Genomic DNA, 72089 nt, shown 5'->3' with positions numbered 1-72089 from the left:
ACGAAGGAGAAATCTGTATGGTTTCTTCCTGACTCTATGGTCCAAGCCATTATAGCTACAATTCACAGCCCGGCGCATTTAGGAGAAAAAGCTATGCTAGATAGCATTCAACACATTTGGTTCAATAAACATTTACGAGCAGCAGCTAAACAAAAGGTCCGTACCTGTATGATATGTTGTCAGTTCAACCCGGGAAAAAGTGTTCCCGTAGAACAGGGTGGATTCCAGACTCCTGATCATCCTTTTGAAGTGCTCCAAATGGATTATATCCAGATGGAACGATGTCGAGGATTCAAATATGTTCTTGTAGTTGTCTGCGCTCTCTCCCGATGGACTGAGGCGTACCCAGTATCAGATTACACGGCCCCGACTACTGCCAAACAGTTAGTTCGAGAATTCTTCCCACGGTACGGGCTACCACGTGTTGTATATTCAGATAACGGCCAGCCTTTCTCATCCGAATTAATGAAACATGTCTCACTTTTGTTGGGATATCAGTGGAAATTCCACTGTGTCCGACACCCCGAGGCAGCAGGTCTCGTAGAACGACATAATCAAATTTTGAAAATCAGATTGTCTAAAATATGTAAGGAGAAAGGTGTTGACTGGATAGTAGCCTTACCAGTTGCACTATTTTACATAAGAATGGTAGCACACTCTCGAACAGGGCTATCCCCGTATGAGGTGATCTTCGGAAGGCCACCAAATATGTGGGGGACGCCTGTACCACGTAAAATAACTGATGTTAATTGTAATATGCTGACAGATTACCTGGCTTCCTTGATGTCTGCACTACAATCTTGTCGTTCACAGGTAGCTGCAGCTTTTCCTGACAACACTGAGGTGAAACCCCATGACGTTGCTCCGGGGGATCTGGTGTTTGTGAGGAATTTCGATCGGAAAACCCAATTGGAGCCCAGGTGGAAAACACCGAAGCTAGTCCTGCTGACCACAAGAACAGCCGTGAAAGTGGAGGGCCGCAAAGGATGGATACATTCCAGCCATGTTAAGAAATTTCATGGACTATCCTCGGATATAGACACTGTGCCCTGCACTCCCTCACAGACTGATTCAAAACTTCCCTTTGTTGAAAGGAATGACTCTCAGAACTATAAATTAAAACTTAGGCCCAAACAGTCGAGCAATTTGATTGTTTAAGTCCTCTCCAAGGTGAAGCGGTTGAATTGTCTCTGACATGTATCCCTTGGACCTGAGTAGAGAAAATACCAGAGAAATGTTGAAACGACAGGCGTATTGTAAATCACTGCGTAGCTACTGTGTGAGGACATTATTAATTCTGTTTTTATTGAGTGTTTTAATAATCATTACGAGTGTGATTTTGCACATATATCATCCTATTTCTAGACATATTTATAATATTACTGCTGAACATTCTTTTAGTGACCTACCGCCACATGAATTATCTTATAGACTTGCGCTGCGCAATAACACCTTCATTAGTATGTTACATCATTCCCATCAGACTAGTAATGCCACCAATTGTTGGGTGTGTGGCCGACTCCCTCCCTATCAGAATAACAAAGGAGTTCTGCCTTTCTTTCCACATCCGTTCACACACAATGGCTCCTGTGGAGCATGGTTTAGTTTACTAAATTCCATAGACCCAGACACAGCAGTTTATCAACAACATTGGATATGGGGAAATCTGAATCTAGTTTTATTCAAAGTCTGTCACCCTAATAAGGAGGGTCACCCCAGTAGAACAGGAACTGATTTAGAAAATGAAGTGTATAAATTAGGTAATTTTACGCCTAACCTCATGATTTTGAACGTCAAATCCGAAGTTGAATTAATTCTGCCCACTATGTCAGTATTTCCAGTTAAGGGTGAATTATGTGTGAGAAAAGTTGGTTCCATACACATGGGCCATAGCAAATGCGTTACTACAGTAGAATATAGTGATCAAGGGAAATCTTCATTTAGAGCTTCTCGCCATTCTTACTTTATATGTGGTCAGACGGCATATATGCGTCTGCCTCTAGATTGGGATGGTACCTGTTACATAGCATTCCTTTTGCCACCTGTTTTCCTAGCTCCCCCTGATTATTATCGAAATGTTCATTTAGTACACAAAAGAGAGCGTAGAGATCTCCCAGTTGTCGATTATACTGAGACGGCATGGGACAAGTATGTAGATTTCAATAAAGGTATCTTTCCCTATATAGGTACAATATCAAATAGTAAGCTGATACGCAGACTCACCAAGACTCTTGAAGCTGTAGTAAACGAGACTATAGCCGCCCTAGGCAATCTGACAGAGGAACAATCCGTGATGAGAATTGTTGTTCTCCAGAATCGTCTTGTCCTTGACGTCATCCTGGCCGATAGGGGCGGAGCTTGCAGGGTCATCGGATCCAGCTGCTGCATATTCATACCAGAAAATTCGCCATCTGTATATAAAGCTATAACACGCCTTCATAAGATTGTAAGCCAGATACACGAGAATCCAGGCACTTGGACGTGGTCCGGGTGGTTTTGGAGTGTGATATCAGCCTGGGGATGGAGAGTTCTATCCTTCCTAGGTATTGGCCTTCTTATGCTCTTCAGTTGTTGTTTATGCCTACAATGTGGACCAGCGATTTGTGGTCTGTGTGCCACATCATGCATCCCATATCAAAGTTCTCGTTCAAAATGCCGGAAAAAGAAGGAAGAAGAAATGATGCTCCATGAGCAAATCGATGGAATAATGAAGATTGATATCTCTTGAAGGGCAAGTAGGGGACAAGGAGGGAATGTGGAAATGTGGATTTTCCTGATCAGTTATGTCCCCTATCTTGGACCCCAACGATTCTATGTGCATGTCACAAGTACATGTATGTTCCCTCCAGTTCCAGTTTCCAAGACGCAAACATATGTGTGTCTACCGTCGACATGTTCTCTGTCAGATCCGCCATCAATGGGCTGGATATTCAATTCCTAAGTAAGAAAAGCCACCGACTTTATATGGCTAAGGTACTCCATTTTTACAGTACAGGCAAGTAGGCCCGATTCTTTCCTCAAAGCCTTTCCCTGCTCTCTGTCTCTGACAGTTTCAGCTTGAGCTCGCATCTGTATCCATGAACTTTGTCCTACTCCCTGTGCAGCTAACGGTGCCTGCCTCGGCCAGTTTTCGCCTGCCTGCCAAGAAGCTGTATTTCACCTTCGAATTATCTAGTTTGCTCTTCAGCCGATGCATTCCTGTCTAGTGATTTAGGTAAACATTTCCTTTAGCTCACAAGCAAAGGACTCAGCCTTTCCGTCCTCCTGCAAGTGATTCATAGCCCTGTTGCCATGGAAAGTTTTCTGCCCCTCACTTCTCATATAGACACTTAGACGCTTGTACACGCACATACTGTTAGTATAGAATAGATTCTGTCCGAGAGTCCTTCCTTGTGGATAACATAGTTCTCTAAACATAGGATGTTAGATATGATTTGGGATTAGGTTGACATGACCCCCTAGACTTCTCGTCTCCACATGTAGAGCTAAATGTCAAGTCCCCTTCACCCCCTAGTTGCACGTCAATCACACGTCATGCTGCTGCGCACGCATCCATGTTAAGTATTATCGTATAGATCCACCTATGTAAGATAATGAGAGCCAATCATGTTTCTTTTTGCTCCTTATTACGCCTAGTTTCAATTACGTATCACTATGTTAATTTATCTTATCAATTGTTACGCCTTTCTGCACTTGTTTCATTGTAAATGTATGACCTATAAAAGTTACTTCTTGTCAATAAAGTATTGTACTTCACTTCCTGAACCCTCGTGGTGACGGAACCTGAAGGCCGCGACTCGAGTCGGCCATTTTGGATGGAATAAAGCCCATTTAGAAAACCTCTTATACCACGGATTCTGCCTCTTGTTATTCCGAGCTATTTTACTTTATTTTAAAGATTCCGTATGAAATTCAGTTTCGGTAAAAAGAATATTTACCACAGTTTCATCACTGAAACCTGGTTTCAGGAACATGCCTAACCCGATTTACATGTGGCTCTTTCACCCGAATATAAAACTATTCGAATCGACGGAAAGGAGAAAAGAGTGGGTGGTCTACACATTGTATATAAAGGTGCTTTTACTATCAGTGACTTGGATAATGTATCTTGTAGTAAGATAGAAATCTGTACCTTCAAGATCATTGGTCTTTTAAATGGCTCCTGGAGAGGAGCCCTGGTCTATCGCCCCCCTGGCTCAAAGGGCGACTTTTCCGACCAGTTAGTCAAAATTGTTGCCCCGCATGTTTTAATTTCTGATAATTTCCTGCTTATTGGAGATTTTAACCATCAGGTAGAACTGCTTGCCAATCCAGACACGGACAAACTACTTTCAGATATGAGCACTCTTGGTCTCGGCCAATTGGTGACCGGGTCCACTCACTCTGCCGGCCATACGCTTGATCTCCTTTTTACTAATGCATTGGAAATGACCATTGAAACTCCGGTGCCTCTAATATGGACGGATCATTATCTATTGAAATTTACTATTCCTTCTACACCTAAAAAGAAACCCCACTTGGACACTAAGTTTGTATCACGCAGACCTTGGCGTAAAGTAACTACACCGCTATTTAAAGATAACTTTTGTTTTAACTCCTTAAACTGTGCAACTAGTGTCGATCATGATGTTTTACAATTAAATAATGCTATTTTAACTACACTCGACCTAATTGCCCCGGTACAGAATATCAGGTCCAAGAACAGAACTTCTCCGTGGTTCACTGACAAACTCAAGGTCACTAAATGTCTATGCCGCTCCGCAGAAAAACTGTGGAGAAAAACCAAAAATCACGTAGATCGCAACAACTACAAGAAGCAGCATCACGGTTATATGCTTGAAATTAAATCAGCCAAAAAATTATATCTGGTAAAGAGGATAAATAAGGCAGAGAACTCCTCAAAGGAGCTTTATCATATCCTTAAAGAGTTCACTACCTCTACTAACGAACCTACAGTATCCGTTTCTCAAAAGTGGACCGACTCCCTCTCAGAATTCTTCAAGGAAAAAATCATGAACATCCATCGGACCTTCCCCCCTGTCCTTGCATACACCGACGTGGAAGCACTCTCCTACACCCCACTTAGTTCAGATGAACTTCTACAGAATTTCAAGGAATGTGACCCCAAATCTGCCACCGAGGCCATGATAAAAATCAAATCCGGAACCCCAGATGATCCTTTCCCTTCCAAAATGTTCTCTACTTTGGCCCCTACAGTATTAACTGGACTAGTCAAAGTATTCAATAAATCCTTGGTCGAATCTGGCTTCCCATCATGCTGGAAGAAAGCCAGAATCAGGCCTATTCTAAAAAAAGCTTCGGCGGATCCAGAGATATTTTTGAATTATCGGCCAATCTCTCTGCTACCTTATTTTGGGAAAATACTGGAGTCTCTGGTAAATAAGCAGCTTGTGAGCCACCTTGAGAGCCAGGGACTTTTGGATCCCTCTCAATCCGGTTTCAGAGCCGCGCACAGCACTGAGACTGCTCTGATCGAGGCTACTGACAACATCAGATTAGAATTAGATAAGCATCAGCCATCCTCATTCTGCTCGACTTGTCGGCGGCCTTCGACACCATCTCCCATCATATTCTTGAACGCCGACTTTGGGAGATGGGGGTCAGGGGGCCGGCCCTGAAATGGTTCAGCAGTTATTTGAGGGATCGCAAAACTATTGTCCAGATGGGTAGCATCACCTCCAGTGAACGACCAGTAAAAATGGGTGTTCCCCGGGGCTCTATAATGAGCCCTACCCTTTTTAATCTTTATATGACTCCTTTGGCTGCAGTGATTAGGCAATATGGCTTTGATGTCATATCTTACGCTGATGACACTCAGATTCTAATCACTCTTGGCCCTGATCCCTGTGAAACCAAGCAACGCTTTAAAGACTGCTTGACTCATGTGGATGAATGGATGTCATCTAACCATCTCCAGTTAAATGGGACCAAGTCAGAGATGATGCTGTTTGGTAAAGCAACTGACCATTGGACGCAGGACTGGTGGCCGTCTAGGCTCGTGTCCTCCACACAAGAACGTGGTCCGAAACCTTGGCTTCTACATCGACAACAACTTGTCTATGAAAGGGCATGTAAATCAGGTCATCGGTACATGTTATGGTGTCATGCGGAGCCTTCGTAAAGTTTTTAAGTGGCTTCTCCTCGAGGCTCGCAGACCCCTAATACAAGGTCTAATTGTTAACAGAATGGACTATGGCAACGCGCTCTTGCACGCTAATAATTCTGATCTTTTGACCAAACTTCAAGTTCTCCAGAATACGGCTGCTAGGCTAGTCCTAGACCGGCCGTATAGAACCTCGGCGTCATCTTGCTTAATCACTCTTCATTGGCTCCCTGTGAGAAAACGAACTCTTTTCAAAACTTTATGTCTAACCCACAAGCAAATGTATGGAAACGGCCCAAAATATTGGTTGCCGCAACTCCGATGTACCAACCCTCTAGGGCTCTGCGCTCTAGCGACACTGCCCTGCTCACCCCCCTTAGAATTCACACTGCTATAGACAGGGAGGTCGTGCCTTTTCCTATTTGGCCCCAGTATCTTGGAACAAGATGCCTTACCATCTCCGCAACACGTCAGATCATGGTTGTTTCCGTAAGAAGCTAAAGACCTTGCTCTTTGGTCCGTTTTTCTTTTTCAGAGCCATCTGCAAGCGCCATGAGACTCGTAAGAGTGATATGTGCGCGGTATAAGTATTTCAGACTTGACTTGACTTGAAGGGTAGGCAAATATATGTTTTCTCTCTCTTTTTCTCACTTTTGTTTTAGCCTGTCTAAATTGTCTAGGAAATAGCCATGAGACATTTAATTGGCTATTCAGTAATACTGTTTTATAAATTGTTAGCATTAATAAAATGAATAAATATATATGCTATGTTACTGCCCATCCTGTCTGATGGAATTATGAAAGGATGAGTAGTCTAGATTGCTGTTCCCGTATTTGATCTTTAAGGGGAACTAGATGTGGGTAGTTTTTGTTCTGAAATTCTCAGGTGGTAACACCATTATTGTTTGTGTTATTCTCATGCTACATACAGTTTTGCAAGGGCATTGCTAATCTTTTATTAGCTAGTCTGTGTAAATAAACTGACAGTCCTTAATAGAGCTGATGTTGCATAGTTTGGATTGTGAAAAATAGAATGCAGAGAAGATGCCCATGTGATCCTTAGCAAACATTTTTTAGGAAAATATTGTTTTATAGGAGTTTGTTTGTCACAACATGTTCTGTTGGAGAAATTTATGTACCCATTATGTTGAAGTTTTTAGTTCTTTATGTAATAGGAATCCCTGTTAAATTAGCAGTTTTAGATTTTCCTGTTACTCCTATAACATGAGAGCATGGTCCTAAGCATACAATGTAGGTGCTTTTATTAAGAGAAATCATTTTAGAAGTGTCTGCAGTCCTGTACAAGTAATGCAAAGTCTACGAGTAAAAGTGTAGAACATTTTTTTTTTTCTTGCGGGTCTTCAGATGAATAATATAGGAATACACAGATGTAAGGATTTGGAGTATGTCTGTATTGTTTTTCTCTTTTCCTCAGAATTTAGTAAATGAACACAGACTTTCTTAGCTGCTTCAAATAGAGTAATATGTCCAGGGTTTTTACTCTCACATAGATGAAAGTGGTTCTTGGGTTTCTTGCTAATATATGGGGCGCACCTAGACTAGGAAGTATTCTGAGACTATCCTCTCTGTTGATAGATTATTTCTGTGCCTTGTCTAAAGACCTTTTGTTCTGTCCACCAATAGATATTTGCTGCCTTACAACCATTGCCAGAGGGGCGCGGACATCAGATCCAGCTTGGAGAGTTAGCACCAGTCCAGCATGAAGTCAAGGTGAATGTAACCAGCACAGGCATTGCTGGCAACCAGGACCTCAGTGAAGGTAGAAGGCCGGAAGCACTGGGATGTGAAGGGTGTACCCCTGCCACTGTCTTGGGCGAAAGACGGGGTCACAAATCAGAAAGGAGAAATTGTGGATCAAGTTTTTGATGCCCAGCTGAGAGTCACAGACTGACCAGAATGGCAAGAAAGTTTTTGCTTGAGGTGACCCCCTTTGAAACAAGGGTTGCTTCAGGCACTTCAGTATCACGCCCCTGAATGCTGGCTGTAAAGTCTGCACCTTTGTTTGTTGATTAAGAGGTACCTGGGCACACTGGATACAATCTGTGGCCCCAACTTAAAGAGCAGTGTGCCAGCAGAGCAATACAGGAGTTAGGGAAGGACTTGAGTTCAGGGTACAGGTGCTGTGTCTCTGGTGCCTGTTAGATTAAAGTGAAGAAAACTGGTTCACTGGACAGGATCGCTGAGGGCATTTGCCCCAGAAGGTGATTGCCCTACCCTGAAAGAAGCAACTTTTCCCTTGAAACTGGGCCGTGATTCCTGAGTTGCGAGTTGTGCAGCTCCACCGTAGGAACAACAAGAGCCTGCCTGTGAGGCTCAAACGGACACAGGGAGAAGACTCCCCTCTGGTTGGTTGTACAGCGGCTTCAATTTCCCAAGGACTTCTTCTTTTTTTGTTAAAAATGCACCCCTTTAGTCGTCCCATTTTTTAGGAGAAGCAGCCCTTTGCGGCTCCTCATCCTAATTCTCATGGCCCTGTGTGGTCCTCCTGGTCCCCTGGAGCCAGGATAGTTTTTGTAATAATATGTCTGACTGCTTTAATATTTGCATTAGGAATAATGTTTATTCTGCGAGAGAAAAGTTCATCTGAGCAGTTGACAAATGTTACTTTACCTTTTCCTTGACTATAATGATTGATACTCTAGCCCCCATAAAAAGAACACTGGAAAAGTCTAGTGAAAATGTTTTTTACATAGAATTGGACTAGATGGTTCTAGGATTTGATTTCTGCTGAGGGTTGAAAAATATTGGTAGTTCTGCTTCTGATAATAGTCATTACTCTCTCCTGTATGACCCAATGCTCTGTTCCCTTTGAACTCCTGCTTATACCTTATATATGCCCGCTTAACAATATTTAGAATGAGAAATGCCCACCTAGCAATGGATTAGGATATTGATGAATTTATGAAAATAAATGTGCAAAATATTTTCTAGATCATAGGAATGTCTTTAGCTCATGCTAAAAGGACCCTCTGTTAAAGATTGCAGGAATCTGTTAGCATGAACTGAAAGCCATTTTGTACTTGGCAGCCATTTTAGTTAGCTATGTGCTAGCCATTTGCTTTCTGCCACTTCCAGAGCCTTGCACATGCTCAGAGGGGCCTAGCTAGTAGAATGCACCTGCTCCTAGTATAGAACTGTCAGGCTGTTCTAACTGATGTCAGCAACTCATTACTCCTCCTACTTGTTGACGGTGCATTTTCTGTATGACCATCTATGTGTGTAACTCTCCTCATGTGCACTTGTACCGCCTTCTTTTGAGCCCCTGTGTGGGTATATGTAGGAGAGTAGGATCTGCACTTGTGTTGCCCCCACGTTTTTTCTGATGTATACACTGGTTTCTGGCTATAGTCTGGCTGGGTCCCTGCTAATCAGGGCCCCAGTCCAACTGATCTCTCTAAACAACTTGGAGTGCATATTAGGTGCACTAGTGATTGGATACTGTGGTACCTTATCAGCCCCTAGTATATGGTACCTTAGGTACCTAGGGCATTGGTACTTCACAGGCCCACCAGGGGCTGCAGCATGTATTATGCCACCCCTGGGAAGCACTCACAATCTGACACCACAGGCCTGCTACTGCAGCCTGTGTGAGGTAGTGTTAGCACTCCTCACTGAGGTATAGGTTCCTATATCTCACCATACACACACATATAAACCTATCAGTCACCCCTATGGTAGGCCCTATCAATCCCAAGGGCAGGGTGCTTGGTTTACTATGTGAGGGGGTGCTCCTGCCTGAGCAGGGCCTCTCTGCAGCTGGCAGAGTCTATTCTCTGCTGCTGTTTGTGGATGCGATTAAACCATATACTCTTAAGTGCATTATACCCTCTCGGTAAATGCTAACTTTGGAATGACTGCATCAAAACATGTCGTGTTTGGTGTCAAACAACTTGGAATCCTACACCCACACCAGTAACTGGTGTGGGAGAAGGATCCCACCCTTCTAGAGGGGACGACATGTACCCACTGTACTACACGGTAGAAATCATCTAGAGCCCTGGCATCACAAAATGGATGCCACCAGCACAGACACTGGGCTGCCCTCCTGTTGCTGACCGAAACTCGCAGTGGAGGGAGCTCAACAAATGGATTCCTGTCACAGGGAGGTGTCACCACCTCCCAGACAGGATTTAGTGTATTGGAGCTGGGTGGGTGCACTCTTAGAGTGCTTTGAAGTCCTGCACTGGGGGAGCAGTAGGCTCCTCTGTGCATATGCCAGCTCAAACCGGTTCAGGGGCTACCTACCCCTGCTCTGGCGCGAAACTGGACAAAGGGAAGTGGGTGTAACCACCCACTACCCTGGCCCTCCTAGAGGAGTGGCCATAGAGCTAGTCCCTCCCATCTTATCAGTATAAGATACCACACATTGCCAATGCAATTTAGATTACACCTGGATGACGCTCAACGAAGAAGAAACCAGCCCCCACTGGTGCTCTACCAAAGCAAGTGGCTACAGTAGCCTTTGGGGAGGAGGTAGAAGTCCCAGGTGGGTGGGACCCCGTCCAGCTGACCTTAGTCTCACTAGGAGACAGTGAGATGGTCCCTAACGCTGACTTGCCCTCTAACACTAAGAAATATGGGCAAGTGGTGACCGTCAATGGGAAGAAGGTAGAGGCTCTTCGAGACACAGGCGCCAGTGTGACTGCAGTGCGGCAGCACCTGGTATCTCAAGAGCAGGTTTTACCCCATGCCTATTGTCGGGTTGTCAATGCTGACAACACAGAGAGTCATTGTCCAATGGCTCAAGGTCCCTTTGAGTGGGGGGGGGGTCTCTGGTATTCTGCAAGTCGCTGTGAGAACTGCCATGCCTGTAGACTGACTCCTTGGGAATGATTTGGAGAGCTCCCCTTGGGAAAAGGTGGAGAAGACAGCACACCTGCGGATGGCGGGTTTACCTGATTGGGCGTGCGTGACCACCCGGTCGATGGCAGCCAGTAGGGGTGTTGAAGGGACCCTGGAGCCTGAGGGAGAGGCCCAGGAACCGGCCTTAGGGAGAGGGCGCAGGAGGCGCGGGAAAACGGACCCTAAAGTTCCCACGGCCCAGGGGGAAGCAGACCTTGAGGGGGATGCCCTGGAGCCTACCGGGGAACAGATAGCCGAACTGGGGGACCTGCCTGAGCCGACCCATTGGCAGCAAGAAGGAGGCCCCACCAGGGAGGAATTCTGCAGGGAGCAGAAGGAGTGCCCCTCTCTAGTGGGTTAGCGGCAGCAGGCTGCAGCCCAAGCCAATGGTGATCAGTCCGGTACTCACTTAATCTACTGGGAGAACGACCTCCTGTACTCAGAGCCTAAGGTTGCTGAACCTGGGTCAGCCAGTGCGCTGGTGGTACCCCAGAAGTTCAGAGCCTTCCTACTGGGGCTGGCTCACGATGTGCCATTAGCAGGGCATTTGGGGCAGGACAAGACCTTCGAAAGGCTTGTCACCCACTTTTATTGGCCTCAAATGCGCAGGAGTTCAGACACTCACTGCAGGACATGCCAGACTTGCCAGGCAAGTGGTAAGAGTGGAAGGAAGCTAAAGGCTCCACTCCAACCTTTCCCTGTGGTCAGTACCCCATTCCAGCAAGTGGGGATTGACATTGTGGGGCCACTGGACCAACAGGTTTATCCTGGTCTTGGTGGACCATGCCACCCGGTACCCTGAAGCCATCCCTCTGAGGACAGTGACGGCCCCGTGGTGGGACGGGCACTGATGGGAATTTTCTCACGAGTAGGATTCCCTCTAGAGGTGGTGTCTGACAGGGGGACCAATTTCCTATCGAAATATATGAAATCCCTTTGGCAAGAGTGTGGTGTGACGTACAAGTTCACCACCCCTTACCATCCCCAAGGAAACGGGTTGGTTGAGAGATTCAACCGAACCCTAAAGGGCATGATTATGGGTCTTGAGGAACCCATGAGGTGTAAGTGGGATGTCCTCTTACCATGCCTTCTGTTTGCGTACCGTGAGGTGCCACAGAAGTCTCTGGGGTTCAGTCCCTTTGAGCTTCTGTACGGCCACCCAGTACGAGGACCTCTTAGTCTGGTCAAGGAAGGCTAGGAGCAATCTCCCAGGAAACCTCCCCAGAATGTATATAGTTGGGGCGTGGCTTGGCTGCCGAGCGGAATGGCTGCCTGAAACCGCAGCTCCGCCGATCGAGCACAGAAATCCTTCAATTATTAGCTGAACTGGGGTGCGAGCTCGGTCCTCCCCGCCCGAGACGGTAGTCCTGGGTGTCTGCCCTGTGCTCTGGCTTTTCTGACCCCGTCGGCGGCTTGTGGACGGAGAGCGGCCCGCGGGCGGCACGGAGTCGTGGCGGCCTACACCATTCGCTGGAGCCGGGGGCCTTGCGTGTGGAGTGCCCGAAACCTATCCGAGGGGTGAGGCAGAGGCTGTTCGCTCGCCCAAAGAAAAGCGCACCCCGGCGAAGGTCTCACCCCCTACGGCTGTCGGAGTGAAGCTGAGGAAGCGGCGGCTGGAGTGGAAGACCACCGAGCGTCCGCCCCTGGATTGCACGTCGGCGCACGGCGACGGGCCCGGGCGGCTGATCGCAGTGGCGGCCATTTTGCCTGAAGCAGAAGTCCCATGGTCGAAGGTTCCAGGGAGACGATCGGAGAGACGAGGCCGGCTGCCGTACATGCCCCGACAATACTATGGTGAGGTTGGAGCGTTGACCTGTGATGTGGAAAGTGCACGGCTGTACTAGGGTTGTCCTGCTCCGGCGGCCTGCGCTGTGACTCTCCCCGCCTGCTCTGCCTAGGGTGCGCGCCCCGCTATTGGAGGCCCAGCCATTCAGCCTACCTACTGGGACTAACCGACCTGCTGCCCTCGGAGAGACGCTGAGGGTCGGCGACTGGCGGCGACTGGTTGCGACCGCCAAGGCATACTCGCGGCGCCGGGTGGCGGCTGGTGAGTGGCCATGGGCAAACCGGACACGCGGCAGCCGAAAATCACTTTCGACAAGTCCAAGCAGAAGCCGCCGGACCCGGACCCAGACCTCCGTGAGGCCGAATCTTCTCGAGCGGACCAGAGTGGTGCTCAGGAGGCGGACATTAAGGCCATGTTTCAGGAACTGAAAACAAGCTTACATGGCATCGATGGCAAAATGGATGCGCTGGCTGCCCGCATGGACGGTATCACGTCCCGCATGGATAAACAAGAGGGGAGAGTGGAATCGCTCGAAACACGTGTGGCCGACACGGAGGAAAATCAGACCGGCCTTGCCGGCCAACTTCGGGGCATGGAGAAGATTCTAACACTCATTCAGCAGAAAAATGAGGATTTGGAGGCGCGCTCGCGGCGCAACAACGTCCGCATCACGGGTGTGGCGGAAACGACGGACATAACCAGCATGGAGCTCTTTGTTGAACAAATGTGTAAGGATCTGTTTGGGTCGGGATTGTCTCCGATGTTCCTGGTCGAGAGGGCTCACAGATCACTGGGGCCCAGGCCTAAACCCGGTGCATCGCCCCGGCCTATTATTGCACGAATTTTGAATTATAGGGACCGGGACGTGATCTTACGAATGGCAAGGGACATATCGGACTTGCAATACAGGGGAAACCACATTGCACTATACCCGGACTATACGATGCAGGTGCAGGCCGCTCGAAGGGAATTTTTGCCGGCGAAGAAACTTTTTCAACAGGCGGGCACCAAATACTCCCTCATCTACCCTGCTAAACTCCGGGTCCAAGGTCCCGGTAAGCCATCCTTTTTTGTTGACGCTAAGGCGGCTATGAAATATGCCAAACAACTGTTAAAGGACCAAAAGGCTCAGACACCGGCAGTTGACCCGGACCAGCGGGACAGGCTAAGTGACGTTGAATGACTACTCCTGTTTGCTTCTTGTTAAATCGCTGAGTGTCGCCTGTCTACGCTGTGCTGGGCCATATTGAGAATGTTTAATTCCCTGGAGTTCCAATTTCAGATGTTTTGAGGGAGCTGAGCAGGGCTGCGGGATTGGGGGGGGATGGTCCTTGAGCTGGTACACTAGTCTCGCGCTCGATCGCCCTGTCACAAGTACAGGGCCTGTAGGTGGCCAACCTGCGTACCTCAAGGGATGATTCCCATTCACTGTTCACATTTAGAGACTGTAGTTACAGTTGTTGTAGTTGGGAGGGGGTCCAGGGAGTTCATTGCACAACCTGATTGGGGGGTTGGAGCGGGTGGGTTAGGGGTTTGGCTGGGGCTGGGGGTTTTTGTTGTGTTTTATTTCAGTTTCAGAACCGGGTCGGAGGAGGCGAAAACTGCTATTGAATCGCGCGTTGTGCGCAGCGCGCTGTCATGTCGACAGTCACCTAGCAAGAGGAGTACTGGCATTTACCGGGCAGGCTGCCCAGCTGGCCGGGTGGGATGTGTGTTGTCTGACAGGGACGGGCTGCAGGAATCGATGCAACGAGGAACGGGTCCGTGGCCTGCTCGAGTTCTATTTCCCTGCTTGGTGCCTGGTGGAGGTTCCCTGCCCTGTTGGCGGGCGTGCGGATTGCGGTGGCATTGCCGCCCTCATATATTGGGACCCGCTGGATTGGAAATGCGTGCTTCGAGAGTTGGTGTGTCTTGGCCGGGTGACTGGGGGGTAGGTGTATGCTTGAGGCTTGCCCGAACTCTGTTGACACGTACGGTGCGGTGAATAGCATAAAGTGTATTACCTGGAATGTACGGGGCATGAATGATAGGCGGAAAGTGAGACTGATACAGGCCTTTCTGATTAGGAAGGGTGCGGACATTTGCCTTCTGCAGGAGACGCACCTGACGGACAATGCTGCGCAGCTGCTCAGACACAACCGATGGGGTGAGGTAATTCATGCTCACTACTCTAACTACTCTAGAGGGGTGGCGATACTTATCAGAAAAGGGCTTCACTGGAGGACGCATGAGGAAATCAGGGACGTGTGGGGCAGGTTTGTTCTGTTGGTAGGTTCGCTGTGCGGCGCGAGAGTGATTCTGGTGAATGTTTATGGCCCGAATGACGATAATCCAGATTTCTACGAGGGATTGTGGCATAAGGTGCGGAACTGTGGACCTGCTGCGATACTGTGGGGAGGGGACTATAATGTGGTACTGTCAGATACTGCAGATAGGCAGGGCACCACTCGGGAACATCACCCTAGGGCGTCGGAGGCGCTTGGCCATATTATGCAAGAGGCAGGGCTGGTGGACTCCTGGAGGACACTACACCCTGAGACCCGCGCCGGTACGTGTATCACAGCTCATCGTGCGGCCTGGTCCAGACTGGATTTCTGGCTGCTGTCCAGAGATCTGCACTCATCGGTGTTAGAGGTGACTCACTTGCCGCGGTCACTTTCTGACCATGCCCCGGTTTGCTTAACGATATCCACCCCGCCGCAGTACATTCAGCCGTTTAGTTGGAGATTCCCGTCCCGGGCTCTGCGCGACCAGGTCTTCCAGCACTCTTTGCGGGAAAAACTGGAGGAATACTTCGCACTAAACGAGGGCTCAGTAGATTCACCTGGCGTGCTCTGGGAGGCCTGTAAAGCTGTGACAAGAGGCCACTGCATGGCGCTAAAAACTGGGGTTTTACGCTCCATTAGAGCTACTCTCGGCAGGTTGGAATCTGAACTGGCTCGGCTTGAGGCTGCGATGATGGCATCCCCGTCTGGTGGTGCGAGTGCAGACTTCAGGACGAAACTGACCGAGTATCAAGAGGAGGCTGAGAGGGAGGTCAGGTTCTTGTCCAAAGATTCTCAGGCCAGGCGCTACGGAGAGGGTGATAGAGCTGGCCGAACACTAGCAAATCTGCTGCGCCCGCCACGCGGGTCGGAGCATATTCTTGAGATACAGGAGTCGGGGGGTGCAGTAATTCGAGATCCTCCGGCTATACTGGCGGTGATGACAGACTACTATAAGGACTTGTACACCTCTAAGGTGTCCCCTGACGACACTATTATTAGTGATTACCTGGACACCATAGCTCTTGCGTGGTTCAGTAATAGTGCCCGACAATATATGGACCTCCCCTTCACGCAGGAGGACATTCGAGCGGTTATAGCCGCTATGCCGCTCAGCAAGGCACCAGGCCCAGACGGGCTGACGGCAGCCTTCTACAAGGAATACGCAGACCTACTGGTCCCTCGCTTGCATAATGTTTTTGAGGAAGCGATGGAGGTTGGCATCCTCCCTGCCTCGATGCGAGAGGCCCTCATCATTACGCTGCTTAAACCTGGCAAGAATCCTGTTACCCCGGACTCATATCGCCCACTCTCGCTAATTAATCTTGACGCCAAAATCTACGCGAAACTACTCGCTGACCGCCTGAAACTTATGCTGCCTCAGATAGCGTTGTCCGATCAGTCGGGCTTTGTGATGGGGCGGTCCACTTCCCACAATCTTAGAGTGCTGTTTGGGCTCCTGCATTATTTGGACCCCAAGGTACAAGCCGCGGCCGCATTGCTTGACGCCACTAAGGCGTTCGACTCACTAGAATGGAAATTCTTACGGGCGTTATTCACTCGCATGGGTTTCAGCCCCTCCTTTGCCAGGCGTATTGGAATAATCTATAATCACCCGACGGCTAGGGTACGGGTTAATGGTCAGACGTCTTCCCCGATCCCCATAACAAGAGGCACTCGGCAGGGCTGCCCCTTGTCGCCACTGCTGTTCGCTATTGCGACGGAGCCGCTGGCGGCTCGTTTGCGCCAACACCACACTCATCGCAGTATCGGCTTCACGTCGCGTGGCCTGCTGGTCTCTATGTACGCCGACGACATAACCATATATATGATGAACCCATCGGAAAACTTCGACCCACTGATGCGTGAGGTGACAAGGTACAGCGGCCTCACGGGTATCGCTGTCAACTGGTCAAAGTCGGCGAAGTTCCCGCTGACGGACGGTACGAGTCAATGCCACACAGAATTCCCGATTGACTGGGTCACTGATGAGATTAAATACCTGGGCATACGGTTTAGCCGATCGATACAGGACATATGGCTGGCCAATTTTGGGGTGGCCGTGGAATGGCTGGAGTGCAAAGTGAAGCGCTGGAAAGCGCTGCCACTATCTCTGATGGGCCGCATAGCAATTGCTAAAATGGTGGTAGTTCCTAAGTTTCTTTACTTATTCGTAAACATCCCCGTGCCACTCACTAAGTCGTTCTTTCGCCGGCTCCGCTCCGCCTTGATCGAACTGGTCTGGGCGGGTAAGCAGCCCAGAGTGGCCTGGAACCTCCTCACACTTCCCTTCCGTCAGGGGGGACTCGCGGCCCCGGACATGGAGCTATATGCGTACAGTGCTCAGGCCCAATATCTGCACTACTGGCAGCACCCGATCCCTTACCAGCCGCACGTGGCCATCGAGATGGATGTTGCGGCCCCCTGCCCCCTTCGTGCAGCGGCATACCAGAGATACAGACGCTCCAGGGACGACATTGACACTGTTGAGATGGTGCGCTGGGCCTGGTCAAGCATTGCCAAACGTGCAGGCGTAGATGACTTATATGCGCCGAGTATGCCCCTCGCGGATAATCCACTATTGGGGCCATTGACGGACGCGGCGGTGGCGCGGCGGGCGCAGGCCTGCGGACTGAAGGTGGCGGGAGACTTGTACCCGGACGATACCTTCCTCACAGTGCGGGACATGGCGGCAGCGCCGGAACCGACGGCCTCGGAGCTTCTTCTCTACTATCAACTGCGGTCCGCCTGCAAGGGCAGGTACCCTATGTTTCCAGAGGCTCCGCCGACGATCGCGGCCTTGGAGGACGTACTCTCGAACTCCTCCGCGCGCAAACTGATCACACGGATCTATAGAGCTACTCAAAGCACGGCTCCGGTTGCGCACACTGACTCCAGATCCGCGTGGGAACTTGAAGCGGGCATATCTATTACCGAGAAGCAGTGGGAGTACTGTTGCTCCCAACTTGAAAACCTATCCCCTAACTATAGGCTGAGGTTGGTACACTTCAACTATTTGCACCGGACCTACCGGACGCCCATTCAATTGTGTAGGATGGGTCTGCGGTCTGATGCGTGCTGTTGGAGATGCGGTGCGCAGGATGCCGCGTTCTATCACCTTGTCTGGGTGTGTGGCCCCATACGCGACTTCTGGATTGCAGTCTTCGATGCCGTGGGGCAGATCGTGGGGATGGTACTGGGGCCGGACCCACTTGTGGCCCTATTGGGATTCGTTAGAAATGTGCCCAAGACCTCACGCAGGCTTGTGGCCATTTTATTATTACTTGCTAAGCGTCAGGTAGCGCTACACTGGAAGAAGACAATGCCGCCAAACGTGAAGGCCTGGATAAGATCGGCGGTGTACTGTAGGGAGCAGCTGACCTCATACTGGGACCAGCTGCCGCAGCGCTCGCGGCCTGTAGATATCTGGCAGCCACTGGTAGACTGGTTGGCTAGTACGACAGCGTTGGAAGATGACCAAGCGGGCTGATCGTGGCTTAAATGACGTGGAGAGGTTGGAGTTCGACTGTGGGGTGCTGTAAGTTGTGATCCGCCTGGCATAAGTGATCTGGGATATGGGGTTCGTTCGCTGAGAGAGGTTGTCTGTCGCTTGCACTGTCTGGGCGGGCTGTGGGCGCAGCGTGAAGATGACTATGTCATTTCGATCATTTACTGTTTGCTTTCCTTCGACTCGGGCTCTTTATTAGTTCTGTTTTGTTTGTTCCATTGTAAAATGCTGAATTGCCGTTTGAAAGTACGATCTCAAATGCTTGGGCGGAGTTCCGCCTCGTATACTAGCTGCCTGCCTCCGGGTTGTTGGCTGAATAGCGGTGTACTCTTCGATGGAACAATAAAGGTTTTTGAAAAAAAAAAAAAAACAAAAAAAAAAAAACAGAATGTATATAGTTACATGTTGGCCTTTCGGAACCAGACTAGGCATTTCAGGCAACTTGCTGAGGCAAATCTGGAAGCCAGCCAGGAGGAAATGAAGCGGTGGTACGACCAGAACGCCACTCTGGTTGAGCTTCAACCTCGTCAAAAGGTATGGGTCCTGGCCCCTGTGGAGCCTTGTGCACTCCAGGACAAGTGGACAGGACCCTTTGAGATTGTGGAGCGCAAGAGTTCTGTCACCTACTTGGTGGACTTGCAGTCTCCCAGGAACCCCTTGAGGGTCTTCCATGTCAATCGACTCAAGCCCCACTTGGAGAGGTCCGAAGTGGGCAGGCTCTTGGCCACAGATGATGGAATGGAGGAGGAGTCTGAGCCTCTTCCTGTCCTCCTGGTAGCCTCAGAGCGAGACGGGTCAGTGGATGGAGTTAACCTCTCACCCACCCTGACCCCTGAGCAACAGGATGACTGCCGCCAGCTCCTGGGGCAGTTTCCTGACCTGTTCTCCCTGGTTCCTGGTGTCACAGATTGGTGCGTCCATGATGTGGACACAGGAGACAGCTTGCCTGTGAAGCACAAAGCTTACAGAGTAACTGACAGGGTCAGAGCCTGCATCAAAGAGGAAGTCTCAAAGATGCTTGCTCTAGGGGTGGTTGAGTCCTCCAGCAGTCCTTGGGCCAGCCCAGTGGTCTTGGTCCCAAAGGCTGCAGCGCCGGGTGCCACACCCGAACTCCGGTTCCGTGTGGACTACAGAGGACTCAATTCAGTCACGAAGACTGACGCACACCCCATCCCCAGAGCTGATGAGCTCATCGATCGGTTAGGGGCTGCCAACTACCTCAGCACGTTTGATTTAACGTCTGGGTACTGGCAGATCACCTTAACTGATGGGGCCAAAGAGAGGTCCGCATTCTCCACACCAGATGGGCATTTCCAGTTCCGGGTTATGCCATTTGGGATAAAGAATGACCCTGCCACCTTCCAGAGGTTGGTCAACCAGGTGTTGGCTGGGCTGACCGAGTTCAGCGCCGCCTACCTGGATGACATCGCAGTGTTCAGCGGCACATGGGAAGAACACCTGCAACATCTCTGGGAAGTGTTGATGGCTCTGCACAAGGCAGGCCTCACGATCAAGGCAAGCAAGTGTCAGATCGGGCAGGGTCCGTGGTGTACTTGGGACACCAAGTAGGGAGCGGCCAGGTGGCGCCCAACAACCCAAGAATGAAACCATCCTGGCTTGGGAGCCCCCAAAGACCCAGACGGAGGTGAGGGCCTTCTTAGGACTCACAGGGTACTACAGGAGGTTTGTCAAGGGCTATGGAACGATTGTTGCCCCCTTGACAGAGCTGACTTCCAAGAAGCAGCCCAGGAACGTGATTTGGACTGACACCTGTCAGAAAGCTTTCGACACCCTGAAGACTGCCATGTGCACGGCGCCCGTGCTCTTGGCTCCTGACTTCTCCAAAGAATTCCTAGTGCAGACAGACGCATCAGAGCATGGTGTAGGGGCTGTTCTCTCACAGATGACTAAGGAGGGCTGGGACCAACCTGTAGCCTTCATTAGTAGGATGTTACTTCCACAGGAACAAAGGTGGAGATCAATCGAGCGAGAAGCATTTGCTGTGGTCTGGGCGCTGAAGAAGCTAAGACACTACTTGTTTGGGTCTCACTTCCGGGTTCAGACGGACCACAGGCCCCTCAGATGGTTGATGCAAATGAGGGGTGAGAACCCAAAACTGTTGAGGTGGTCCATCTCCCTACAGGGTATGGACTTTACGGTGGAGCACCGCCCTGGCACAGATCACGCCAATGCTGACGGTCTGTCCAGGTTTTTCCGCCTTAGTGAAGAGGAACTCCCTGGGTTAGGGTAGTTCCTCCCCACATTTCAGCTGGAAGGGACACGTGTTAGACCTGGCACCTTGGCGTGAGTTTCCCTTCCACTTTTTGCTGATGTGCCTCATGTGTTTTGTTGGTGTTAGCTGCTCAGAGCACTGTGCCACTGCCAATCAGTGCCACAGTGCAAGTGCTCCCTTATGAAAAATGTATACATTGATTGGTGTCCATGTTTGGCTTATTTGGTTTACTATCAGCCCCTAGTAAAGTGCACCAGGAGTGCCAGGGCTTGTAAATACAAATGCTGCTGGTGGGCTTGCAACACTGGTTGTGCCACCCACGGAAGCGGCCTAGTAAAATGTGTCTAAGGTCTGCCACTGCAGAACCTGCGTGCAGTCTGGTACTGTCATGCTGACTGCGCAAGTGCCCCCACTTGCCAGTCCCTAAACCTTCCCTTAACTACATATTAGTCACCCCTCTGGTAGGCCCAAGGGCAGGGTGCATTGTAGTTATAAGGTAGGACATACCCTGATGTGTGTGGCATGTCCTAATAGTGAATTACAGCCATTTTCGTTTTTCACTATTGAAGGCTACCTGCTCTCCATAGGCCAGAATGGGCTGCTGGAATTATTACACGCTATAATCCCAGTGGACTCAGAGAGCATGGTAGAAAGTCAAGTTTAGTATGCCTGAACTCAGAATAATAAAATACTTCTTTTAGTAAACTTTATTTTAAAATCCTGTGTTTGTAAATACTACTTTTAGAAAGTTAGTATTTACTGACCTGGCCATTTCAGTCCGCCTCTGCTTTGTGTGTGTGTGCTGCCTAGTTTCAGTGGGGAGCAGGGCTGGGGAATTCCAGGAGACAGGCTGGCTGCCAGGTGGTGGGTAGAGAGATTACACCAGGATGGGAGGGAGGAGTACACCTTGACTCTGAATAGACCTGTGCTCTGCCACCACAATGCCGGCTCCGCCCCCTGTGGAGCGGCTGATGTCTCTGCCCTGTGCACTGAAAGGAAAGAGCAGAGTCACCACAACAAAGTGCTCCAAAACCGGACTGAGCCAGGCACAGGCCCCCTGGCCACAAAGAATAAAAGAAACTGTGTATAAAAGAAGGAGCCCTGCTCCTAAGAAATCAGATCTTGTTTACGCCAAGAAGAACCTCTGTCCGAAGAGAAGGCCCTGGGAAAGCTGCATGGAGGACTACTGTCTCTAAGCCTGAGAGACTGGCCTGTGGTGGGTGCCTTGCTGCAAGAAGGAGAGGAAAAGACTGAGAAAGACTTTATTATCAACTTGTGCTGTGTGAACAATCTCCAAGGGCTTGCTTGTGAACTTGCCCCCTGAACTGCGCCCCAGGAACAGTGGGCGCTACCCCTCCCAAGAGGAAAAGGAAGCTGCTGGTGGTGAATTTCCCTCCTGACTCCAGAGAACCTGGGTGCCCCTTCCTGCCGAGCACCGCGACCCCCCTGCACGACTGTGCTGCTGTGAGCACCGTGACGGCCTGAACAAAGTAAACTGCTGCCCCCTCGAGCTGGAGCTCGCACCGTAAAGGAGGACTGTCTGGCTCTGAGCACCGAGCCTCTGTGGCCCCCGAGCCGTAGAGCCCACCGCAAAGACTGACGCCACCCAGGTTCGCCGATCTGCACGACGAATTCACCCCCGAGCGGCCCTCCTTCCTCCCACCTCGAGGTAGCCGTGAAGTCCCGAGGCGCCCACCAAGCACCGTTGTCCTCTGCCAAGCGGGACTGCAACGCGCCGTGGGACGCTCCTCCTGTGACTGCCGAGGCCGCCCCGAACTCCCCACCAAGATCTGAGGTACTGAGCGCCCCGAATAAGGTTTTTTGTTTTTGTTTTTTTTTATTAAAGAAAGGGGGGTGCAGTATGTGGGTATATATGTGTTCAGTAGCACTGTACTTTGTTAGGTGTATTTAATAAAGTTGAGCTCCTTTTAGAATGTATGAGGTCACTGTTTGTGGAAGTTCTAGAGTGTTAAGAGGTCTGACTCATTGACTGCCCTGCTGCCAAGGCGAGCTGTCGTGGGTCTGCTGTATTGGAATAAACATATATTCTGAATTACTCCTTCGTCTGGATTATTTCCTGTACCTTCCTTACTTCAGTACCATTACAGGGTCATTGTAGAGCGAGGCGACTTTGTGTAGCTCTCTTTAGGCCAACAGTTTATTGTCTCAATGTTATTTACATTCAACTGTTGTGCCAAGCTCGGGCAGTGAAGCAGCATCTGCAGGGTTCTCGGCAACATGAGTCGGTTGTGAGAGAGACTTGTGGACATCGGACGGTCCCGGTCGTGGGTGCAATATAATGTCAATACATCTACTTCAAAACCATTCCTCGGCCTGCGACTCTACTTACCACATATTGGCGACGATTTGAGCATCATCACACCCACTGACTCACGTTGAATTTATATATATATAGTATTGTAATTGTATTGTTATTGCATTTGTATAGCGCTTACTACCACTGACGAGTCATCGAAGTGTTTTTTTCGGCAAGTAGCACACTACTCCGTGACCCATAGAGCATTAGTGTTGAATTAGTATAGTGAAACATGCAAGTACATTTTAAATGGTGGATAGGTTAGTCAGTTATTTGGATTCAGGAGAATAGCAGAAGGATAGAAGAGGAAAAAAGGTTTGTATTTATATAGCGCTTGTTACCCCTGATGGGGTGTTGAAGCACGCTACTCCGGAAACCCATAAAGGATTAGTGGTGAATTAGTATAGTGGAATTTGGAATTTGAGAAGTGAACATGTTAGTCTGTTATTTAGATTGGGAAGGATAGTGAAGGGATAGAAGAGGGAAGGATTTTTATTTTTAGGTCATAGCAGTAGGAGGAGGCTTTTGGGTGAGTGAAAAGGGTTTTTGGAGGGGAAGAGTCAGAGGGAAGAGTTTATAAAGGTTTGTTTTGGGGGATCGGTATAGTAAAAAGAGGTGTCAGATGATGCAAGATGGGGTAAAGTAGGAGTGAGTCTAGAAAGGGTTATTTTGGGGATCATAGTGGTGGTATGGGGTTTGGGATAAATGAGAGAGTGGATGTAGAGGATATATTGATAGATGTATAGGGTGAGAGATAGGGTAGTGCATTGGAAAGAGCAGTAGAAACAGGTTTGAGATGAGTCCGAAAGTTGAGCTAGAAGATATATTGACAGAAGTATGGGCTGAGAAATAGGGTAGCGCATTGGAAATGCTAAATTAGAAGAAAGTGATAAATATATAGATCCATAAGTACATTGAAAGTATATAGATACATAAAGGAGGTGATTATATGTAGATTAAAGATATTGATAGAGGTACAGGGTGAGAAATAGGGTAGTGCATAGGATATGCTTTTTCAGGAGAAAGGTAACAGACACACAGATCCAAGTACATGGAGGTGCATAGATGCACAAGGGAAGCAAGTACATGTAGATCAAAGATGATATTTTTTAGATCTTTTTTTAACAGCATAATTATTCTACATGTTTATACATAGCAATATGTCAATATCAATGGGGATTGGATCACTTGTAACTGCAACCAGGGTTTGCGAGTTCCGTCATCACTTAAAAACCCTCATTCACGTAGACAGGTCGTTAGGCGGTATATCTTGATTCTCTGCCGTAATCAGATAAGTGACAGCATCATCATTGGGTTTCTTTTAATGCTTCCTCCACCTGGAGGAAACCACTGGTTATTTCAGTAGTGCTCAGTAATAGGGAGAAAAGTGCGGGTGCTCAAGTGAAGTGAATTTTTAAAAGGGTAACATGCGGCCTAAAAATCAACTTTATCCAGTTTGGAGCATGGGTAGAGTGAAAACAGTGTTGTGCGTAGTTGGACATTTTATGAGTCCACTGCACTTACTAGTCCAGATAGGTGGTCGAAATGTTTCAGCCCCTTTGGGCACCCAGAAGGGTCGGGGCACTTTCTTCAGGACCTAGAACTGGTGGTGGAAATGGATACTTACCAATTCCAGTGTTGAGAGTCAGAATTTGTATATATGAGTAAAGGTCAGAAGTACCTAGAATGTGAAGTAAAATAAACAAATACTGACACAAAGGTAATTTTAAATAGAAAAGGCTAAGACAGTCACGTGATGATGTTTGCCAATTGTTCAACTTGAACATGTCATTTAGATATGCATATAAGAAAATGGCAATTCTTTCAGAACCCAGAGCAGGGTCGAGGGATCCTGCACAGCTAACGGATGTGTGAACCTCAAGCACAAGGTGCACTGGCTGCACGTCTCTTTGCATGGTTCTGGCTGTACGTATCTTTGCATGATTAGTCGAGGTCTTGTGAATGCCCGCGTGAGGTAGCTTAGGGGCGTGGCATGTGTTGGCTCGAAGGTTAAATGTCTAGGTTTGGCTAATTACAACATAGAGTGTCTGCTTTGTTAAGATGTGTGCTTTGCCAGAATGATGGGGGAAAGGCAAGTCTTAGAGTGCTTCGAATATTATTTTAATTTTAATGTCGTATTAGGGTTCGCCTTCATGATAATTAGATGAATGCAAGTGGCCCGCTTATTGGGCAAACAAAAGGTGCGGTGCGTCTTGAGTGTAATGTAACGCATTCAACGTTAGCCTTCACGATTGCACAAACCCCGCGTATCCGGCAAGTACAAGCTCCGTTATTCATGGATGATATCTAGCGCAGCAGGTGTCGCATTCAATAGTGTGTTAATAGCTGTGGAATGACTAAAGTTGAGATTACATTGTGGCATTAATTCTTGCACAGAAGGAAAGGAAAAATGTTGAACACCAAAGGCGGTTGGCTTAAAAGATTTGTATGTCACGCTCGGTAATAACTTGTAAATGAGAGGAATAAAGTGAAGCGCATACTTTTAAAGTCCTAACTAGGGCTTCTTCGGGATTATGGTGGCGCAGGGCACTGCTGAAAAATGGTAAGGAATGCTATGATTACTTACCGGTAATCCCCATTACTCTTAGTCCTACTCGTCCTCGACCCAGTCATCACTAATGAGGTATTCCACTTGACAGGAAACAAAACAGGAAACGCTTTTAGGCTCCACCCACCCTCCTGTCAGGGGCTATAAGTACATAGCCAACAGAAAGCACATCCTGACACTCCAAGCAGCAAAGGCCTGAACATGGAGGGCGGGTGGGAAGTTTGACTGGGTCGAGGACGGGTGGGACTAAGAGTAATGGGGATTACCGGTAAGTAATCAAAGCATTACCTCTACATCCCTCGTCCTCGACCCAGTCATCACTAATGACGCATACCAAAGCAACCACACAGGAAGGCCTTTGACACACCACACATAGAACACAGACCGAACACAAAAGTGGGATGCAGCAAGTGAAAAAACTTTATTAAACCAACAGAATCGGGGGGGGGAACAACCCCCACAGCACGCAACACACCACAACCAAAATTGGTTTGGTCAGACAGAGCACAATTCAGACAACAGTGCCGTACAAAAGTAGAATCAGATGCCCAAGACCCAGCCCGACAGATCTCATCAAGGGTAACCCCATGAAAAGCAGCCCAGGAAGCAAAAACACCCCTAGTGGAACGGGCCTGAACCCCAGAAGGGCAAGACAAACCAGAGCCCTGATAAGCCAGAGAAATGACAGCCTTGATCCAGCGACCCAGCGTAAGACGAGAGGCAGCCTCACCCCGACCAGCCAGACCAAAGATCACAAAGAGGGAGTCTGAAGAGCGAAACCCCGCAGAGCGGGCAACATAAACGGACAAAGCATGTGTCACATCCAGGGAGTGAAGCAACAACTCAGCAGGCGAGGAAGGAGAAGGACAGAAAGAAGGAAGAATCAACTCCTGAGAGGAATGAAAACGAGACCGAATCTTCGGAATAAACCCAGGATCCAAAGAAAGGACCACCGCGTCATCCAAGAAACGCAAAAAGGGAAGAGAACAACGCAAGGCAGTGAACTCACCCAACCGCCGAGCAGAAGTAACAGCAACCAAAAAGCCACCTTAAAAGAGAGGAATTTAAGGTCCACAGTCTCCAAGGGCTCAAAAGGAGAGGACTGCAGAGCACCCAGGACCAAAGACAGATCCCAAGGAGGAACCGGAGAACGAGTGGAAGGAGAGAACAGAGAGAAACCCTGGAACAACCGGGAAACCAACAAACCATCCGAAGACGGGAGCGAAGACGGATCCCGGAAAGCCCGAACAGCAGCCCACTGCCCCTTCAGAGTAGACAAGGCATACTTCTTCTGAAACCCATCCAAGAAAAACTGAAGGCTAGAAGCGATATGACAAGAGACAGGAGAGAGACCAAGCCCCGAACACCACGAGGAGAAAGAAGCCCAATGCTTAGAGTAGGAGGAGAAAGTGGAACTCCTACGGGAGCCTTGCATCACAGTGATGAGGTGATCAGGTAAACCCCGGACTCCAAGAGACAACTGTTCAACCTCCAGACTGCCAGGGTTAGAGGGACCAGGAGGGAGGGAGAGGGAGACCTCAGGGAAGACGGGTAGCGGGGAAGAATCCAAGGTGGGCCCACCGCCAGGCTCAACAACAATGGGAACCAGGACATCCGTGCCCAGTGAGGCAAGACAGCCACCACCCGGGCACCCACCCACTGGACCTTCAGCAAGAAGGCAGGAATCAGGGAGAAAGGCGGGAAGGTGTACAGCAGCCAAGGGGGCCACTGAAGAGACAACGCCTGCACCCCCTAAGCACCCAACTCCGGAGTCCAAGAACAAAAGAGGGGGAGTTGGGCATCGGCCAGGGAGGCAAACAAATCCAGCTGGGGAGTCCCAAACCTCCGACAGATCTACCGGAAAATCCTGGGGGAGAGACACAGGGTCAGAGAAGATGGAAACCTGTGACTCAAGGCGTCTGCCACCACACTGTCCATACTCCGGATATGCTGAGCAGAGATGACACTCCGCCCAACCCGCAATCGCACAGGCAACCAAATTCAACGAAGGAATGCGAGTACTGCCCTGGTGGTTGATGTAAGCCACAGTCACGGAGTTGTCGGACCTCACCAGGACATTGCACCCCAGCAGACGAGCCTGGAAGAAATGAAGAGCACGGTCCACTGCAGACAACTCCCTTCAATTGGACGACCGGCGGGACTCCATCCGGAGCCAACGAGCCTGAACAGACCACTGACCCAGAGTAGCCCCCCAACCGGACGTACTGGCATCCGTCGTCAACACCAATGGAGGCGGCAGGCGAATCCACATCCCCATGGAGAGATTGGAGGAATCCAGCCACCACTGGAGAGCGGACACCGCTTCCAGAGACACCGGCACAGAGAGAGCATAGTCCTGAACCGGAAACGACACCCAACGCTGAAGATGCCACAGCAGAGGCTGATGATGAACCCTGGCCCAGGGCACCATGAATACAGTAGCAGCCATATGACCCTGAACCTCGAGCCACTGAAAGAGGGGAGCCGCAGCCTGGGACAACAACCTCCGCAACAGGCACTGAAGACTCTGAATCCGAGAATCTGGCAGGAACACCTTGCCCAGGACTGAATCGAAGACGGCCCCTATGAAAGTCCGCCGAGTTGCAGGAAGGAGCTGGCATTTTGGAAAGTTCACAAGAAACCCATGCTGTTCTAGTGTAAGGATGGTCAAGGACAGGTGCTGAGACAGGACCGCCGGGGAAGGAGCCTGGAGCAGCCAATCGTCTAGGTAGGGGAACATGGGCCACTAAGGGAGCAACCACCTTGGTGAACACTCGGGGAGCGGACCGGAGACCAAACGGAAGGATACAGAACTGCCAATGATGATCCTCCAGGCAGAAGCGCAGGAACATTTGATCCTCCAGAGCCACAGGCGCAAGAAGATAAGCGTCCTGGAGATCCAGAGTAGCAAACACCCAGCCGGCCTGAATCAAAGGAACCACCCGCTGCAAGGTCTCCATCTTGAAAGGGATCTTCCGTACAAACAAGTTCAGACTCCGGAGATTGATGACAATCCGAAACCCTCCCATGACATTCGGAACCAGAAAAACAATCGAATAGGTCCCCAGACCCCACTCCAATCAGGGAACGGGCAAAATCGCCTTCTTCAAGAACAGAGCGCGAACACCGTCCACCAAGAACTGCCGACGGGACCGGCACAAGGGAGTCGGAGTAAGCACCATGCCCGAGGGAGGAGGAAGGGACTGAAACTCGATCCGATACTCCTGTTCCAGGACATCCAGCACCCACTGATCCGAGGTCGTCAGACACCAAGCGGGAAGGAACAACCGCAACCTCCCACCAACCTCGGGCGCCACACCAGCGGGACCCACGACCGGAGCGGCATAGTCAGGAACGCTGTGGCCCTGGTCCAGCATCACGGGGAGGCTTCTTCTGGAACTTCTGAGGGAAACCCCTACCAGCACCCCTCGGGCCTTTAAAGGAGGACTGTTGAAACCTGGAAGGCTGACGAAAAGTCTTGGCATGAGAAAAGGAAAAAACCTTACAAGAAGGCTGCCGACGGAAGGAAAAAGAATGTTTACGCTCCTTGAACACCTTATGCAGCCTATCTTCAAGAGCGTCCCCAAAGAGACGAGGGCCAGTAAAGGGCAAACGCAAAGCCATGGACCTCTGGGCGGCATCCGTATTCCAACTCTTCAGCAACAGATTCCGACGATCAGCAATAGAGGAACCACAGGACAAGGCAGAAGCGCGCACAGAATCGAAGGCAATGTCCGAGAGGAATTCAGCCTAACGCTCCATAGATTCAAGCAAGTCCGGGCAACAGCCGCCCTCCTGCATCATGGAAAACAAAGCCTTAAAGTCAGTTAACAGAGATTGAGTAACATAGGCCCCATAGACACTAGAACGGATGGCAAAGTGAGAACCAGCATAAGACTTCCGCAATGCAGTCAATCTTTTTATCCACACCATCACGAAGAATGTTATCATCCGCCATCGAAGGACGACCCACCAAACTCGCGACAATGGAATCCACATGCACAGACTCAGGAAAGGACTCCTCCATGTCCTGCAAAGGATAAAGCTTCGACATGAAGCGCAACATCATAATGTGATCCGGGTCCTTCCACTCATTCAAGAGGACATTCATCACAAAGGGATGAATAGGAAGAGAAGTAGCAACAGGCTTCCGAAATTGTGGCAAAACAGCATCAGAGGAAGTACTGGCCACAGCATCATCAGGAAACCCCATGTTCTCAGGCATATGAGAAAGCAAGTCAGGCAACAATTCCTTGGAAACATATTTGGCCTTCAGATCCACTGTCCCCAAGGAAGCGTCATCAGAAGAATCGGAAGAAGAAATTTCTGAATAGAGGGCAACGCCCCCACCAGAATGACTCCCAGTAGATTTTTTGGAGGACTTCAGATCAGACAAAGTCTCCAAAATCAGGCGCTTCAATCTGCCGTCATCCAACTTGTCCCGCTTCCCCGCAGGGGCAGAATCCCCACTGTCCGCAAGGGAAGAGGAAGAAGAAACAGGAGACACATGCTTCCGCTTTCTGTGATGCTTCCCCATCACGAACAAACAGCAAATGAATCAAACACCAAAAGCAGGAACACAGCAAGCCAATCAAGGTCAGAACAGAACTGAAGGCGACTCCCCCCTCCCTTTAAACAAAAGAAGCAGGAAACCGCCCCCTACAAACACAGCTGAGTAGAAAACGAAAGCGAGATGGGAGGGGGCGTGGCCAGGACTCCAAACATAAAACGACACAGTGCGAGGCCGCCGAAGGCACCAAACAGCAGAAGAAGGAGCACCATGGAATTAAAGCGCAACCGGAGCCCACCCGGGCGCATTAAACAGCAGTAGGACTCAGGCAAGGGAAACGAAGCACACGGAACCCAACCTGAGTGCTCCAGAAATATCTCCCCAAACGGAGCGCCCGGACCCCATCCCGGGTGCTCCACAACAAAGGCCCCGTCCGGATCATCCAAGAAACGTCGTGGAGCACTCGGGGTAAACCCGAGCGTTCCCCAAAGAACCACGCACACCGAGCGCCCGGACCACAACCTGGCCGCTCACAACAAAAGCCGCCAGAAAGCAACGCGGAGCACTCGGTGCAACTCGAGTGCTCCCCAGGAGACACACCGCGCGGAGCGCCCGGACCCCAACCCAGGTGCTCCGAAAATGGCAGAAATTTGGTCCCATCCCAGGCAGCCCGCATACGAAGCACCCAGACCCCACCCCAGGCGCTCCTAAAAGGCCCGCAACCAGGCGGGGAAAGGCAGCAGAGGAACAACGTGCCAGCAAAAAAGTGCAGCACGAAGGAAAGGCACCAGAACAGCGGCGGGGCCCAAGAGCAGGGAAGGACTCACCCGGCAGCAGCAGAAGAATCCCAGGAAACCAGCGCAGCCCAGCAGAACCGGCATCCAGGAGCCTGAAGGAGTCCAGGCAGCCCAGCAGCCCGACTCGAGGAGCTCCCACGAAGGTCTATGCTCACCCCCAGAGCCCAGCAGAGGAGGAAACTACAGGACAACACGAAGCAGGTAAGTGCCCAGCACCTACCCCAGCGTCCCCGTCAGGTCCACTGACAGGAAACAAAACAGGATGTGCTTTCTGTTGGCTGTGTAATTATAGCCCCTGACGGGAGGGTGGGTGGAGCCTAAAAGCTTTTCCTGTTTTGTTTCCTGTCAAGTGGAATACCTCATTAGTTATGACTGGGTTGAGGACGAGGGACGTAGAGGTAATACCTGGTTAGGTGTTGGTTTGGAATAATGCGTTCCGTGTGCTCCGGCTGCCATCAGGTCTTCTGGGTCTCCACACCTCGTGTGGCAGGCCTGCACAACTTGTGCTGATGCTGCCTCCAGGATCCCTGGTAGCTCCAGAGCTGTGTGCTCCGGCTGCCATCGGGTCTTCTGGGTCTCCACACCTCGTGTGGCAGGCTTGAACGACTGTGTGCTGACACTGCCTCCAGGATCCCAGGTAGCTCGAGAGCTGTGTGCTATGTTTCTGCCATCGGGTCTTCTGGGTCTCCACACCTCGTGTGGCAGCTTGCATGACTTGTTCTGGCACTGCCTCCAGTAGCTCGAGAGCTACTGCAGGCGGCCATTGAATCTCAGTAGAGGAGGTGAGTTATTGAAAACAGACTATGGAATGGTGCAATCGGGTCCATTATAAATTGTTTAAAAATGTTTTTGAAGTAGTTTTGGATTATCAAAAGTGAACAAAGATTAAAAATAAAAATAGTGAAAATAAATGGGAGCAAAAATAGGCAGTCGTGGCGGCATGTTTGCCGTAACGCCTTGGAAATGGGTCATTATCAGATACTAGCGATTGTTCTTACGGTGGGCAAATGTTGTTTATTGGTCATTTGTATGTTCTCTTTTGAGTGTAGATATGCTATCTACAACGGTCTGTTAATTATTGGTCAAGTAGTCAGAAAGGGAAGTTCATGAGATGCTGAGCCAAGGAATATTATCATTCAATCCTGTGGAATTTGTTCTTTTTCAAAGAGTATTTTTTCGACATTATGGGTCGTCCCAGTTAACGTTTCGATGATAACCCAGCGCAGGTCATCAATGCTATGTTGTTGTTCAATGTAGTGGTTACTCATTTTGGTTGTTCCTCTTTTGCACTTCACATTGCTTCTCATCTGTTTTATCTTGTGACAGGTCATTCCATTATACCTGAGGTTGCACAGACACGTGATCATGTAGATTACATGTGTCGAATTGCAATTTGTATGTTGCCTCATGATCCACTTTAGTTCAGATGTTAGTCGGATGGATTTTGTGATGGTGGTCAATTTGCATACCGATCAATGTCTGCAGGGGTAGTGGCCAGTGACTGGTTGCATCGTCCATAGTGTGTTAGTGATTTCCCTCACTCTTGGCTCTTGGGGTCGTTTGTGGACCAGGATATCTTTGAAATGTCTTGTTCTCCTTTTGGCAAACCTTGGTTTGGGCAGTCTAGTGAGCCTGATGTTAATATTCGCCGGTTCTTGTTGACGATTTTTTTTAACTGCGTTGCTCGCTATGCTGCATGTAGTGACGCAGGTCAAGGTGTTCGGTGCAGGTGTTTTCGGTGTTGTTTCCAGGAAACTCTCTCTGGGTTGATTCCTTACCCTCTTCTGGCATTACGCCACTGTTTTCTCTGGATAGTCTCATCTGGATAGTTTGGAGCAAAGCTCTTTGGCTTGAATCTTGTACGCTGTTAGTTCTCTGCAGTTTCTTTTGAGGCGGAGGAACTGGCTATATGGTAAATTGTCTCTGAGTGGATGTGGGTGGAAACTATTGTAGGAAAGTACGCTGTTTTTGGCAGTTGGTTGAAAGAACGTTCTGGTTTTGATAATGTTGTTTTCCTCATCGATAGTCAAGTCTAGAAAGTCTAGCTGTTTTTTTGTCAGCAGTGTAAGTAAATTTGAGACATTGATCCTGTGTGTTGATCCACTCATGGAAACTGTGTAGGCTTTCCTCTGTGCCTTCCCAGATCATAATGGCGTCATCTATAAACCATTTCCAGAACCGGATTTTAGACAGGAAGGGGTTGTTTTCATTCTGTATGAATGTTTTCTCAAAACTGCTGACATAGAGTCCCGCCATACTAGGAGCAAATGTGCTTCCCATGGATGTTCCGTGGCATTGTTGGTACAGTTTGCCATTGTACTCAAAGTAGTTTTCTGTGAGAGCGAGTCTACAACATTCTAGGACGAAATGTCTCGGTGTTTGGTAATCCCAGTTTTGGTCAAAGAGCAGTTCCTCTAAAATCTCCATTGTCTTCTGTTGGGGTAAGCTTGTGTATAGACTTTCCACGTTTAGTCCAACTAGGAACATGGTGTCATTCGTAAAGGTTTGTTCCTTCAGGAGGTTCAATAGATCACAGGTATCTTTTAGATAGGTTGGTGCTTCTGTACCATGGGTCTCAAGTATGGGTCAGCAAATTGAGAGAGTGGTTCAAGGACCGACCCTGTCCCTGATACTATTGGGCGGCCCGGTGGTGGTCTCCTTGCCTTGTGTATTTTGGGGAGGGAATAGAAATAAGGCACTTTTGGTGAATTGGTCCTCAAGAAATTTGCCTTATTTTTAGAAATCCATCTGTTCACTTCTGCTTCTTCCGCCATCATTCTGATGGTTCTTTATAACTTTGGTGTAGTGTCCGTTTTGATAACTTTGTAAAAGTTTTCATCAGAGAGGAGTTTGAGGCATTGTTGGTCGTAACTTTCTTTATTTAGTAAGACAATACCTCCACCCTTGTCGGCAGGTTTGATTAGGAGGTCCTTATGTTGTCTGAGTTCATCTAGGGCTTGTTGTTCCACTCTGGTTGTAATCATAAAGGGTCTTTTGATTTGTTTCTTGATATCTTCCACTTCGTGCTTAATAACGGCCTGTTCAAAGGATTTGATCTCTATTGGAATTTGATGATTCAATGGGCAGTAAGTAGATTTTGGTTGAAGTGTTGTGTCACCATCGGAGAGATTTTCTTCTTTATCATTAAAGAAGGCCTTGAGTTTCAGTTTCCTGCAAAATTCAGCCATCTCGCATTGTATTTTGAAAACATCAAGTGATGGTGTGGGCACAAAGCCCAGTCCTTTATTCAGAACTTTCTGTTGCTCATCAGTTGAGGTAATGTCTGTCAGGTTGATTATAAGTGGGTGGTGCTTGTTCCTGGTTTTTCCTTCGACATACTCGACATGCTCCTGGTTAGGACTTGTCTTTCTTGATCTGTCCAGCTGACCCCTTTTCTTCTTCCCCTTTGGTTGGGTTGGCCTCTCCCTAAAAAAGGCGGCTATTGCATATAAGGCCCCATGAATGGCCCCATTGGTTGGGGTCCTGTGGAGTATGGATTCATCCAACCATTGTAGTTCGATGTGAAAGGCTGGAAGAAAGGTGTCGGTTGATCTCCGTATTGTGGGTTACGCCACGTGTTAGGTCTCTGGCATTGTTGACGTCTGTTAGATCCTCTATTTCAACGTGGTTGAGTTGTCTCTTCACCACTCCAATCTGAGTTGGCAGTGGAATTGCCACTGGTATCGTTATCACTCGAATGGTCTGGTGCTTTGTAGTCATCTTTACTAAAAAAAATATACAAAGCAATACACAAAGATGGGTACATATCTATAGTGAAAATAAATGCTTATATACAGAGGGATATGTTGTAACTTCTGTTTGTGTATGGTGCGTATGTGGGAAAGAGCCAATCCTTGAGTAGTTTTCTGAAGATAAGGTGGTTGTCGGTGGATCTTATGTTGGGGGTAAATAGTTCCCTAGTTTGGCTGCTTGAGCAGAGAAGGGTGTGCCACCCATGGTTAGGTCTTGCCTGGCTATCGCGTAAGCGATCGCACAGCGAGACTTATGTAGGGGCTTCCGAAAATGCTCCCAAAGGCTTCCTAGGCGGATCGGGTGGCGGTTACGCGCACAACCACGCGCATTCCATTTGCCACCAGCTACTTCCTGCGCGTGCGCCGCCTCACGCATTCAGAGAGATTTAGTAAGGGGCACAAGACCTTAGGAATGCGGTTTATGGCCAGTGCATGTCAGGCAATCAAGCGCGAAGCTGGCATCTGGCATCAGACTTGAAAGCAGCAGACTGCATTCGCCAGAACTTTCGTTATAACTCACACCCCATATGCTCGTTCCCTCCCACCCTTCCTTTGATGTCCGCTTTTCTTGTTGTTTACAAACCACGCCACACACTGCTGCACGCCACACACTGCTACACTGCTGCACGCCGCACACTACTGCACGCCACACACTGCTGCGCACACTGCTGCATTACACACTGCTGCATTACACACTGCTGCACGCCGCACACTGCTGCACGCCGCACACTGCTGCACGCCTCACACTGCTACACGAAACACTGCTGCGCGCCTCACACTGCTGCACCCTCACATTGCTGCACGCCACACACTGCTGCACGCCACACACTGCTGCAAGCCTCACACTGCTGCACGCCTCACTCTGCTGCACGCCGCACACTGCTACACGCCTCACACTGCTGCACACTGCACACTGCTGCACGCCGAACACTGCTGCGCACACTGCTGCATTACACACTGCTGCATTACACACTGCTGCACGCCGCACACTGCTGCACGCCTCACACTGCTACACGAAACACTGCTGCACGCCTCACACTGCTGCACGCCTCACACTGCTGCACACCACGCACTGCTGCACGCCACGCACTGCTGCACGCCGCACACTGCTGCACGCCTCACACTGCTGTACGCCGCACACTGCTGCACGACTCACACTGCTGCACGCCGCACACTGCTACACGCCACACACTGCTGCACGCCACACACTGCTGCACACCACACACTGCTGCATGCCGCTGCACGCCACACACTGCTGCACGCCACACACTGCTGCACGCCACACACTGCTGCATGCAGCACACTGCTGCATGCCGCACACTGCTGCACGCCGCACACTGCTGCATGCCACACACTGCTGCACGCCACACACTGCTGCACGCCGCACAATGCTACACGAAACACTGCTGCACGCCACACACTGCTGCACGGCACACACTGCTGCACGCCGCACACTGCTGCACGCCACACACTTCTGCACACTGCTGCATTACTCACTGCTGCATGCTGCACGACACTGCTGCACGACACTGCTGCACGCAGCACACTGCTGCACGCAGCACACTGCTACACGCCGCACACTGCTGCACACCGCACACTGCTGCACGCCGCACACTGCTGCACGCCGCTGCACGCCACACAGTGCTGCATGCTTCACACTGCTACACAAAACACTGCTGCACGCCACACACTGCTGCACGCCGCACACTGCTGCACACCACACACTGCTGCACACCACACACTGCTGCACGCCGCACACTGCTGCACTCCACACACTGCTTTTATGCGAGTTTATGCTACTGACATTGTAAATGACAATGCCTTTTATTTGTTTTAAAACCAAAACATAAATAAAAGGCATTGTAATTTTACAATGCCAATAGCTCAAACTCTTATAAATGCGAGACCTATTGCATTGCAAATGCTTGTTTTTTTCTTGTATCTTGGGATTTTGAGGCCAGATGCCCCTTTAGAGCAGAGGTCTCTTTGTTGAATGTGTTTGGTGATTTTATTCCTGATGAAGAGCGGTCCCATTCAATGCATTGCTTTGTGGGTGATTCAAAGCAGCTTTAACGTGGATCTTCTGGCAACCTGTAACCAATGCATGGTTTTCAAGGCAGGGGAGATGTGGTCTCATGGTTTGATATGCAAGAGTAGTCTGGCAGCCGAGTTCTGAATCCGTTGCAGTCTTTTCATGCTCATTAAAGGTGATCCATGGTAGAGGCTATTGGAGTAATCGAGTTTGGACAGAACAAGGGAGATGGTAGCTTGGACTTTGTGTAGAAATGCCAAATGAGGGAAAATTTGTCGAAGCATTTTTATAGTGTCAAAGCTTGATCCTGCCAGTTTGTTCACTTGGGCTTTCATCGACAGCTTGGAGTCCATGGTCATTCCGAGGTTTCTTACTTCCTTCGATACTTTAGGCGGTGCTCCCAGTTCATCATGCCAGGCAGCAATCGTGTCATAATGTTTCTAATCGCCACACGTGAGTATTTCCATTTTTGAAGCATTCAAGTTGAGATGGCTCCAAGTCATTCACTGATCCACGGCTCTGAGACAACTGAAAATTGGGGATTTTCCATTGTCTTTGGGGCATTCCAGTTGAAGGAGTATTTGAGTATTTGCGTGTCATGCATAGTTATAGCACGTGAGGTGAAATTGATTGATCAGTTCCGGTAATGACTTCATGTAGATGTTGAAAAGCATGGGCGAGATGATAGAGCCTTGAGGGACCCCTGCTTTTGTAGAGTATGGTTTGCATGAGAAAGGTGGGGTATGGATGACATTAGTTCTGTTTCGAAGGTAGGACGCGATCCAGTCTAGAGCAGTCCCCTCTATGCCGGCTTCATAGATTATTTGTTTCAGAGTGTCATGGTCAACCGTGTCAAAGGCAGCCGAGAGGTCCAAGAGGAGGAGCGCAGCAACCCAGTTGTGGTCTACTCTATTCTTCAGGTCATCCCAGATGGTAAAGAGGGCAGATTCAGTGCCTCTTCCCGGACGGAATCCTGTTTGGAAGTCTGAAAGTATGTCATTCTCTTCAAAGAATTGTGACATCTGGACGAACGCTTCTCTTTCTATCAGTTTGCCCAGGTAAGGTCCATTTGATATTGGTCTGTAGGTGTCAGGGTTCAGCGGGTCCAAGTTTGTTTTCTTCCGTAAAGGGCATATGTGTGACTTTTTTAGTTCTTCTGTAAATATTTTGGTAGTTAAGGAATCGTTGATGATTCTTCTTGCTGGAGTGGCAGCAGAGGTTGTTAAAAGAATTGTCTTGAAAGTTTGTGGTGGACAAGGGTCAGAAGTGCTGCCGGCAGGCCTGCTTGCTTTGACCAGGTCCATAAATTCATCGTGTGACATGTGTTGGAAGGAACATAGAGGCTGGGTTAGAGTATTCTTGGATTGTTGTTTTATACGGTTAGTGCTGGTGCTTTGTTTCTGTTTAAAGTACGAGTCTAATATGTCTGCTTTATCCGTGTAATGATTTGACAGTTTGTCTGTGAAATCTTGAGTAACAGGAGGAGTTCCTTCTAGGCAATTTGGTTTGCAAAATTCATTGAGTATTTTATAGAATTTTTTATTTGCACATTCAGCATTTTGAATTCTGTCTGAATAGTACCTTTTCTTAGCTTTTTTGATAGCTGACTTGTATAATCTGTTACTTTTCTGTAGGTGAAGTTTGTCTTATTTGTCGTTTGTTTTGAGCCAGGTACGTTGCAGCTTTCTAACTTGTTGTTTTATGTCTTTTATTTCTATGTTTCTCCAAGGCACTTTTTAGGTCTCACCTGAGCCAGCGCATGCGCTGCACTGGCGAGTCTTTTGAGCCAGCGCATGCGCTGCACTGGCGATACTTTTAGTAAGGGCTTCAGAAAATGCTACCACTGTGGCCTAGAGCTTGCGGTTATGCGCACGGGCGCGCTTACGAGCAGAGGCGCCATATGGCTTTCCTCTCTCGTCATGGGTCATCAGCTTTCAAGATACGAGAGCTTTCTTCCACATTCCTAAAGTCGATAGCTTTCTTTTCATTTGCCTATATATCCCTACCTCTCTTCTACCCCTCTACATCTACTCTACCTCTCTTCTACCCCTCTACCTCTCGTCTACCCCTCTACCTCTACCCCACTCTCTCACAGACACTCTCTCACAGACACTCTCTCACAGACTCTCACAGACACTCTCATAGACTCTCACAGACACTCTCTCACAGACTCACAGATTCTCACAGACACTCTCTCACAGACTCTCACAGACACTCTCTCACAGACTCTCTCTCACAGACTCAATCTCACAGACACTCTCTCACAGACACTCTCTCACAGACTCTCACAGACACTCTCTCAGACTCTCACAGACACTCTCTCACAGACTCTCACAGACACTCTCTCACAGACACTCTCTCACAGACACTCTCTCACAGACTCTCTCTCACAGACTCTCTCTCACAGACTCTCTCTCACAGACACTCTCTCACAGACTCTCACAGACACTCTCACTGACGCTCTCACAGACTCTCTCATAGACTCTCACAGACACTCTCACAGACTCTCTTACAGAATCTCTCACAGACTCTCACAGACACTCTCTCAAAGACACTCTCTCACAGACACTCTATCAGACACTCTCTCATAGACACTCTCTCACAGACACTCTCACAGACACTCTCTCACAGACACTCTCTCAGAGACACTCTCTCACAGACACTCTCTCACAGACTCTCACAGACTCTCACTTATAGACTCTCTCTCACAGACACTCTCTCACAGACAGTCTCTCACAGACACTCTCTCACATACATTCTCTCACAGACACTCACTCTCAGACACTCTCACAGACACTCACAGACACTCTCTCACAGACACTCACAGACACTCTCCCACAGATACTCTCTCACAGACACTCTCTCAGACACTCTCTCACAGACACTCTCTCAAACTCTCTCACAGACACTCTCTCTCAGACTCCCTCAGACTCTCTCCCACAGACTCTCTCCCAGACTCAGACACTCTCTCACAGACTCTCACAGACACTCTCTCACAGACTCTCACAGACACTCTCTCATAGACACTCCATCACAGACACTCTTGCACAGACACTCTCTCACAGACTCTCTCACAGACTCTCACAGACACTCTCTCACAGACACTCTCACAGACACTCTCTCACAGACACTCTCTCACAGACTCTCTCACAGACCCTCTCGCACAGACAGACTCTCACAGACACTCTCTCACAGACACTCTCTCACAGACACTCTCTCACAGACACTCTCTCACAGACAATCTCTCACAGACAATCTCTGACATTCTCTCACATACTCTCACAGACACTCTCTCAGACTCACAGACACTCTCTCACAGACTCTCACAGACACTCTCTCACAGACTCTCACAGACACTCTCTCAAAGACACTCTCTCACAGACACTCACAGACTCTCACAGACACTCTCTCACAGACTCAAAGACACTCTCTCACATACTCTCACACACACTCTCTCACAGACACTCTCTCACAGACTCTCTCACAGACTCCCTCAAAGACACTCTCTCACAGATACTCTCTCACAGACACTCTCTCACAGACACTCTCTTACAGACTCTCTCTTACAGACTCTCTCACAGACTCCCTCACAGACACTCTCTCACAGACACTCTCTCACAGACACTCTCTCACAGACACTCTCACAGACTCTCTCTCACAGACATTCTCTCACAGACTCTCACAGACTCTGACACTCTCTCACAGACACTCTCACAGACTCTCACAGACACTCTCTCACAGGCTCTCACATACACTCTCTCACAGGCTCTCACAGACACTCTCACAGACATTCTCTCACAGACACTCTCACAGACACTCTCAGACAGATACTCACAGACACTCTCTCACAGACTCTCACAGACACTCTCTCACAGACTCTCACACACTCTCTCACAGACACTCTCTCACAGACACTCTCTCACAGATTCTCACAGACACTCTCTCACAAACACTCTCTCACAGACTCTAACAGATGCTCTCTCACAGACACTCTCTCACAGACTCTCATAGACACTCTCTCACTCCCTCTCACAGATTCCCTCTCACAGACTCCCTCTCACAGACTCCATCTCACAGACTCCCTCTCCCACTATCACTGACTGACTGACTCACTCTCACTGACTGACTCACTCTCTCTCTCTCACTGACTGACTCACTCTCTCTCACTGACTGACTCTCTCTCACTGACTGACTCTCTCTCACTGACTCTCTCTCACTGACTCTCTCTCACTGACTCTGCACCACCACAGCATCACTCAGCAACACCACAGCATCACTCATGGCCAAAACAGCATCACTCACGGCCAACACAGCATCACTCAACACCAACACAGCATCACTCAGCGCAACCACAGCATCACTCAGCACCACCACAGCATCACTCAGCACCACCACAGCATCACTCAGCACCACCACAGCATCACTCAGGGCCACCACAGCATCACTCAGGGCCACCACAGCATCACTCATGGCCACCACAGCATCACTCAGGGTCACCACAGCATTACTCAGCGCCACCACAGCATTACTCAGCGCCACCACAGCATCACTCAACGCCACCACAGCATCACTCAACACCACATCAGTATCACTCAGCATCGCCTTTGCAATAGTACACCACCACATCATCATCACTCAGCAAGACCTAAGTATCATTCAGCATCACCTCAGCATCGTCTCAGCACCAGTCACCACCACCACCACCACCACCACTACCACCTCAACATCACTCAACACCACCTCAGCCTGCTCTCGGAATCTGCCATCTGTTGATTCTCCCCTAGCGTCTGGCCGCTGCTAGTGTTATAATACAGGTACTAGTTCACAACCTTCAACCTCCAATTGTTTATGCCCCCTCTAAAAAAACCTTTAACAAGCATTGCAAGAACAAAAGAAAAATTAGGACATTTTTTATTGTACATACATTTTGTAATATGGCCGTTCTGTTGGACATAATGCCTTCTTGGTCATATATAATGTAACAAAAATGCTTCTGGCACTTTTTTATTACAACTTTTCAGCATGCTGCACAGCAGCCACACTTCTCTACAGCACAGCTTAAACACATTGGCAAAGTCAATAGCTCTGCCTAAACACTTATAAGGCCCCAAAGGCGAGACCTATTGGCTATGCCAATGCTTGTTTTCTTTTGTTCTAGCGTGTGGTTTTGAGTGGTATCGGGATGTCAAAAGCTTCCTGTAGCCACACATACAGATTTTGAACATAATTTATTGTTTCCAGATTTGTACTGGATGTTATTTGTGTTTCTAAGGGTTCCAAATTGAGTTTGTTCCACAGCCGATAGGGGGACGGATGTAAGGTAGTTTTAGGTGAGTCGCGTACTGTTGTTTTATGTTGGAAAGCAAGCAAGTGGAGGTCTGACGATGAGACTGGAGTTATAGTTTGAAAGGTAACTAGTTCAGTATTAGCAAAAATGACATCTAGGATATGTCCGGCGATGTGTGTGGGTTTGTGGACAATCTGATGCAGGTTCAGTGCGTCTAGGCCAGTGATTATTGTTTTTGGATGGGTCATATTGGGTTTGTCAAATCAAATATTGAGGTCACACAGAACGCGTAGGTTGGAGTGTATTGTTATCAGGTTTGAAACTGTGTCTAGAAGTGCGTCTGGGAAGGTTGCCTTGCTAGGTGGAGGTCTGTAAAGGAGCAGGAAGTTAAAGGAGGAAGACGGTGTAGGATTGCATCTTGTTCGAAGAGCCTCAGAATTCTTCATGTAGATGTCGTCAACTTTAGTGATATGTAATGTTTGCCTGAACACAACAGCTAGACCACCTCCTTTTTTCTTCAGACCATGCTGTCTAAGACTGGCTATTCATCAAAAGCTTTACCTGCACACCAACTCATCAGAGTCTTTCTCAGAGCCTTCCATCGTTGGTTTTTACTTGCGTTGGCACAGTGAAGATTTCAATCTACTTCACAACATCACACAGCAAGCATGTGCTGCACACTCTGAGAATGTGTGCATGCCTGCACTCGTGCACCTTCCCTTCAGCATGCACAGTCAAAAGCTCGCTGTTCTGCACAGCATCTCAGGGAGTTTCACATCATCGCGTCAGGCGAGCGTGCGCTACATAGCCTCAATCATGTGAATGCTCGCATTTTCGTGCCTTCTTCATCAGCGTGCTCTGTCACATGCATGCATTTGACAACAATTCACTGCGCTACAAGTCTTCCTGACAAGGTGTAATGGCAATCAGTTACAAGCTCATCTCAACGGTTTTTTGAGCTGAAAACCTTTGGGGCTACCTCTCAACGTAGGCAGGCAGCCAGAAAGAAAGCAGGTATTTATTCATTTTTTTATCCTTTGTTTCCATCTCTCCATTTTTTTTTCTGGCTACCTTACTTCCAAATATCTTGCTTTAGTTACTGCCGTTGCCTATCAGATTCCTTTCAGTTGTCATTAGTACTTTGCATTATTTCAGAAAAATCAAATTATATTTAACTCATGGCTTCAACACAACAGATTACTTTGCCATCACCCATCGTACAAGTGCATGGCCAACACAGCACTTAGAGACCGCTGGTGATTTGGCGCTTGATAAATATATATTAACATAACAATGTTGAGTGGTGTCAATGGGTAGGACTCTTGGATCATTTCTTGGTGGCAAAGATGCTGCGTGCTTCTCACCAGTGCGGAAAGCAGCAGTTTTGTAAAGCTGCATTGGATTAGCAGCACAGCAAGTTCTGACAAATTACCATGGTTTCTTCCACAAGGGGCTCAGGAGATGATTGGATCCATGCAAGGAAGCATTGGCACGCATCGGGAGATGATTGGATCCATGCAAGGAAGCATTGGCATGCATCGGGAGATGATTGAATCCATGCAAGAAAGCATTGGCTTGCATCGGGAGATGATTGGATCCATGCAAGGAAACATTGACACGCATCGGGAGATGATTGGATCCATGCAAGGAAGCATTGACACGCATCGGGAGATGATTGAATCCATGCAAGGAAGCATTGACACGCATCGGGAGATGATTGAATCCATGCAAGGAAGCATTGGCATGCATCGGGAGATGATTGGATCCATGCAAGGAAGCATTGGCACGCATCGGGAGATGATTGAATCCATGCAAGGAAGCATAGCTACGCATCGGGAGATGATTGAATCCATGCAAGGAAGCATTGGCACGCATCGGGAGATGATTGGATCCATGCAAGAAAGCATTGGCACGCATCGGGAGATGATTGGATCCATTCAAGGAAGCATTGGCACGCATCGGGAGATGATTGGATCCATGCAAGGAAGCATTGGCACGCATCGGGAGATGATTGGATCCATGCAAGAAGCATTGGCACGCATCGGGAGATGATTGAATCCATGCAAGGAAGCATTGGCACGCATCGGGAGATGATTGAATCCTTGCAAGGAAGCATTGGCACGCATCGGGAGATGATTGAATCCATGCAAGGAAGCATTGGCACGCATCGGGAGATGATTGGATCCATTCAAGGAAGCATTGGCACGCATCGGGAGATGATTGGATCCATGCAAGGAAGCATTGGAACGCATCGGGAGATGATTGGATCCATGCAAGGAAGCATTGGCACGCATCGGAAGATGATTGGATCCATGCAAGGAAGCATTACCACGCATGGGCAAACAGCATGATAAGGAACCTTGTATCATGCTTAAACTCCACACGTTTTTCAAAAGAAAGCAAAGTGCAGATGAAAATGTTGAGGAGTGTGTGGCAGCACTAAGAACTCCAGCCTCAACTTGTGAATTTGACGCAAGCGTGGATATATCTTTACAAGATCAATTTGTGTTTGCGTGCTATTTACAAAAAATTCAGGAAAGACTCTTCAGCTGCAGAAATCCTACCATATCTGAAACAATTGATCTGGCAAAAGAAATAGCTTAATAAATGATTTCCATTAGAGCTATTCATGAGCGTCGATTGGTTAGCTTAGTTAGTGTACGCAAAGAGGATACAGGGGAGAGGAGTTGGCCTAACGGCTAGGGTGGTCGACGTTGAATCTGGGGAACCGGGTTCGAGTCTCTGCAATGACGCTGAACATCCTGCGATTCTGGGCAAATCACTTAATCTCCCCGTGCCTAACAAAAATGAATGTGTCCTCGTGTAACGCAACGGGTGCTATGTAAAGCTCTCTGATACCCGATACCTTCGGGTCAAGTTCGCGCTATATAAAACTCCGTAAAATAAAAAAAATAACAATAAATACTGTTGGTCTGGTAAGCACTGGCAATAACCCAGGAAAACAACCATTAAAAAAATCCCTAATATGGGGCCGATTCCGATCCGAGTCGGCAAGTGCTCCGACCGAGCCGGATCCGGGGTGTTTTCCGACTGATCTGGACTCCTACAGTCCGACCGAGTGAGTACGATGCGGCCGTATGCTGTCGGACTCGGTTTGGTCGGACTCCCATAGAAGTCAATGGGAGCCGGTCGTACGACGTGTACATGGGCTCCCATTGACTTCTATGGGAGTCCGACCAAACCGAGTCCGACAGCATACGGCCGCATCGTACTCACTCGGTCGGACTGGGTACGTCGCGGACCAGGGCGCCCCCTAGAGTGGATACGTGTTGGTGCTATCCGCACCGTACATGCCTTTCATAGGGAGACCCATGGTTCTCCCCGTGTGTCCGAGTCGTAAGGCTGCGGGTGACAGGGGGTTCGACGCAGAGACCCGAAGTCCGACTCCGGGAGCTTTTGCGAGCCGGACGCTCCGACTCAAACCAGCTGTCCGATTCGAGCATTGTACTAGCTCGGTCGTGAAACGTCTCCATTGCGCGCCACGGTTTGCTTGTTTGCGACTGAGTCGTACGGAACGGTTCTAAGCCGGAAACGATTTGGATGGAGATTTTGCGCTTCTTTGCATCATAATTCGACGTCCGGACCCGTGTACGACTCGGACGGAAAATCAGCCTCCGAATCGGATCCGCTAATGCCGAACCCGATTCGGTGCCCTACCGACCGAGATCGGAATTGCCTCCTAAGTTTTAGATGTGGGTCAAGAACACACATAAGTAATTTTCCAAATTGTCCTGCCATTGGCAAGAGATGTATGTCTTGCAAAAGATGGGACATTTTCAATTAGTCTGCAAAAGTGCTTATAAATCGACCAGTGTTAATAGCATTGAAGTGTCTGAAGATGTGTACAGCTGTACTGAAAGACTTAGTAACATAGTACTGACAGGGCCGGACTGGCCGAAGCGGGCACCGGGCAATACCCCAGTGCGCCACATGGGTGGGGGCCGGTTTTGGGCCCCTGGGGGCTGTTTTTGTTACAGGGCAGTTTTTGCAGCATAGCTGCAAAATCGGCCCTGTAACAAAATCGGCAGAAAACCAGCCCTGGCAAAGAATTCAACGGCACCCCCAACCTCCCACAGGGGGAGGGGGGTCCGGCCGAGCACTTTGCCAGGGCCGGTTTTGGTTCCCAGTCCGGCCTTGAGTACTGACTATTCAATGCGACACCCTGTTAGGAGTACGCAATGTCGGGGTCCATGGTGTGATCTGAGGATTGGCGATGTTCCACTTCAAGTTATGGCTGACTCTGGGTCACCAATCACGATCTTATCTGATGTTGCACTTCAGGAGAAATGAAAAACTTCTGTGGTACTTTCTCAAACATTACTAAAGTATTGTGTGTATTGTGGTTATATCTCCAGGTAGGAGATATTGCAATGTGTTAGAGAGTGTGTATAATAAATACATATTTTTATAACTACACTGTGTGATTCTTTTTCACTTAACCTACACTATATGATTAGATCTGGTAAAACAAGCTGCTTTACACTCCTCCTAGACTAAGCGTGAAGGCTGCTCTCCACAGCTACCACTTAGAGAGCTTTCTACGGTTGTCTAAGACCACTTAAATCCCCATAGGGGTTGCCTGGATTAGTGCAGGGTGCTTCACTTAAATAAGTGATCACCATATACTAAGCCAGCTTCCTACAGGGTGTTATTCTGCATGGGCTTCAGGTGTCACTTCTTCGATGGGGTGTTACTATGATGGCCTCTAGGTGTCACTCCTTCAATGGGGTGTTACTGTGGTGGCCTCTAGGTGTCACTCCTTCAATGGGGTGTTACTATGGTGGCCTCTAGGTGTCACTTCTTCAATGGGGTGTTACTGTGGTGGCCTCTAGGTGTCACTCCTTCAATGGGGTGTTACTGTGGTGTCCTGTAGGTGTCACTTCTTCAATGGGGTGTTACTATGGTGGCCTCTTGGAGTCACTCCTTCAATGGGGTGTTACTGTGGTGGCCTGTAGGTGTCACTCCTTCAATGGGGTGTTACTATGGTGGCCTCTAGGTGTCACTACTTCAATGGGCTGTTACTGTGGTGGCCTGTAGGTGTCACTCCTTCAATGGGGTGTTACTGTGGTGGCCTGTAGGTGTCACTTCTTCGATGGGGTGTTACTGCGGTGGCCTGTAGGTGTCACTTCTTCGATGGGGTGTTACTGCGGTGGCCTGTAGGTGTCACTTCTTCGATGGGGTGTTACTATGGTGGCCTCTAGGTGTCACTCCTTCAATGGGGTGTTACTATGGTGGCGTCTAGGTGTCACTCCTTCAATGGGGTGTTACTGTGGTGGCCTCTAGGTGTCACTCCTTCAATGGGGTGTTACTGTGGTGTCCTGTAGGTCTCACTTCTTCGATGGGGTGTTACTGTGGTGGCCTGTAGGTGTCACTCCTTCAATGGGGTGTTACTGTGGTGGCCTCTAGGTGTCACTTCTTCAATGGGGTGTTACTGTGGTGGCCTCTAGGTGTCACTCCTTCGATGGGGTGTTACTGTGGTGGCCTGTAGGTGTCACTGCCTCGATGGGGTGTTACCGTGGCAGCCTGTAGGTCTCACTTCTTCGATGGGGTGTTACTGTGGTGGCCTCTAGGTGTCACTCCTTCAATGGGGTGTTACTGTGGTGTCCTGTAGGTCTCACTTCTTCGATGGGGTGTTACTGTGGTGGCCTGTAGGTGTCACTCCTTCAATGGGGTGTTACTGTGGTGTCCTGTAGGTCTCACTTCTTCGATGGGGTGGTACCGTGGCAGACACTAGGTGTCACTTCTTCGATGGGGTGGTACCGTGGCAGACACTAGGTGTCACTTCTTCGATGGGGTGTTACCTTGGCAGCCTCTAGGTGTCACTTCTTCGATGGGGTGGTACCGTGGCAGCCTCTAGGTGTCACTTCTTCGATGGGGTGTTACTGTGGTGGCCACTGGGTGCCACATCTTCGATGGGATGTTACTGTGGTTGCCGGTGGGTGTCACTCCGTCAATGTGGTGTCACTGTGGTGGCCACCGGGTGTCACTTCTTCAGGTGTCGCTGCTCTGATGGGGTGTTTGTTACTGGGGGTGGCCTCTAGGTGTCAGTTCTTCAATGAGGTGTTACTGTGGGTGGTTGCTAGGTGTCGCTGCTCTGATGGTGTGTTACTGTGGCGGCCACTGGGTGTCATGGCTTCGATGGGGTGCCACTGTGGTAGCCGCTAGGTGTTGCTGCTTGGATGGGGTGCCACTGTGGTAGCCGCTAGGTGTTGCTGAGGGTAGCCGCTATGTGTTGCTGCTTGGATGGGGTGTCACTGTGCTAGCCGCTAGGTGTTGCTGAGGGTAGCCACTAGGTGTTGCTGCTTGGATGGGGTGCCACTGTGGTAGCTGCTAGGTGTTGCTGCTTGGATGGGGTGCCACTGTGGTAGCCGCTAGGTGTTGCTGAGGGTAGCCACTAGGTGTCGCTGCTTTAACACGATGCCTCCTGTGCTCACCGACACCTGGGGCCAGGCTGCAGGCTGCTGGATCAGCAGGCGCCGGGCAGGAGTCGTGCACCCAGCCTGGGGCTGTTGATTTGTATGCTGACAAGCTCTTGTAACCATCTGCCTTCTGAGTTTACACAGATGCCAATGTGCCCACGTGGCAGGGCGTGCGTGACGTACTCCTGTGCAGCAGAGCACACAGCGAGGCACTTCTGGACATAGTCCAGCAGGTGTGGATGAAACCGGAGCCAACCGGGCGCATTTCTCAGACAGAGGGGCGGGGGTAGCTACAAATGTCTGCAGGAGAGCCCCCTGGGGGAAGGGGTGTCACTCCTTCAATGGGGTGTTACTGTGGTGTCCTGTAGGTCTCACTTCTTCGATGGGGTGTTACTGTGGTGGCCTGTAGGTGTCACTCCTTCAATGGGGTGTTACTGTGGTGTCCTGTAGGTCTCACTTCTTCGATGGGGTGGTACCGTGGCAGACACTAGGTGTCACTTCTTCGATGGGGTGGTACCGTGGCAGACACTAGGTGTCACTTCTTCGATGGGGTGTTACCTTGGCAGCCTCTAGGTGTCACTTCTTCGATGGGGTGGTACCGTGGCAGCCTCTAGGTGTCACTTCTTCGATGGGGTGTTACTGTGGTGGCCACTGGGTGCCACATCTTCGATGGGATGTTACTGTGGTTGCCGGTGGGTGTCACTCCGTCAATGTGGTGTCACTGTGGTGGCCACCGGGTGTCACTTCTTCAGGTGTCGCTGCTCTGATGGGGTGTTTGTTACTGGGGGTGGCCTCTAGGTGTCAGTTCTTCAATGAGGTGTTACTGTGGGTGGTTGCTAGGTGTCGCTGCTCTGATGGTGTGTTACTGTGGCGGCCACTGGGTGTCATGGCTTCGATGGGGTGCCACTGTGGTAGCCGCTAGGTGTTGCTGCTTGGATGGGGTGCCACTGTGGTAGCCGCTAGGTGTTGCTGAGGGTAGCCGCTATGTGTTGCTGCTTGGATGGGGTGTCACTGTGCTAGCCGCTAGGTGTTGCTGAGGGTAGCCACTAGGTGTTGCTGCTTGGATGGGGTGCCACTGTGGTAGCTGCTAGGTGTTGCTGCTTGGATGGGGTGCCACTGTGGTAGCCGCTAGGTGTTGCTGAGGGTAGCCACTAGGTGTCGCTGCTTTAACACGATGCCTCCTGTGCTCACCGACACCTGGGGCCAGGCTGCAGGCTGCTGGATCAGCAGGCGCCGGGCAGGAGTCACCCAGCCTGGGGCTGTTGATTTGTATGCTGACAAGCTCTTGTAACCATCTGCCTTCTGAGTTTACACAGATGCCAATGTGCCCACGTGGCAGGGCGTGCGTGACGTACTCCTGTGCAGCAGAGCACACAGCGAGGCACTTCTGGACATAGTCCAGCAGGTGTGGATGAAACCGGAGCCAACCGGGCGCATTTCTCAGACAGAGGGGCGGGGGTAGCTACAAATGTCTGCAGGAGAGCCCCCTGGGGGAAGGGGGTGGGGGGCCGCCCCCGATGAGTTCAAAGAGAACACTCCGGGTTACGAACAGTTTATCATTGCCCCAGAGCGGGGCAAAGTAGTCCAAATCTAGATGTAATTGGAAATGTTCATGCCAGCCTCACTTCTGGACAGCCCCCGCCCCTAATGTATGGAAGCAACCCCCACCCCTCCCCACCGTATCCCCTCATCACTCACCAGTTCTATATTAACCTTTTGGGGCCTCGCCTCACCCATCTGTCCTCTGGGCCCCTCTGCTGAGTCATTTTCACAGCAGAGCCCTTCTCCTCCTGTTTCCTTCTCTATAACACCCCGGCCACCACCCCTTTATTATGCCCCCGCATGCTAACACTTCTACAGCAAGAAACACCCCTTTCCAGAATAAATGACTTCCTGTCCAGGTGGTCACCCCCTCTCTTCAAGGTCCCTTCTCCCGCCGCCGGAAGTGCAGCTGCGTCCAGATATAAGGGGCGCCTCCTTAGTGACAGATGCACATGTCCCCCAAAGCCCTGCTGGGTACCAGCCAAGAATGGGGCCCTTCCCTCCCTCCCATCGCAGGGCCTCCTCGGCCCCCTCCTGTCAGCCTGCCCCCCCCAGGCTTCTTTGGCCCCCTCCTTTCATCCAGCCCACCCCAGCCCTCCTGGCCCGCCTCCTGTCAGCCAGCTCCCCCCACCCCAGGCCTCCTGGCCCTCTCCTGTCAGACAGCCCCCCCAGCCCCCAGCCCCCAGGCCTCTTCGGCCCCCTCCTGTCAGCCAAACCCCCCCACATCCCAGGCCTCCTCGGCCCTCTGCTGTCAGCAGCCCCCCCACACCCTCCTCGGCCCCCTCTTGTCAGCCAACCCCGCCAACCCCCCAGTCCAACTTCGCCCTCTCCTGTCAACCAGTCTCCCACCCTGTATGCCTCCATGCCCCTTACCTGCCAGACAGCCCCCCACCTCCCATGCCTCCTCAGCCCCTTTCTGTCAGCCAGACACCCCCCCGCCTTGTTATGCTGTGCTGTGTTATGTTATGTTGTGTTATTGAATTGAAAGGGCCCTTGTATAGCGCATGGCTGCCCGAGGCCTCCCAGCGCTGGGCACGCCTAATCAGGTGGAGATGAGGAGGCTTAGGGGAGCAGAATAGTTTTTAATTGTCTTCGGAAGACTAAGTGGTTGGGTTCCCTCCGGAGCTGGAGTGGCAATGAGAAAAGAGACGACCACCGCTTCTGCCCCTCTTGACTCTGGGGACCGCCACAAGGTGGAGGTCTTCCGACCGGAGTTTCCTGTTAGCTTTGAATGGGAAAATCATGGACGAAAATAATGGGGGTCTTTTCCCCTGAAGGGACTTATGAACGATACAGAGGGCTTTGAAATGTACTCTTTCCTTCACCGGCAGCCAGTGAAGGGAGCGGATGGCAGGTTTGGCTGTGGTGCGATTGGGTACACCCAGCAGCAGTCTGGCTGCGCGGTTTTGGACCGTTTGTAGTTTGGTCGTGACGGCCGTCGGGGCTCCCAGGTAAAGTGCATTGCCATAGTCGATCCTTGAGAGTATTAATGATTGAACTAGGACTTTCTTGGCTTGTGGAGGGAGGAGGGGAAGCACTTTCCTAGCCATTCTGAGCAGGCCGAAACAGGTGGCCACTGTCTTTCTTGCCGGCACCTTGAATGTCAGGTTATGATCAAGCCACAAGCCCAGGCTCTTTATTTCAGTTTTGGGAGCTGGGGTTGGGCCCATGCATGCTGGCCACAGGGACTCCAGTATCGCTGGGGCGGGGTTACCCAACATCATGACCTCTGTCTTATCCCCGTTGAGCTTCAGCTGGGAGGCGCTCATCCGCTTAGAGACCTCAGTTAGGCATGAGTGAAGGCCCTTAGTCTGATGTGTGGATGCTGGCCACAGGGACTCCAGTATCGCTGGGGCGGGGTTACTCAACATCATGATCTCTGTCTTATCCCCATTGAGCTTCAGCAGGGAGGCGCTCGTCCGCGTAGAGACCTCCGTTAGGCACGAGCGAAGGGCCTTAGTCCGATGTGTTGCTTGATTGAGAGCCACGACCAGTTGGGTGTCGTCGGCGTAAGTTACCATTTGGATTCCGAATGGGGCTACGATTGCTGCCAAAGGGGCCATATATATATTAAAAAGAGTCGGACTTAATGATGAGCCCTGGGGGACGCCGCATACCAGAGGCAGAGGTAGTGAGCTCACATCTCCTTCGAAGACCTGAAAGAGGCGATCCTCTAGGAAGCAGCAAAGCCATTTCAGGGCCTTGGCAGCTATTCCTATGTTTTTTGAGACGGTGAATAAAGATACGATGGTTTACCGTATCAAATGCTGCGCTCAGGTCGAGAAGAATGATGGCTGCCGACCCTCCGGTGTCCAAGATCTTTCTACTTTCCTCTACCATGGCAAATAGAGCGGTTTCCATGCTCTGTCGTGGGCGGAATCCGGTTTGAGAAGGGTGCAGAAGGCTATGGGATTCCAGGAAGTTGGAGAGAGTTTGATTAACATGTTTTTCGGTCACTTTGGCGATCCCAGGAAGGAGGGAGATGGGGCGGTAGTTCCCCAAATCCACCGCATCCAAATTGGGCTTTTTCAATAGTGTCTTTACCATTGCCCTTTTCCAGTTAGGGGGTACTACTCCTGTGTTGAGGGAGGCATTAATCACATTTGCAACAGTAGGGGCGCCTATGTGTGCTACCTTTTCCAAAATGTTCCATGGGTGCAGGGTCTCTAGGTGAGCCACTTTTCACCAGGGAGATCAGAGTCAGAAGGGTTTCTTGGGAGGGGGGGGGGGAGACTCCAGCAGGTGATTAGGGGGAGTAGAGCATTGATCATCGAGTTCGTCCTCGACTTGGGGCAGCAGTTTCAGAATGTTGTGAATTTAAGTGCTAAAAAACCCTGCCTGTTTATTGCATCGTTGGCCTGACGTATCAGGGGCAACAGGTGGGGCTGGGGTTTTAATACGTTTCTTAATAATGAGGAAGGTCTCTCTTGGGGAGTTCGACGGCAGAAGGATTTTTTCCTCATAGAAAGATGCCTTTTTAAGTCCTGCTCTGTATTTGCAGACGGCTCTTCTGTAATCGCTCTTCTTGCTGGGTGAGAAGTCTTTCCTCCAACTTCTCTCATACACTTTGCAGCATTGCTTGAGAGCGCGCAATTCTGCGGAGTACCAAGGGCATTTATAAGCACCGTTTTTTTCCTCAATCAATGTTTTAGGCAGGACATGATTTAGTGAGTCCTCGATACAGCTGCAGAAATCCTTGTTAGCTGCAACTGGACAGGGATCTAGTGCAGGTCTGGACCTTTCCAGTTCTTGAATCCATTTGTCTAGATGGAGCTTAGACCAAGGCTGACTCCAAGTCGGTAAAGGTTAGGCATGGGGGTTGGGGATCCTGGGGCACCATGAAAGGGGAATAAGGAAGTAATCAGACCAAGGAATGAGGATGGGGTCATCTGGGGGCACAGAAACAAACATGTAGGAGGGCCGAGAGAAATAGGAGAGCTAACTACGATCTAAACTTTAAAAATGACTATGCTCAAACATTAACTGACTACAAAAAACTTGTGATCAGGGAAAAGTCTAATTATTTCACTAGCAAAATCAAAGAAACGATGAACTCCAGTAAGGAACTCTTCGCGACAATCAAAAAATTAGCAGGTCCCTCACCCACGAATCAACTGGAAGGCAGCATTGAGTTCTGCAACAACTTAGGAAAGTTCTTTGTGGACAAAGTTGCCAAAGTATTTGAACCATTCAAAACGAACCACTCCATTACAAGTTCAAATAACTACCTTAACCCAGAACTAGAGACATCAAATCCCAAAATAGGCTTCCGTTTCACGTTCCCTACAGTAGAACAGATACACCAGGTGGTAAAAACCATCAGATCCGGCAACCCAACGGATCCTTGCCCGCCAAAAATAATGCACTTATTTCCAGACATACTCAGTGAGCAGCTACACGGCCTGTTCTCAGAAATAATCCATTCAGGAGTTTTTCCGCATGCCTGGAAAATCGCAGCAGTCAACCCTTTACTAAAAAAAAGTACCTTGGACCCTAAAGACCTCAGCAGCTATAGGCCAATCTCCAGAATACCCTTCCCAGCTAAGGTATTGGAGAAGTTGCTTAATCAACAACTGAAGGATCTCATAATCTCCAGAAATTACCTGGATAACTCACAATATGGGTTCAGAGAACATCACGGCACTGAGACAGCATTGGTGATGGCAGCAGAAGGTCTCAGGAATGCTTTAGACGCAAGAGGGAAGGCCGCCTTGATCTTGTTAGATCTATCGGCGGCCTTCGACACCGTGAACCACGATATCCTCCTAGCACGCCTGGACGAACTAGGGATTCAAGATTCTGCTCGTCTGAGAGATAGATCTTTCACAGTCACCTTGGGAGAACACGCTTCCAACCCTTTCATGACACCATGTGGGGTTTGTGAGAAGTTGGCCTGATATGTAGTGCTCACTATTCTAGTGATCACTGTGTATCATTCCAAACAACCCTTATTGATGATTGGTTGTAAGTCAACCTTATAGACCAGCTATCCTAGTAGCGTGGATACGAGCAGTCTTAGGCTAAACTCTAGAGGGCGTGTTAAGCCAGCTGTTTACCATCATCACATATACCCCTTGAACACCAAGTGAAAGGACACCACACAAGTTGTTATGAAAATAAAGGATATTTATTTATAACAAGACTACCCTGGCTCTTTATGAGTCAGGGAGCTAAGCACAATACAAAACTCTTAGGAAAATACTTCTGGTTGCACAATTTACACAAATGTCCGAGGGCACGAAACCCTTACACTGTAAGTGGAAGGGGAGAAGTTAGAAAGTCTAAAGTTACTGATTCCGGAGTGATCCGATCAGTGGGACTAAACGAAAAAGGAACTGGACACTTGTAAAGCGAACCTGCGATGGAGCACCGAAATGCTCGAGTTACCTAGCCCAGAGGCTGCGACTGTGGAAGGTTCGGCAAGATGTCGGACGTCCTCGTTGTAGTCTCAGGAGCCTGAAAGAAGAGTTGCTGGCAGGCGACCAGTGTCGATGTTCAGCGAGATCCAAGCCTGGATCGGTGATGAAGGAGACCTGAAAGCAGAGGGGACTCAGTTCTCAACCGCTAGCCAGCGATCGTGTGGGCACCAGGAGGGTACCGGCTGAAGTCACCTCGACCAGGTGAGTGGATGACGTCGGACTCGGCTGTTCCTCGGACCAGGAGGCGCGGCGGCGACCAGGAGGGAGGGCGAGCTGTCCCACGCAGGTGTCTGCTGTCGATGAGGCTGGGCCCAGGAATGGGGCAGCGGATCTTGGCAGTGGCAACCCACGCGGTGGAGTCAAGATGGCGTCTGGAGTGGACCAGGAGGGTCCGAGGTACTCCTCTGTTGAAGGGGAGCAAGGGCCAGTCTGGAGCAACCAGACCAGTGATGAAACAAACGTGGTGCGTCGTGAAGAGGGCCACAAGCCGGTCGGCGAGTGGTCGGACAACGCGGTGAACAGCAAGGAGCAGAAGGGCCCCCACGCAGATCTCGTGGATGCTGGGGAGGCAGACTTCGGTGCTGGAGCTGCTCAGGGTTAGGGCTTCTCAAACCCGAGGTGCACTCACTCGAGGGTCCCTCGGTGGGCGTGCTAGATAAGCGTCGTGCGGGTTCTGAAGATGGCCGGTCCCGCAGGTCTCGTCACACCTACGACTCTCAGCTGGGCTGATGAGGTAGGTAAAAGGTCAGAGATGGCAGGGAACTCGGGTCTCGTCGAGCTGGGCAGTCTGGATCCGTAGGAGAGACTTACAGCAAACCGCAAGCGCTTAGGTGGTGCCTGCTGGTGCAGGGTGGCTACTCCTTAGCCACAAGGGAGAGTCTTCAGAAATAGTCAAGAGTTCCTTTCGTGGAAAGTAGTTCAAGATTCAGAATTATCCAATTTGGGAAGGGGACTCGCTCCTACCTTTATTCTAAGAAAAGGGGCTGGCCCGTGACTAGGTTCTACCTATGGGTGGAGCCAGGAGGGGGGTGGTTACACCCCTATCCTTTGTCCGGCTTCGCCCCAGCTCAGGGGCTGGTGTGCCCCCGAAACTGGTTTGAGCCGGGCTATGCACAGTGAGCACCGGGGTGCCACTGGCAATCACCTTCCTTTCAGCCCTGCCTACCTGGGATACACAAACCCTGTCTGGGATGGTGCTAACACTGCCCTCGACAGGAAACCCTTTGTCCAAGCTCCCCTCGCTGGAAGGTCTCCCAGCAGCCGGAGGTTAGACTTGTGTCTGGTGGCAGCATCCATTTTGTGATGCTGAGGCTTGAGTCAACTTTAACCGGGGTTCAAGGTTACTTCCATGTCGTGCCCCTCTAAAAGGGGGGAATGCTAACCCCGTCGCCAGAACTGGCGAGGGGTTCGTATTCCAATTCGTATGACACCTTACTCGACATGTGTAGGTGATGCGATGCCAAAGTTAGCAAATAACCGCGAGGATTATAATGCATTTAAAAGTAGTTGGCCCGCGTCACCATGGAACGGCTATTAGGACTTGGTTCCGCAAGCCGTCGACGGGCTCAGCTCGCGCCAGAGCACCGTCCCACATGATTCCTTGCACTCTGCCTTCAGGATTGATAAGGCCTGCCATAGGAGTGACTGATAGGAATCCATGTGTCCATTTTAGGGTTAGGTGTAGGAATACTACACCTACAGCAACGGGTGATTACACCACGTTGCCCCAGCTGTCGTGCAGCCAGTTGTGTCAGATTTGGGCGGCCATTCCAGGGGTGGCATAATTCATGCTGCAGCCCCTGGTAGGCCCTGGGTACACCGATGCCCTGGATACCTGTGGTATGCTGAGACAGGGACTGACAAGGCGGCCCAGTTCCAATTGGTGGATGCACCTAATGTACATGTGTTTAATTTCGAGAGAGAACAGCTAGGCTGTGGGTCTGATTGGCAGGCCCACAGCCGGGGAAAGTCATAAACCAATGAAGCAAAAGCAAAGAAATCTGGGTGATCATAGGATTGCAGACCCTACTCTCCTACATGACCCCCCCCCCCAAACTTTGGGACAATAAGCTAACCTTGACCAGGTGAGTCTTCTTGCTCTAAGTGGAAATACCTGGAGAGCCCATCTGCATTGCCATGATCAGTGCCAGGTCTATGCTCCACTGTGAAGTCCATCCCCTGTAGGGAAATGGACCACCTAAGTAGTTTGGGGTTTTCACCCTTCATTTGATTTAGCCACAAGAGGGGCTAATGGTCGGTCTGAATCTTGAAGTGAGTGCCAAACAAGTATGGCCTCAACTTCTTCAGGGCCCAAACCACAGCAAAGGCCTCCCTCTCAATAGCTGACCAATTCTTCTCTCTGGGGGTCAGCCTCCTGCTAATAAAAGCTATGGGCTGGTCATGACCATCAAAATTCAGTTGAGATAGAACAGCTCCCACACCCAGCTCCGAAGCGTCTGTTTGGACAATGAATGGTCTGGAGTAGTCTGGACTCTTTAGGATAGGTGCTGTGCACATGGCCTGCTTTAGGTCATCGAATGCCTTCTGACAGCTTGCTGTCCACTGAACCTTTTTTGGCATCTTTTTACTTGTCAGGTCGTTTAGCGGGGTCACAATGGATCCATAATTTCTGACAAACTTCCGGTAATAACCAGTCAGGCCCAAGAAAGCTCGAACCTGAGTCTGGGTGGTGGGAGGAGCCCAGTCCTGGATGGCCTGTATTTTGCTCTCCAATGGTTGAACCTGGCCTCCACCTACAAGGTGGCCCAGGTATACAACCTGTGTCTGCCCTATCTGGCACTTAGTGGCCTTGATAGTGAGGCCTGCCTTTTGCAGGGCCTCTAACACTTTCCTCAGGTGGACCAGGTGATCCTCCCAGGTGGAGCTAAAGACAGCGATATCGTCCAGATACGCCGCGCAGAAGTCGTCCAACCCAGTGAGAACTCGATTCACCAGCCTTTGGAAGGTGGCAGGTGCATTTTTCAAACCAAAGGGCATTACCACGAACTGATAATGCCCACCCGGGGTGGAAAATGCTGTTTTGGGCTTGGCCTCCTCAGCTAACCTGATTTGCCAATACCCAGCTGTCAGGTCAAACGTACTTAAGTAGCTGGCCGAAGCCAACCGGTCGATAAGTTCGTCTGCTCTTGGTATTGGGTGGGCGTCAGTCTTAGTGACTGCATTGAGACCTCTGTAGTCCACGCAAAACCTCATCTCTTTCTTACCGCCCTGGGTGTGAGGTTTCGGCACGAGAACTACGGGACTAGCCCAGGGGCTGTCCGAGGGTTCAATGACTCCCAGCTCCAACATTTTCTGCACCTCCGTCTTGATGCAGTCTCTGACATGATCAGGTTGCCGATAGATTTTACTCTTTACGGGCAGACTGTCCCCAGTGTCGACCTCATGGGTACACCAATTGGTCTGACTGGGCGTCAGAGAGAACATATGTCGAAAGGATTGAAGAACCTGTTTACAATCCTTTTGTTGATGTCCAGAGAGGCTGCCACAAAAGACAACACCATCTACTGACCCATCGTCAGGGTTCTGAGAGAGCAGGTCCGGGAGAGGGTCACTCTCCTCCTCCTGTACCTTGTCTGTGGCCATGAGCAAGCCCATGCCCTCCCTGTCGACATATGCCTTGAGCCTGTTTACATGGAGCACCCTGTGGGGGCTCCGGGGAGTTCCCAGGTCTACCAAGTAGGTGACCTCTCCCTTTTGCTCAATGATCGTGTGGGGCCCAGACCATTTGTCTTTGAGTGCTGCTGGGGCCACCGGCTCCAGCACCCACACCTTCTGTCCAGGCTGGTACACAGTCAGGACAGCCTTTTGGTCGTGCCAAGCTTTCTGTAATTCTTGGCTCGCCTCAAGGTTTTTAGACGCCTTTTCCATGTACTCCGCCATCCGCGAGCGGAGACTGAGTACATAGTCCACAATGTTCGATGCCGGCTTTCTGAGAGGTCTCTCCCATCCTTCCTTTACCAAACAAAGGGGTCCCCTTACAGGATGTCCGAACAGAAGCTCAAAAGGGCTGTAGCCAACCCCCTTCTGCGGGACCTCTCTGTAGGCGAACAAGAGGCAGGGTATCAGGACATCCCATCTCCGCCGAAGCTTTTCAGGTAGTCCGTGAATCATCCCTTTTAGGGTCCTGTTGAATCTCTCAACAAGCCAATTGCATTGTGGGTGATAGGTTGTGGTGAACTTGTAGTTGACACCACACTCCTTCCACATTGAAGTCAGATATCCCGACATGAAGTTTGCACCTCTGTCTGAGACGACCTCCTTAGGGAAGCCCACTCTGGAGAACACTCCAAGTAGGGCCCGTGCCACCACAGGTGCTGTAGTGGTCCTAAGTGGAATAGCTTCAGGATACCTAGTGGCGTGGTCCACCACCACCAGTATAAACTTGTGCCCTGATGCTGTCTGGGGTTCCATTGGTCCGACAATGTCGATCCCCACCCGTTCAAAGGGTACCCCCACCACCGGTAGTGGTATGAGGGGGGCCTTTGTCGTGCCACCTGACTTACCGCTGGCTTGGCAAGTGACACAGGAGCGGCAAAACTCCTTCGTATCTTCGGACATGTGAGGCCAGTGAAAGTGTGGAACAATTCTGTCCCAAGTCTTATTCTGGCCTAAGTGACCTGCAAGGGGAATCTCGTGGGCCAAGGTAAGAAGGAAACCTCTCAGAGACAAGGGGATGACCAGCCTCCTGGTCGCACCAGGTTTGGGGTCTCTTGCCTCAGAGTACAGGAGTCCATCGTCCCAGTACACCTTGTGGGTACCTGTGGCGTTCCCTGCAGCCTCAGCAGCAGCCTGCTGTCTGAGGGGTTCAAGGGAGGGGCAGTCTAACTGTGCCTTCCCCAGGTCTTCCCTGGAGGGTCCCCCTGAGCCCAGAAACTCAACCTGACCAGGTTCAAACTCTTTCGGCTCAGTTTCCCTCAGTTCTTTAAGGTCAGCCTCCTAAGAGACTTGATCCACGACCTGGGGCAAGGGGGAAGGCGAAGCCTTACCCTTACTGCTCCTCTTCTTGGAAGGTGCCTGGTCCGTTCTTCCAGGATCCAGCACCTGTTCAGTGGGGCACCTTTTGGCCTGTGACCTGGTCACAGCAAGGACATGTGCTGGCAAGCCTAACATTTCCATGTGAGTCCTCTGCTCCACTTCTGACCATTGTGACGTTTCCAAATCATTGCCCAACAGACATTCTACGGGGAGGTCTGAACTAACCACAACCTTTTTCGGGCCACTTACCCCTCCCCAGGAGAAATCAACAACTGCCATACTGTGATTGGTAGTGACGTTGCTGGCATTGGTCACTAGGTAACTGGTACCTAGCATGATCTGTCCAGGGTCCACAAAGTTAGGCGTCACCATGGTGACACTGGCACAAGTGTCCCTGTAGGCCTGAGCCACTTTTCCATTAATCAAAGGTGTCTGTCTGTATTTGCCCAAAGTATTGGGACTGGCATCAGGGGACATATCCATATCCCCTGTACAGACAAGGACGGCCTGAGTGAGTGTGCCGACTAAGTCGTCACTCCCCTCGGTTCCCAAGGTTAACCCAACTAATGCCTTGGGAGGCGCACTACCACTGCTGACTGTACTAGGGGGTGCAGGTGCCTTAGGGGCTGCAGTGGTAGGAGTTTGCCCTCCTTTCTTGGTGCACTCACTAAACCAGTGAGTCTTACTTTTACAGTATTGGCACCACCTTTTTGACTGGCCTTCTTGAGTCTTCTTCTTCTGTGAAGCCTGACCCCCACCCTCTTTGGTTTGTTGGGGACCTGTCGAAGACTTCTGGTCATTTTGTTCATTCTTGTTACTACCCTTCTGGTCTGCTTTCTTCTGACCACCCTGGTTCTGGTTCTGGTTCTGCTTGACCCTTGTTCTGACCCATCTGTCTGCCTTCTTTCCCAATTCTTGGGGAGAGGTCAGATCCGAGTCGACAAGGTGCTGATGCAACAATTGGTTCTGACAGTTGTTTAAAATCTGTTCTCGCATGATAAGATTGTACAATCCTGTGTAATCAGTAACCTTGCTACCCAGCAACCAGCCTTCCAAAGCCTTAGTGGCACAATCGACAAAGTCAGTCCAATCCTGAGACTGAATTTTCTGGGTGTCCCGGAACAGCACCCGGTACTGTTCCGTGGTTAAGCCGAACCCATCAATCAGTGTGTTCTTCAGGACTTGGTAGTTGTTAGCATCCTCAGCTCTAGTAGTGAGGAGCTTGTCCCTTCCTTTACCTTCAAAGGAAAGCCACAGTATAGCTGCCCACTGACTTGGGGGGACGCACTGGACAGTGCAGGCCCTCTCCAAGGCAGTTATCCACTTGTGGATGTCGTCCCCTTGTTTAAAGGGGGGCACTATTTTACTCAGGTGTCTAGTGTCTATACCCCTGTCTTTCTCTCTATTGAGAATGCTGCCACCAGTGGGATCTAACCCACTCAATTTCTGCTCTCGGGCCAGGGCAAGTCTTTCTTTGGCGAGGGCAAGTTCTTCCCGCTCGATCCTCAGATTGACTTCCCTCATCTTCGCTTCATGCTCCCTTCTCTGAGGGGACGTCATTCCTCTCTGAGAAGATGCCTGAGAGACATGTGTGTGAACCGATCTGCCAGAGCCTCTGGAGAGAGACCTAGCTCGTCCGTTCCCAAGGTTAGGCCTGCTTGAGCGTGGGCCCGGGGCTCCCCCAGTTCCATTCTCATGCCTGCTTAAGTTGGTCCTTGTAAGCCTGCCGACTACCACTGGACCTTTGTCTGCCTCGTCTCCTGATAACTCCTCCTCTGTGTGGAGGTCGAGGTCTGGGTCACCGAGGGTTCCCTCTAAGGGAGGCATGTTCCCATCAGCACTGGGGGGACCTGTGTTAGAGGACCTCCTAGCATCGTACGCCTCTAAGAGACCTATCAGAATTGCGATGGTAGGGTTAGAACCCTGGTTTAGCTTCCTGGAGGCACACAGTTGTCTCATCTCCTTGAAGCTAAGAGTTGCATATCGTGACACGCCCTGTGGAGGGTCACTGACCACTAAGGGAATCTGCGAAGACCCTCTGTGGACCGACATGCTTTTCTAGTGAGGTGTAAGTGATGCACCTACCTACACTATGTGTTTACCTACTGATACCTTGCTAAGAGTTGTAGTCAGGGTGTGCTAAGCCCTGTTACACTACAACAGCCGGTTCAGTAGAACTCGGAGTATTCTAAGTTAAGTTATATGTACCTGGGTACTTATGTGATCTTTCACTGCGATATTCTTAGGATACGTGTGTGGTAAAACAACAGCAAGATCACATCCCAACCGCTGCTCACCAATGTGAGAAGTTGGCCTGATATGTAGTGCTCACTATTCTAGTGATCACTGTGTATCATTCCAAACAACCCTTATTGATGATTGGTTGTAAGTCAACCTTATAGACCAGCTATCCTAGTAGCGTGGATACGAGAAGTCTTAGGCTAAACTCTAGAGGGCGTGTTAAGCCAGCTGTTTACCATCACATATACCCCTTGAACACCAAGTGAAAGGACACCACACAAGTTGTTATGAAAATAAAGGATATTTATTTATAACAAGACTACCCTGGCTCTTTATGAGTCAGGGAGCGAAGCACAATACAAAACTCTTAGGAAAATACTTCTGGTTGCACAATTTACACAAATGCCCGAGGGCACGAAACCATTACACTGTAAGTGGAAGGGGAGAAGTTAGAAAGTCTAAAGTTACTGATTCCGGAGTGATCCGATCAGTGGGACTAAACGAAAAAGGAACTGGACACTTGTAAAGCGAACCTGCGATGGAGCACCGAAATGCTCGAGTTACCTAGCCCAGAGGCTGCGACTGTGGAAGGTTCGGCAAGATGTCGGACGTCCTCGTTGTAGTCTCAGGAGCCTGAAAGAAGAGTTGCTGGCAGGCGACCAGTGTCGATGTTCAGCGAGATCCAAGCCTGGATCGGTGATGAAGGAGACCTGAAAGCAGAGGGGACTCAGTTCTCAACCGCTAGCCAGCGATCGTGTGGGCACCAGGAGGGTACCGGCTGAAGTCACCTCGACCAGGTGAGTGGATGACGTCGGACTCGGCTGTTCCTCGGACCAGGAGGCGCGGCGGCGACCAGGAGGGAGGGCGAGCTGTCCCACGCAGGTGTCTGCTGTCGATGAGGCTGGGCCCAGGAATGGGGCAGCGGATCTTGGCAGTGGCAACCCACGCGGTGGAGTCAAGATGGCGTCTGGAGTGGACCAGGAGGGTCCGAGGTACTCCTCTGTTGAAGGGGAGCAAGGGCCAGTCTGGAGCAACCAGACCAGTGATGAAACAAACGTGGTGCGTCGTGAAGAGGGCCACAAGCCGGTCGGCGAGTGGTCGGACAACGCGGTGAACAGCAAGGAGCAGAAGGGCCCCCACGCAGATCTCGTGGATGCTGGGGAGGCAGACTTCGGTGCTGGAGCTGCTCAGGGTTAGGGCTTCTCAAACCCGAGGTGCACTCACTCGAGGGTCCCTCGGTGGGCGTGCTAGATAAGCGTCGTGCGGGTTCTGAAGATGGCCGGTCCCGCAGGTCTCGTCACACCTACGACTCTCAGCTGGGCTGATGAGGTAGGTAAAAGGTCAGAGATGGCAGGGAACTCGGGTCTCGTCGAGCTGGGCAGTCTGGATCCGTAGGAGAGACTTACAGCAAACCGCAAGCGCTTAGGTGGTGCCTGCTGGTGCAGGGTGGCTACTCCTTAGCCACAAGTGAGAGTCTTCAGAAATAGTCAAGAGTTCCTTTCGTGGAAAGTAGTTCAAGATTCAGAATTATCCAATTTGGGAAGGGGACTCGCTCCTACCTTTATTCTAAGAAAAGGGGCTGGCCCGTGACTAGGTTCTACCTATGGGTGGAGCCAGGAGGGGGGTGGTTACACCCCTATCCTTTGTCCGGCTTCGCCCCAGCTCAGGGGCTGGTGTGCCCCCTGATACAGATCAGGGTATCAGAAATATGCCCACTACCACAGATAGAGTAATTTCACAGTTACACGCACATACATTCATCATACGCTAGGGCCCATTTCACTAACATACGCTCCAATACTCTACCAGCAGCAAACCTGTGGGAAGAAAACTCCTAAAGCACCCTGCATCTATATCTAGGCGATAGGACCAGTTTAGTGGTTGCCTAACATAATATAAACAATCTATAAACAATAATCATAAAGTCTTCAATAAACGACAAGAAAAGAAACAACCAACACCATGTTTAAAAGTTATATTGCTTTATCTAAAATTAGTCAGAGTAAATCAGAATAAATCATTTCTCATAATTACCTATTCTAACTAGTGTCAGAATGGGACAGGACCAGTCTCTCAAAAGTTTTTTTCAGGATAAGGTCCTCAGCATCAGTCCTCAGCAACGCAAGTTCACGCAGCAAGGCGACGAAAGAAAGAGTGGGGAGAGCCCTCCCTAAGCTAACATTTTATAATGCAAAATACAATGAAAACCCACATGAATTCAACAAGTAAAATTGTAGCACTGAGCAGAACGAGAAGGAAGGGATGTAACTTTGCAACATCTTGAAATCTCCGCTCAGGAAAAGTCATAATACGCAAACCTCGGAACAGGAACCAAAGATTAGTAACTATTAAAGTTCATTTCCCTCGGCAAACCGGCTTTAGCACAGTGTTCTTTCAAAGGCTCTTTGTTTACCAAGGACAAATCATTTCTTTTGGAGATCCTCCAAACTTGCTGATGTCCTCCCGGAAATTTCCATATAAGGACCACGGTCAGTTGTCTGTAACCGAATTCCAGCAGGGGTCTCCCTTGTCACATCACAGATTTCGCCTGCACCAGAGCTCAGCCAGGCTTCAAATTATTCTCAGTTATTTTCATAAAGGCCTCCATAGGCCACAATAGACCATCTTTAATTAAAGAGACAAAATAAAGATTACTACATCATAATGATTAAACAGTGTTAACCCCACTAACACCCTTATGTGTATGCATTTATCTAGCTTTGCGACATATAGAGCATTAATTCAGACAGCGTTTTGTGCTCAAAATAAATAGCACACAGCAACGTTTAAACATGAAAACTTGCACGTTATTGTAAATACAAAAACAGCACACGCATGCTAACCCTCGTGTAACCTTCTCTTGTGTTAGGACAAACAGGTTGATTAATAGAACGCACTTGCACAAGACAAATAATTAGTTGTTAATTATTAATAAATTAATAAAACGCATAGACATGCCAGAGCTTCAAAAAGCCCCAGAATTTTCTAACAGAAAACTCTGCTCCAGCAATCCCCCCTTTGGTGATTTTATCACCAAATAAACCCAAAAAAAAAATTAGTGAAAATTTTGTCCCATTTTAGGAGAAATCAGAAATGTCTTTTCCCCTTACACAACATTAAACACCAGTCACTCTTTCATCATCTCTCTTAGTCTCTAAATAAACACTCTCCCTCAATTCTTCTAATTCAATCTCTTCTGGTTCTCTTTTCGAATATTTCGAATTGAGCACCGGGGTGCCACTGGCAATCACCTTCCTTTCAGCCCTGCCTACCTGGGATACACAAACCCTGTCTGGGATGGTGCTAACACCGCCCTCGACAGGAAACCCTTTGTCCAAGCTCCCCTCGCTGGAAGGTCTCCCAGCAGCCGGAGGTCAGACTTGTGTCTGGTGGCAGCATCCATTTTGTGATGCTGAGGCTTGAGTCAACTTTAACCGGGGTTCAAGGTTACTTCCATGTCGTGCCCCTCTAAAAGGGGGGAATGCTAACCCCGTCGCCAGAACTGGCGAGGGGTTCGTATTCCAATTCGTATGACACCTTACTCGACATGTGTAGGTGATGCGATGCCAAAGTTAGCAAATAACCGCGAGGATTATAATGCATTTAAAAGTAGTTGGCCCGCGTCACCATGGAACGGCTATTAGGACTTGGTTCCGCAAGCCGTCGACGGGCTCAGCTCGCGCCAGAGCACCGTCCCACATGATTCCTTGCACTCTGCCTTCAGGATTGATAAGGCCTGCCATAGGAGTGACTGATAGGAATCCATGTGTCCATTTTAGGGTTAGGTGTAGGAATACTACACCTACAGCAACGGGTGATTACACCACGTTGCCCCAGCTGTCGTGCAGCCAGTTGTGTCAGATTTGGGCGGCCATTCCAGGGGTGGCATAATTCATGCTGCAGCCGCTGGTAGGCCCTGGGTACACCGATGCCCTGGATACCTGTGGTATGCTGAGACAGGGACTGACAAGGCGGCCCAGTTCCAATTGGTGGATGCACCTAATGTACATGTGTTTAATTTCGAGAGAGAACAGCTAGGCTGTGGGTCTGATTGGCAGGCCCACAGCCGGGGAAAGTCATAAACCAATGAAGCAAAAGCAAAAAAATCTGGGTGATCATAGGATTGCAGACCCTACTCTCCTACAGGGTTCCTCAGGGTTCGGCGCTAAGCCCTACTCTCTTTAACATTTACGTTGACCCTTTAGCCTCAGTCATTAGAAACTTCGGCTTCACACCAGTCTCATATGCCGATGACACTCAAACAGTGGTATCAGTATCTGGCGATATAGAGGAATCAATAGATCGCTTTAGGAACTGCATGACTCAAGTTAACCATTGGATGCGATGCAACTGCTTAAAGTTAAACGGTGAAAAAAATGAGATCATGCTGCTAGGTACTATGACCGACCTCTGGTCCCCAGACTGGTGGCCTGACACTCTGGGCGACTGCCCTCTCCCAGTGGGGAAAGTCAAAAATCTCGGATTCATCTTCGATGATAAACTGACTTTTAATTCCCAGGTAAAGAAGGTGTCATCCTCCATATGGCATACTTTGAAATTGCGTGTAACAAGAGGGAGAGAGAGGACTAGTTAGCTAGTCCGAGTCCCCGAGGGTTTATATGTGATTAAACAAAGAGGACTAGCTTAAGTTGACCAAAGTGTTACAGTACTCAAATTAGTTCTGTCACGGGCACCTTGTTGGTGTATTCATGAAGCCCTCACCCACCAACCTAGTTGGTGGCATGCTTCATCATCGGGCCCACCCAGTGACACCTAGTATGTCCCGGGTGTGCTACGACGCCTGATTACAGCGGAGCTGGTATATTGCTGAGAGTGCAGTGAGGTTGGGTGAGTTGTGATTTAAAACGGCTTGAAGGACGCAGGGGGCAGTAACTCGCCACCCTCACGCGTCCTGTAGCCTTACTTTTAACCGCTGGTGACGGCCCAGTTATTAAAATTTAATTTACCTTCGGGTACTGGGACCACCACCAAGCCGTTTTAAATCACAACTCACCCAACCTCACTGCACTCTCAGCAATATACCAGCTCTGGGTGGGCCCGATGATACTTACATACTTTGAAATTGATCAGAAGAATATGCCCATTTATTCCTCTGGACTCACGGAAAACTGTGGTTACAGCGCTTGCCTTGTCTACACTGGATTATGGCAATGCCTTATACACAGGCATCCAAACTCAATACCTTACTAAACTGCAACGCCTCCAGAACGCGGCAGCAAGATTGGTGCTGGACATCCCTAGATTTGAATCAGTTTCTAATAAGCTAAAGGACTTACACTGGCTCCCCGTGGACAAAAGGATACAATTTAAATCCTTGTGCCTGGCTTATAAGGCACTCCACGGCTCAGGATCACATTTCCTGAGAACTCAATTCCAATGGTATGTCCCAGGCAGAAGTCTCGATCCTCCAACACTAAACTCGTCCAAGTACCCAAATTCAGGCAGAACAGATGGGGAGGAAGAAGTTTTCTGCTGAGGACAACTAAGCTATGGAACCTCCTACCCATCAACATAAAAAACAGCCCTACACTCTTCGCCTTTAGAAAGGCCATCAAGACATGGCTATACCCCTGCTAATCATCCTCGCAGAATCTCCTTGCATCCAACTTCAGCGCCAAGACGCCTTCGGGCATTCGTGCGCTCTACAAATACAAAAATCAAATCAAATCAAATCATTCTGTGAGGTTCTCCAGATTGGAGAACACAGGGTCAAGGCAGTGTCCTTTGATATGGGTGGCGCGCAGAACCTTTTGCGACAGCTGCAGGGTCGTAAGGTCTTGCACTAGTTCGACGGCTGTTGCTGCTTTCGGATCGTCGAAGTGCAGGTTAAAATCGCCGAGGAGGGTGAAGTTGGCAGAGGTGCTGGCTAGGTTAATGGCAGTTTCTACCATGTTATGTTATGTTGTGTTATGTTGTGCTATGTTATGTTATGCTAGGTTATGCTATGCTAATTATCAAGCGCAAACCCAGTATTTGAACAGGGATGAACATTCAATAACATCACGTACTTTGGCCCATGCACATACACACAAATCCCTGTTGCACTGGTGTCAAGTTTGCAAATTCCTTTCGAAATCTTTACTCTGTTGATGGATATTTAGACAGTCCACAGTTTACACACCAAACATATTATTCAATTTCTCATCTACTTGGTCGATGGACCAATTAGTTGAAGAATTGAAGGCAAAGGCAATTCTATACAAAGTTCTAATCATAAACTGACTAAAATAACAACAGACTCTTCGTTTGCAAATTATTAAATTTTATCTAACTCAAATTCGTTAATCTTGGGAAAACCTCATGAGAGAGAGAACAATCTAATCAAACATCCAGTAAATGAACTATCTCAAAAAACATACGTTGCATAGAGTGGATAGATAAGGAGACATCAGACATATGCATTAATCAAAATTAATCAATTTGGAGGGATAGATAAAGAGACAAATAGTGCAAAGAAATTCGAGTTATCAGAAATTCCAACTCAAGTAATATGAATGTAGAAAACCACCGCCCAGGCCTAGTTAGTAGTAGGGGACCCCCGGGCAGAGAGTCAGGGATCAAAGACTCAAGTATCAGGTCAGGGATAGGACAGGAACAGCTAGGCCTCTCTGCAACCCGACGATCAGCGGCGCACCCTGTCTTTCTCTCCTCCCATTTCTTCTGAAACTCACACCAGCAGCCCCCATCCCTAAATCACCCATTCTTTATACCTTTACTTCACATGTCCATCCCACAAAAGTTGCTAAAATCGCCTGTCCCAGCTACGGGATTGGCTAAAATCTAGGGGCGGATGGTTACCCTACCATTAGATCATGATTCTTCGACTACCCCATTGTTAAACTTGCGCTCCCACATATTCAATTTACATCCCTTCTCTCTCATGAGTACATGTGTAACAATCAAGGAACAAAAATGAATACATTCAACAACTACATAAGTTTCTCATGAAGACACTGGAGTTGGCCGCATGTCAAGCATATTGTCCTCCACTGAGCCACACTCTTTCATCTTGTTCAGCAGTCCAGTCACTTGGTCACGTGGTTTGTGTGCGCTACCAGTTCCACCCACTACAGTTAGGTCAATTTAACACAAGATGGAAACTCGTCCATTTACTGAAAGAACAGAAAACAGACATTTATGAATCATGTGATAATGTAATTTTTCTGTTAACCACCCACCTTATCTCTCCTCCATATTAATAGTTAACCTAGCATAGCATAAGCAGAAAAGCTCCATTCATGATTATGATAAAGCAACACACGCCATGCTTTTTACTACATATACATGCACCCTTGCCATGCAAAACCTTCATAACACATTCTACACACAATATTATCACATTTCTGGTTATTTACGTATTGGAAGGATTAATTCATGCATATTGCAAAGCAAATCTCCCATGTGTGATGTGAAGTTGCAAGTTAGTATATACTCACTACTTACAGTTAGTACATGTTCGTGTACTCGATTCGAGCAGGTTTCTTTTTGCGAAATCCCGCCCCATCAATTCCCCCCTGTGATGGCTTTTGAAGCCATCACAAATACTCACCATACCCAGTGCCACCTTTTATTTTATTTAAAGTTTAGTATCCCTTTCTTCTTTCATGGCACTCTCATCTAGCTTCTTCATCATGTCATAATACTCTTCATTTATTTCTTCCAGTTCCATTTTGTCTCTTTTTCTTTTTATTCCTTTCTTTCTATTCTGATATATCTTTTCTTCCTTTCATGCACTTACAACATTTATACAGCGTTAATATTACTAAAATTATTATTGCTATTGAAAGTACTGGTATTACTATTGTTCTTAATAGACTTTCTCCAAACATTGAAAACCATTTACTCACAGCGGAGATACTCTTACTAATTTTCTCCCAATCACCGTCAACCTCCAGTTGTGTTAAGTCCTTAGGTAACTTTGTAATATTTCTAATGGATCACTGTTTAAATATCGATAACAAAAACACAGACGTACAAAAATATCGATGTAAAACTATTGTATACAAAAATATCGCCGTCCTATACTTATACAAGATTTTACACAAATATCAATATTTAAATAGCGCCGTAATAAATTTTCTGAACAAAAATATCGACTACAAACATATAGATAACAAAAATATTGAAAAGTTTAAATTATAAAGAGACACAACAAAAATATCAATAACACTAATATCGACTTACAAATATAATTATAACTTATACAAAAAATATTGATAATACTATTCAACATTAAATAAACACTCCTTACAACTATGTAATAATTTAATATATTAAAACAAATAACATTAAATAATACCAACATATATAGAATTATTATGGTGCCGATTCCGATCCGTTAAAAAAAATTACCGTACGACTCGTATCCGTATTTTTTTACGTACGAATCGTACAAGTGCCGTCCCACCGGTGAAGTACGATTCCTACATGAAAAATACGTACGAATCGCTTCGGGAAAAGTCTACGAGACGTCCCCGGACAGTTTTACATACAAATCGTAAAACTGAAGTCCGAGCGCGCAAGTACGATCCGTACCGCCCTTCCGAAAACACAAGCGTATGGAAAAGGCCCCGTACGGAGCGAACGCCGTACCACTCGTATCCGGGTAAACTTGTGCCCGGGATACGAGTCGTACAGCCACCCTCTCCCCCCCACATATGTCAGCACCGTACCCCCCCCATGTCCACAGTCTACCCCAGCCCCATACGTGTACGCACCATACCCCACCACCGTACACCAGCCCCATACATGTACGCACCGTACCCCACCACGTACCCCAGCCCCATACTTGTACGCACCGTACCCCACCACCATACCCCAGCCCCGTACTTGGACGCACCGTACCCCAGCGCCGTACCCCAGGCCCGTACTTGGACGCACAGTACCCCAGCCCCGTACCCCAGCACCGTACCCCAGCCCCATACATGTACGCACCGTACCCCACCACCGTACCCCAGCCCCGTACATGTACGCACCGTACCCCAACACCGTACCCCAGCCCTGTACTTGTATGCACCGTACCCCACCGCCGTACCCCAGCCCCGTACTTGGACGCACCGTACCCCAGCGCCGTACCCCAGCCCTGTACATGTACGCACTGTACCCCAACACCGTACCCCAGCCCTGTACATGTACGCACCGTACCCCAACACCGTACCCCAGCCCCGTACATATACGCACCGTACCCCACCACCATACCCCAGCCCTGTACATGTACGCACCATACCCCACCACCGTACCCCAGCCCCGTACATGTACGCACCGTACCCCACCACCGTACCCCAGCCCCATACTTGGACGCACCGTACCCCAGCGCCGTACCCCAGGCCCGTACTTGGATGCACCGTACCCCAGCGCCGTGTCCCAGCCCCGTACATGTACACACCGTACCCCAACACCGTACCCCAGCACCGTACTTGTACGCACCGTACCCCAAGACCGTACCCCAGCCCCGTACTTGGACGCCCCGTACCCTACCACCGTACCCCAGCATCGCGTATGTACGAACCGTACAACAACATTGCATATGTGAGCACTGTACAACTGTCAAGAATTCCTGTCATACAAGGGAAACACGCCCTTATGTAAACAGGAGAGCTGTTACATAACTCAAGGGAAACACGCCCTTATGTAAACAGGAGAGCTGTTACATAACTCAAGGGAAACACGCCCTTATGTAAACAGGAGAGCTGTTACATAACTCAAGGAAAACACGCCCTATAAAGGGAGGAACCGGGAGGTACAAGGCTGTCGGATATTGTGTTTACACCGACGTACCTGCTTCGTGAAGAGCAGTGTTCCGGAGTGGTGCTCCAGTAAGGCAAGAACGGAGGTAGGTCGAGTCGTTACTCCCTGGGCCGTGTCTTGCCCCATCGTCACCTGTGAAGGA

This window comes from Triturus cristatus, chromosome 7 (genome assembly GCF_964204655.1).
Source record: "Triturus cristatus chromosome 7, aTriCri1.1, whole genome shotgun sequence".
NCBI classification, from domain to species: Eukaryota; Metazoa; Chordata; class Amphibia; order Caudata; family Salamandridae; genus Triturus; species Triturus cristatus.
The sequence above is the reverse complement of the archived record's forward strand: the minus strand, read 5'-3'. Positions refer to the sequence as shown.